The sequence below is a fragment of the Patagioenas fasciata genome, chromosome 1, assembly GCF_037038585.1.
Source record: "Patagioenas fasciata isolate bPatFas1 chromosome 1, bPatFas1.hap1, whole genome shotgun sequence".
Lineage (NCBI taxonomy): Eukaryota > Metazoa > Chordata > Aves > Columbiformes > Columbidae > Patagioenas > Patagioenas fasciata.
In genome coordinates this window covers 77,617,237-77,688,474 of record NC_092520.1, presented here as the reverse complement: position 1 = coordinate 77,688,474, position 71,238 = coordinate 77,617,237, and the positions used below count along the sequence as shown (strand labels likewise).

The window sequence follows — 71,238 nt, the reverse complement described above, 5'->3', positions numbered from 1 at the left end:
GACATTTACAGCCTTTGCTTCAGCTCGGAAAAAGGATTTGTGTGTCTAAAAGCTCCTCTGTTTTTCCTAGCTGTATCATTTGTCTAACACCAGCTGTCACCTTTCCCTGAGAGTCCTGCCTCAAAGTCAACAGTGACTTATCAAAATAATAGGAGCTATTCTCTTCCATTCTCTGTGCAGCTCTGTATGTCCCTACTTGCCCACTTACTGCTATTCCTTGTTGTTGGAAGGCAGATTCTGGCAGCAACGAGCCTTTGTTTTTTTTTTTCTGGCAAGCGACCTCAGACTGCAATAGGGTAGGAAAGACAAACAGCCAAGAAATGAGAGCTGGTAAAACTGTGGTTAAAGGAGAAGGTTAACTTCTGATGGCTTTTTTTTTATTTAACAACAGAGTTTGACCGAGGAAAGGTTTGTAAAAGCCCTGAATGAGGGGAAAGCTGCCCCCTCCCTGGTCAGCTGGCACTTGTACCTGTTTAATAATACAGGTTCTCCAGGACAGCTGCATGCTCACTTTCCATCACTCACAGCCTCCTTGTCTTCATTATTATCCTTTGAAATCCTCATGTCTTACCTTTGTTCCTATGCCTTTCAGGCACCCAGGACACCTCAGGATGAAGGAGGCCCCTGGGTGCTGCAGTGGAGTCCCAGGGTGTCCACCAGGGCAAGGCCTCCCTCCTGCCTGACTCTCAGCACATGGTCCTCCAGTTTGGCTACCATTAATCTTGTGGAGCACAAGTCTGATGAGGAGCAGCTGAGGGAATTGGAGCTGTTTAGCCTGGAGAAAAGGAGACTGAGAGGAGACCTGATCATTGTAGCATGGAGGGTGCTGGTCTCTTCTCCCAAGTAGCAAGTGACAGGATGAGAGAAAATGGCCTCAAGTTGTGCCAGGGGAGGTTTAGATTGGCTATTAGGAAAAAATTCTTTCCAGAAAGGGTTGTTGGGCATTGGAACAGGCTGCCCAGGGAAGTGGTGGAGTCACCATCCCTGAAAGGGTTTAAAAGACATGGAGATGAGATTCTTAGGGACATGGTCTAGTGCCAGTGTTAAGTTATGGTTGGACTCAATGTTCTTGAGGGTCTTTTCCAATCAAAATGATTCTATGATTCTATAATTATGGAGGGAGCTCAGGAAACTCTTCATGTCATGGCTCTGGGTACCTCATGGTGAGCGGGTTGGTGACTGAGCCAGGCCCAGGCTGTGCTTATTAAGTGCTGGGTTCAAGTTCAGGATGTTGTCTCTCATTTGTGGGGAAGAAAGCTGGGCCCAGAGGCCTCTCTGGTCCCTGCCAAACCATGGGGCAGCACGGGAGGATCAGGTGCTGCTTCCCCATCCTGGGACTGCTAAGGGGCACCATATCTGGGCAGGCACCATCTGGCCAGTGCTCCCCTTGGTCTTGGGATGGTTCCTGAGCCCCAGAAGGGAAGAGGGTCTCCACGAGCTTTGTGGTCCGCTTGTGAAGAAAGGCAGCCATATTGAGACCCCACCAGTGGGGGAAGGCTCTATGGGGAATGATGTTGTGGCTCTGGATGAAGTAAAACTCTTGAGGCCAGTCAGCACCCCCTAACAGAGCCCCAGGAGAGCCAGGGGCACAGCCTGGCCCCTGAGGAGTACTCAGGGGCTGAGACAAACTGGGTACTCCTCCAAGAGAGGGGTTTAGCTCCTCAGGCACCTACACTGGAGATAGGAGAGGAAGCAAACTCCCCCAGATTACACCAGGAGGTTCCCGCTGTAGATATAAATGTGCGTTTACTTTAGCACAGCTTGTTTGCTCTCCACCTTTACTCCTCCAGGAGGAGGAGGAGGTGCAGCGGTGGAGGGAAGGGTCAGGCAGTGTGGCTGGTACAGCTTTCCCCCACACTGCTCCCATACCAACAGGGTTTGGGGGCTATTCAGAACCCCTGCAAAGCTTCCCTGCCTGCCTGCCCTTCATGAAGGGTCCTATGCTGTCTACAGGAACATCAAATGGTATCAGACCCTCCCTTAGCTACACCCCACATGCCAATTGTCCCTGTGTCCCTGTGGTCCACCCCATCTATTCCCCTTCCCTGGGAAGCTTCCTAAATATTTACCCCCAGTGATCAATCATATGACTGAACTGTGGCAATGTGATACGGCTTTAGCTGTGCTAATCATCTTAGCTTGGGCCCCTGGACCCTGTCATCTTATTTTAGGAAAAATCTTTACACAGTGCCTGGAGAGGTCTGTTCGGTCCAGAGGATTTAAATCCAAAGTGAAAAATAGCAATGCAGATATTTGGTTTTTTATTTTGTAGCCAGAATTCGGTTTACCATTACAGTTTTCAATTTCTCCTTCCTCTAGGAGGATTTGAGCTTTGAATATCACACAAAGGTTTCAATTGTATGTTAAAATATATGGCTCCTTGACTGTTAACAGAAAAATATCTCAAACAGTAAATGTCGAGTTCTTTGACTGAAGCACAAAAGAGATGCTCAGTCATCTGAATAGACTTAGACACTACATCACTTCCCTCCTTTCTCCTCCCAACTTTAAATGGTGTCCTTTCAAGCAAAATGGGCTCCAGGGAAAATAATCGTGTTTGGTGCAGGGGACTGGAAACACGTACTTTTAGACTCATGGTGTTCTGTGAGAGAGATGCTAGAGAGGAAATTGGCCTAAACATACTCTTTGAGAGTTTTTTTTCTCCACAGAGAGACATCTCTACTCTGAAACACCAGCAAAAGTCAGAGATGAATGAGCAGTCAAGAGCAGCCAAGACCCCAGCTCATAAGCTGGTCAGCCAGTGCTGTGGGTGAGACAAAAGACGCTGGTAGCTAAGTTTCTTTCCAAAGCTCCAGGAGCATAGTGCAAGCTCCACAGACATTATAAGAAAATATAAACTATGTTGCGTCTGGAGGAGTTTTTTTTTATTATAAACATGACTACTGACAACTCTCTCTTCACTGCATAATCTCTGAAGGGAACAGATCGGCTTTGTGAGGGAGAGACAGTTGAAGGCAAATTAGCTATACTAGGGTAAAAGAATAACTGGAAATTTGTAAGAGGAGGGTCTGGCAGAAACTGAGCACCACCCAAAGCCTAAGAACTACTACCAATGGCAACTTCTGTCATCAGCCCTCCAGGTGAACATCCATCCAGTGTGCTGCCAAGCCAGGAAACTTCTCCAGACCTGCCTGAGGGCTTTCACAGCCCAGCCCAGCTGCTGCAGCAGCCTCTGCTCCCAAGCTTCTGAAACACCATCCAAATGCAATAGGGTAGATCTTCAGCTCCCTGTTTGCCACATCTCCAGTCCTTCCCTCTCACTGTGAAGGGTGTCCTTGAGTGACTTAACCATCCTGCTTTCTCAGCAGGTGAAAAGATCCTCCTTTTTAGCATCCCAGGGAAGACATGGCAACTGCCCAGGTGTAGTAGAAGACTTTGAACATCCTCAAGGTTTTGAACTTGTATTGTCCTCTTGACACCCATGACTTGAATATGGTCTGGAACTGATTAACGCGTCTACTTTGATCTCTGGAAGGGAATGTTCTTCTTGCAGTTAAATATTTACTCATCATTGCACGTGGACCAGGCATTACAGAGGCTGGGGCTGCATTTGCATTTTCTCCCCATGAACTGAAAAAGAAAAGAGCATTTTCCAGTATTTCAGTGCTGCCAGTTCCATCCTTCATGGAAGTTCAGTCACGCCCAGTTCAACCTAGCTACCCTGTTAGCTTCAGCAACATTCCTAAATCCTGTGTCCAGAAGATTTGCAGCTCATGCCATGGGGAGCCCACATTGCACACCCAACAAATACCTCAGTTCCAAAGTACATCCTCAGAGAACAGCACAAATCATGTTTTTGAAAATCACATGTCTCTAGCACTTACAAATGCGTTTGCACGACATTGCTTTGACAGAGGTAGAGCTTCCCTCCCTCCCTAGGCTTCCATCAGCAGAAGGACTTTTATGGTAAAAGTAATTTCTGTCTTAGGCAACACCACAGCTAAATGGTTGCAATGGGAAAATCTGAAGCATTGGTACAGGCTTTTAGAAAGACTGGGACACCCCTGTCTTCCCTCCAGCTCCTACCTGCTGTAAATGCCAATATGTGTGTGCCTTTGACATTCCAATATAGCCAACAGGCACCTTTCACTCCCCTCTGCTGCTGCCCAGCATCAGATCCTGGAGTCGGGGATTTACACTGCATTCAGAGGAAGAAGAAGAAACTGGGCTCCTGTGGCTGCTGTGGGGCACTGTCTCCTTCCCTGTGAGCAGAGAAAAAGCTGAAGAGCTCATGAAGGAAGTAATTTAGCTTACGAAGCACCCCTGCCATGGATGAGGACTGTCCTCCTGGCTATTCTGTCCTGACTGTGGCAGGACAGGGAGCCTCTTGGCCCCTGGGTCACCAGCAGCTGCTGGGTCTGTGGCAGGGAGAGAAGAGAGGCTGGGAGGTGTTTTGGCTCTGCTCAGGGCAGAGCAAACACAGCAGCATTTTTCTGGGAATAGGTGCAGTTCCTGGCTGCGGCAGTGACGTCCCTGCCGTTCCTCCTGGCAGCATGTGTCTCCTGTTTCCTCTGGCTCAGGCAGGGGCTCTTCTTTTTCACCCCCACCCCCCCACTTCCGTGGTACCCGCCTGTTCACTTGCAACCAAAAAATAATAACCGCTGTACTCAGTTAATCCATAGGAAAATCCCACATCGGCACAGAAAAGGTGGGGACAGGCACTCACGCATTTTCCCCCAAGGGCCTTGGGCAATGGAAATTTTCTCAAGCTCCATTCATTAATGAAATAGATGAGCGGTTATGTAAGGTCATGTGAGGAAAGTGGTTGGGCCTTGGTCAATGAAAGAGTTAGTCACACATCAACGAGCTTGATGAGCCTGGGAGGAAATGTGGAGCCACCCTTTGCCTGTTCAAGGACTCAAAAGGGAGAATTTTAGCCATAAATCCTCATTACTCTCTGAGCTCGGGCACCACCTTTGCAGACTAGGCACTGCAGAAGGCATGTGGTGGTGCTAAGCAAATGCAGGGGATTAAGATCTGTTGAGATCGCCCCCACCTCCCCCTTCCCAGACCACTCAACCCTTCTGAACAACTTAAGCAACAACCTAATGATTTTGGGGTGCAATTGTGCTGGTTTGCATCCTCCCAGCCAGTCTGGTCTGGAAGCACTTGGAGTAAGTATAAGAACATAGTACCCTTCACCAGTCACAGGGCAGATAAAGCCTGTGTTAGGTCTCTCAGGAACCACTAGGACATTACTAGCACTAGTTGGGAGAGGATTTTCAAGAATCTCTTATGAAACTTTCTCATTCCCAAAGGTTGTTCCTAGTTTGGAACTGTTGTCTCTCCAATTTTGAATCAAAGATGACATCCATCGTACAGAATTTCCCTTGGACAGACCGCAGGAAGCAAAGATAGGGCACTGACTGGGTTCCACACTTCAGTATCCAGTTCGATATGGTCTGGAATAACATTCTCCCATTTCTCACTGTCTCTTGTCCTCTCTTCTGGGAGCTCAGCTAGGAGTCCTCCATTCCCTCAAGTCTGGGTAACTTTGGCCCTTGGCTCTTCTTATTTTCTGCTTTGAGGCTTGCAGATCTGACTTTTAGACAATAACATCTTCCAGAAGACAATCAAACCAGCCTTGTTTCCTCTCATTCACTTTAATCCCTGTATGTCAAATAACCAGTTTGAATCTGCTTGTGTACTTTCACCTTGCAGCCAGTCTCTTGGAGGTCATTTCTGAACTATTGGACTAGCAGGGCAGCAAGACTTGGCTGGCAGCCTCCACAGGACGTGGAGCAGCCATCACCTGGCACAAGCTGTCAGCAGGACTCGAGCCCAGACAGCAGAGGAGGCCTGGAAAGGGAACTTGTGTGGGGCAGGTAGGGAGATTGTGGCTGTCAGGGTGTATCCGAAGCATTGTTTGATGCCTGAAGACTGGGAATAAGTGGGAGTTGTGTAACCCAAAGTCCCTTCCATGTTCACTGGTCTTCCCCAGAATTGTGAAACCCTGGAAACCTGCTATGAGGTGCTCACCCTTACAGCCCTGCTCAAGGCATCCTAACCCACCCAGAAGGGGCTGCATTGCAGGGTGCAGGTTCAGCTCCCAGTAAGAGCCCAGCTGTCTCCCTGAGCAGATGGTTTCCATGAGGAGCCACATTCCTTACCGTGAGGAGCTGAAAGGAATGGGTACAGGATATGCCTTAAAATAGACAGAGATATAGGAACAGAGTTCAGGTCCCAGGCAGTGTGGACTTGTTGGCATCTCATGCGTTTGTTCACAAAAGCAAGTGCAGCTGAAGCCAAAACCGCCTCGGCCTTGGTTGCAAGTGTCACTGGTAGCCCTAGGGTCATCTTCACTCATGTAAATGATTCTGGTTCAGATTTTTTTTTTTTCCAGCTAAATTCTTCTCTGTTTTATTGTTTTCTGCTTCTCCAAAAGCCAAGCTGAGTGGGGAAATAGATTCCCCCTCTCCCAAAGGCTCAAAGAATTGAGGAAAAATACGTACCTTGAATCGAGAGAAAAAAGTTAAAAACACTTTTCAAAGAATTTATATTTTGCTAGGAAAAACAAAAAGCTCTTTTTGAAATATTTTATTGCAGCAACCTTAAAATGTTTTCTTCTGGTTTTTAACAACCAAGTGTTGCAAATCTGTGGTGATTTTTTTTTTCTTTCTTTAAAAGTGCCTAAATGTTATGACACCTGGAAAAGGGATCCCCTCAGCAATGTTTCAAGCCAAGTTCTTTGAAAGCAGCTCTTCCACAGAAATGGCTTAGTTGTGAGAAACCAGCATTAAAATTTGAGAAAAGTTTGGTGAAAGGTTTCCAGCAAATTCTCCTGAAACCTGCATCTTTGAGCTGTAAAGCTACTCCTGGCAGTTGGCAAACCGAGTAGTGACGGGTTGCAAGACAGAACTTGATGGCAGCTGGAGAACTCGATGAGGTGAATGTCTCTTGGCTTCCTTTCTTACTCTGGCTACATAGTTTGGCTTCGCTCTTTGAAATAGTTGTCATACACACACACCCCGCCCCTCCATCCCCATAAAAATAACACACCACAGCATCGGTTGTGTCTGTAAAATACTCAGAGCAATACAGAGTTCAAAGTGCTGTTGGGACAGTGCACTGCAGGCAGGAAAAAGCCAAGCACTGGCAGGTCAGCGGACAACATTGGTGAGCTGAAGAAGGAGAAATCAGTTTTTCCTTGCTGCCCACCCTTAGCTCTCCAGTCAGCACAGCCTGACTGCCTTGCAGCATCTGCTGGAATATGTGCCACCAGGTGACCACGTGAGTTAATTATTAAACAAAATGGAGTCATTATTCCCTGTGCTACCACTGTTCCTCACATAAATCTGCTGCTTGGTAGAAATAAGATCCTGTGCAATGAGAACAAAGAAACCTTTCTGGGATGAGCAGACTTTCCTGTGCTGGAGAGCTGCTCCCACTCCACCTCTCTGGAGCTAGAAGAGTGATGCACTTGGTCTTCATAAAGGTGGGGTTTGGGAAAGACAGATGAAAGTGACTACAGAGACTCATGGCACTGATTTCCATGAATAATCTCCCCAGCTGTTAGCCTGGGTACAGAGCTATTTCCTTATCAGAGAATACATTTCTACTAGCAACATTTCAGAGTCTGGAAGGAAATATTTTAAAGTTACCTTTGGCATTTCAAGGCTAGCACAATATCCACCGAGCTTCCTTGGACCTCTAGATAAAATATTAACTCCTGAATGAGATGCCGAGGCCCCAGCAGGCTGTCAAGCAGCAGTGCAAATGAGGAGACACTCTGGGACAGAGATGGTGAAGTAGCATCCAGTACATTCAAATCCATGTGTGACTAGTTTCACCTGACAGACACACAGGAGAACACAAAGGCTTACAGGTGAGCTCCAAAGATGCTAGCCACCCACAAAGAGGTATTATTCACTGGAAGAGCCGGTTACCTTAGCTCAGGGAGGGGATAGGACAGAGCCAGTCTGGTTTCTCTGCTCTGAAGCCTCTCTGAAACTCCTTCTTTCACACAGAGGGGGAAGGTTCTCTCTTCTGTGGCTGCTAAGCATGGCAGGGGTGGGAGGTCCAGAAAGTGCACGTTCTGGGGCAGGAAGGGTGTATGGACTGAAATCCCTCTGCAGAGCTCTGGCATGCCCCTAGGTTGCAGGACGGCCCTGGCTCAGGCGTAGGCAGCTGAGATGGTGGTAGTGGGGTGGGTCAGGTCAAGGGACTCAGGCATTGCTTAGATGTTCAGTTCACATCCACAATGTGGTGTTCAAGTGCTTAAACTACTGTGCAGAGATAGACACTTGAGCCTCTGCCTTTCACCATCCAGCAGAGCAGCCCCATGGAGCCAGGGCACCGCAGCGTGGCTGGGAGGAAACAGATGGGCAACATTGTCTGTTTCCCCAGGGATTTACTTCCTGAGGATCTGTGCTGCAGGTGTTTTGGCAGACAGCCCCTGTATATGATTATGCTCTCCCTATCTTTGTTGGCCAGTGACAAGCTGAGTTGGTCCTTTGCTGCTCTTCTTGAAGGGGGCAGACTCTTGTGGAAGGAATCCTCCCCCTCTGCCACATGCTGTAATAGCAGGGAAAAAGTTAACACAGAGGTCCTGTGGCCTGGGCAAAGCCAAAAAGCAAGGTGACTGGCAAGGCTGGCCATGGGAGCTGGGGCTTCTGGCTCCTGGCAGCCAGCTGCTGGCCTATATTGCTTCCGCAATTGTTTGAAGGGACAACACCAAGCACCCGCTTGCTCCTGCTGGGCTCATTCAGGTGTGGTTGTGGTGGCACTTGCTTTACTTCAAGAGCTTACCTTGGCCCTTTCCCTGTCGCTTCACTGGCACCCTGTGAAAGGACTGCAGTGACCCTGGTTGTCCCGTGGATGCAGCAGGACTGTCAGGAGTAAACTGAGGAGTCAAGAAATGTGCGTGCTCCAGGGCTGACTACAGGCTGGCTAGCTGTGCTTGCGGGCTCGCTAATGCCTAGTTGTGGCTGAACATGAGGCATGTGGTGAGGTCCTGTCCCACTCCTTGCACGTATTACATGCAGAGGGGTATTGCCCCACTCCTTGCACACCTCTGCAGTGCTGTGCTGTGACCACCTTCCTTGCCTGGAACTCGTAGAATAACAGAATATTTTGGGCTGGAAGGGACCTTCAAAGCTCATCCAGTCCAAGCCCCTCGCCATGAGCAGAGGCATCTGCAACTAGATCAGGTTGCTCAGGGCCCCGTCCAGCCTGGTCTTGAATGTCTCCAGGGATGGGGCACCTACCACCTCTCTGGGCTACCTGTGCCAGTGTTTTACCACCCTCACTGTAAAAAATTTTTTCCTCGTGTCTAGCCAGTCTTCAGCTGGTTGCCAGCCTGCACTGTAGCCTCTTGGCTGTGATGCTGAGCATCCTCCCCTGTCCTAGGGTGCTGGGTATCACTGCATGCCCAGTGCAGCCCCTTTGATGAGGCACCTGCTTCACTGACTGCTTCAATGCCACCAGAGCCACCCAGCCACACACTGCCTCTGCTTCAGGAACACAGGTGCTGCATGAGAGGTCTGTAGTAACTTGCAGAGGATATTCAGCAGGCTGCTAAAGTTAAAGAAAACTGGTGAGAAAAGGGGTTGACACCTGGGACTCCAGGGCTGTGTTGTCTGTTTTATCACTGACTGTCCTTCACTCTGCTCCCCCATCCCCTTCTCTAGACAGCGTCGCAGGGAGATGGTACAAAGGGGATGCTGTCTGCAAAGACTAGGAAAGCCTGGAGGTGAATAAAAGGCACGTCTCAAAAGCTGACCTGCTTCAGGAGCACCGCACTGTTTCATTCCTCACTGAAGCAAGCAAGGGCATATCTCCATGCGGTGGAGGGGACAAAGCCCATCTCCCTGACTGTCTTCTGAGCTGACTGGATGTGAAATAGCTCCAGTTCAGAGGAAATACAGGTGCTCAAGGCCTGTGGCTGAGTTATTGTACCCTGCCTCTTGGTGTCTGCAGTCTGCATGCTTTCCACTTCCATATGTATACTGCTGGCATAAGCCATAAGGCAGCCTTCCTCTCTTTTTCCTCTGTTTTTCCTCTCTTTTACCTTTCTTTTTCCTCTCCTTTTCCTGTCTGTCTTTCCCTGAGCAACCCAGAGGCTGTTTGTGATCTGGCTCTGGACAGCAGCTAACTGCAAAATGTGTTAAATGGATGTTGATTCTCTATTTCCAAAATTGGCTGATGCAGAAAGCTTGGAGTACACATGGAAAAGTCCCCTCTAGTGCCTTCCCCATCAGGGTTTCTTGAAAGTTTGGCTGACAGAGGATACAGAGGCAGGCTGGTTGCTCTCAGGTCGTTCTGGACTGGTTCACAGTGACCTCCTGAGCTGTGCCTCTCCCCTCTCCTTCTGCCTCCCTGCTTGTCAGAGTGTCAGTCTAACATTTGCAGAGGAAGAGACACCACTCTATAACTGGACAACCAGTCTCGCCTGCTGAGCACCAGAACCTTGCAATTCAGTGCTGTGTGGACTCTCAGCATCTCCTCTGCTTCCTGGGCAATAGACATGCAGGCAGTTTCCCAGGACAGCTCTATATAAAATATACAGCATCCCAGCAGGACCAGGCTGTCTCAAGGATATGTCATATCACTTAGGCTCAGCTTAGCCATAAATCGCTGTTTACGGATGGATTTTATTTACTTAGAAATGTGAGTGAGTCTGGTTCATAGATAGACAAAAGTTCCAAATAAAATGCACAAACATCATGCAGAATTTCGGTTACTTTCAGCAAAAATAAGTCTCTGGGTGCCTCAGCATCTTGGCTAACTTGTTAGGCTGACTGGTCTGTGCCCTTAAACCAGGACTAAAATGCTGAGAGAGGTCCTAGAGCTTCATCTTTTCTTCCTTGGGTGTTAAAGGTGCTTAAGGAGACACTAGGGCAGATGCTCTGGGTAGCTGGCATCTTCTTTCACCTGAAGGGGAATGGACAAACCTTCTTCACTTGCCTCTTGCAAACCTCAGCTTCTTTAGCTGTTGTGATGGGAAAACACAGGGAATTAAGTGATATTTTTTTTCTCCCCTCCTTTCCAAAGAGACTTTATTTATTGTTTCTACTTTACACCTGGACTGGATGTTATTCCTGAATTCAGATGTTGAAGTGTTTTCCTGTCCCTGCAGCCTCCTTGTAACCGTACAAGCTACAGATCAGGAGATATGTATCACAGCAGGGGATCTGGCACAGTGTGCCTCTTTCTTCCTCTGCTTGGAAAGAGCAGAGACAAATATTAGTTTGAGATGAAAGTGAATGTCTTCACTTTGTTAGAAACAGGGCACTGATAATGACTCTGCCTCACATGCCTGGCTAGCCTTGTGCCATGCCCTGGGAGGCTGCCAAACTTGAGTTCAGCTGATCCCTCACTATCTGCGAGGGAACGCAGAGCCAATGCCCACTCAACGGGACTTTGTCCTCCTGATGGCAGGCAGCTTATGAAACGTCAGCCTTTGCGTGTGCTGGCATGGCAGGAAGGCTCTGTCCCTCACAATAGCGGCGTTCTCTGTGGGCTCAGCTGAGAAAGGCTAGCACAAAGTTAAACTTGAGCACAGGCAGGCTCAGAGCACTTTTCAGCAAGGTCTCATCAGTTATTGGCAGTACCTGAGGTGATGTGTGTGAGCTGGATGTGCTTTCCACAGCATCAGTATATGAACCATGGCATGTGCAAGCACATATATATGTCCATACTTGCATGTGTTTTCTGTGCATGTTGACTAAAAGCTACAGACTTTAAGAGCTGTTAATAATCATCCACCACATTTCGTATATTCTGTGTATGGGGGACAGGGCAGTGTGGGAGGCCCAGTCCTCCTTGTGGAGGACCACACTATCCAGACATGGTGCTTTGGGCTGTTGCTATTACAGTGACAGTGATCTGTGTGTTGCTGCTACAGACCCTGTTTGCATGGAGCACATATTTGCCAATGAAATTAAGCCTTCCCTGTCCAGAGATGCTTTCAACTGGTGAGAAAATCCTGTTCTAGGTTCTATAGTCCTTTCAAAGGGCAGGTTTAACTGATAAGTTGATGCCTTTGTGTTTGGATCTGCTGCTGGCAGGATCTGGTCCATCTTCTGAGCACATGTTGGCCCTATAGCTGTTTATCAGTAAAGGTTAATGAGGAGGTGGGGCTCTAAAGAGTGTGGCCTCGTTCTTGCCAAGGCCTGAACTGGGGCACCTACCTCTGAGCCTGTTTTGTGCTATCTGCTCACAGAGGGAGCTCTGCCTGTGCCCTGACTGAGGGAGCAGGAGAGGGAACTTGAGACAGCTCTCTCTGGCTAGTAGGAAGGTAATTCACTGGTGTGGCTGTGGTTTCCAAAGTAATCTGCCCTTCTATTGGAAATCAAACCAGCTGACACAGGCAAGGGGAAATGTTTGTTCAGTTTGAGATCAGAGGCCCTTGTTTTGAAAGCTCAGTTTTATCCTCAGTCCTAACTTCTCTCCATACAGCATTAATCACTGGTCTGGGAACAGGGGATTTGAATTGTCTCCAGAGCTATATAAGCAGATTTTGGTGGCTCCCACTAGTGCTCTGTAAATAAGACCCAGCAGACAACTGTGTAAGTAAACAGCTTCTTTGCAAGCACCAGTGCCCTTCTCTGCAGGGTACTTAGTCTGGCAGAGGGTGCAATGGAAGGGCTCTGCAAGATTTTGCAGGGACAGCCTAAGCACCACACACAACAGGCAGGGACAATCTGCAAATACCAAATGACAGTTTTACCAGCCGCTTCTCTGCAGCTTGGCAAGAACAAGATTTGTGTCAGGGAGCCAGGAAACCAGCTGTGTTGCAGAAACAGCTGTGCCGTGACATCAGCTTTGTCCCTTGGTGTGTATGTGTTTCAACATAGGCTTTAATTACACAAGCGTGAACTTACCTTTCCTACAGGGCTGGGTTTGTTACAAAGCAGTTTGTGTCTGCTGGAGGAAAGGCATGGGTTTAGGACAAATGAGTGAGGGACAAATTATCTTTTAATACTTCATGATAGACTTCTAGAGCAGGGCATTCTAGTGCAACTGAGAGTAGTATATGTCCTGAGACCTTGCCAATATTTTTTTGAGTATTCCCCTGAGAAGATGACATTTTTGGGATCATTTGCATAGAACATTTCAGAAATTCTTTGTGTGAACGTGTGGTTAAAAATTTAGAGAAAAGGAGTGCATTTGCCTTTTAAAGTGTTCATTTATATTAAAAGGCTATTTTTCTCTTAAATAATACCTGTTGTGCTTTTTTTTTTTCCAACTGGACAATGTTGCCTAGCCCTCGGGTGACTGATACTATCAGTCAAGGCTCAAATTATTGAACCACCAAGGATATAAATAAATGCCGATAAATGGTTTAGCTCAATGGCCTTTGCCCTTCCTGGGAATGGAGCTCATCTTCCATCAATATGATTAGCAGAGGAGATTGTGTATTGATTAATTGTCCAGATTCATTTCTCAATAGGTGGCAGCAGCCTGCGATGCATGACCTTTTCCACTGAAGCCAAAGAAGCACATTTTGCTCCTTAGTGATCAGGTGCCCAAATCCCTCAAGCTCTCCAGGGAGGGCCCATGCTGAGCTGTCTCAGTGAGGGTAAATGACCTCCCAAATCCCTCCAGGATGCCTCTGGGGCAGAGCTGAAGCTGCCTGGCAGGTGGGGGGAAAATCCTCTGCTACTCCTTTGTCTCTCAGGCAAAGCATCCTGAATGCACAGACCTTTGCAAAAAATGAAGCACAAAATACAGCCCAGAGTGTAGGTGTGCACCAGGGCGCACACACAGCTCACGCGTTGGCCAGTGCATTGCTGGACCAGCTGCTTAATCACCCCATCTGGGCATTGTCTGTATAATCAGTGTTTTCCTGCCGGGGCTGGAGCGCAGTCAACCGGGCGTTGCTGCTTTCCCGGGGAGGAACTCAAAGTCCCACGGGCAAGGGAGTGCTGGTGCAGCTGGATGAGGCCCCAGAGTTTTCAGCACAGTGTGTCCCCAAGGTCTCCAGAGCTGGCACTTTGTGCTGCCTATTGTGTGTGCGGCAGCGGGGGCTTCAATGCAAGTGTTAACCTGTTCTTGAGCTCTGCAACAGCACCCGGGCATTTCTGCCGCTCTTGGATGGATATTGCTTTTTCCCAGCAGGGCCTGGCCCTGGGACAAGTGAGATAAAGAGGTGGCATTCACGAGCACTATTCTTGTCACTGCCACACGGTATGACCTTGACCAAGGCCAACAGGAGGTGAGGGGAGACCGTCCCGTGACGCCGATGCCATCCTTTGCTGTGCCGTGGCAGTTTGCTTCTCAACCCAGTAAGTGGGAGCAATCGTGTCTCTCGTCCAGGACAACACGACCCTATCTGAGATAGAAACACATGTGATCTACCTGAGTAATGCTACCCAGCAGTGTTATGCAGAACAGTGTGGTACTCAAGCAAAGGAGACAGGAGAGCTGTGGCAAGGACTGTGGTTCAGGCATTAGTAAAGAGGACTGAGTGGTATGACACTTGGACTGAGGTGCTGAAGATGTGTCCGTCATTTCTGCCTTCACCTGAGTCAATTGTCTAGGACCAAGGAGTCTAGACAACATGGTCAGGTGAAGAAATCTTCAACAAAGGCACATCGCCTGAGTTTCCCACCCCCTGGCAGCTCTCACCCAGTGCTGAGCGGCAGGCAGCAGAGGTGCTTGTAGCTGCCTTCTGTCAATAACAAGTGGGTTACTTAAACTCTGTCACCATGATGTACAATACAAGTAGTAGTAGCTGCTTACCTGCTGGGCAAATGAGATTGTCAACTCAAACTTGTAATGGGAATTGCTGTCTTAAGGTAAAGGCCGCTGTATGTTGTGGCCTTGTGCTGCTGCAGCCCGCAAGTCAGCAAGTCACTTCAGGGCTGGGAGCTGGATAAGACTAAATTAGGATTACAGCTTCTGTGCTGATGAAATCTCACAGCCCCTTTTCAGGAGTTCAGATTTTCAGTATAGAGAGGAATACACTGAGGTCATTCCTACCATACCTTCTGAGCAAATATCAGAGCAGAAGTTTATCAGGCACGTTAGCATGTTCTTCCCTGCTACTGCATTATTTGAAGTTCAAGAAAAAGCTTGTGGACTGGGAATGGTGAGGAAAAGCAACAAGGAGAAAGGAAAAACTAAACCCAGCAGAGAACGAAAAGAGGAGACAAGGATGGCTCGAGGTCAGGGACCAGGGAAGCATGAGTCCAGGAACCTGCAGAGGAGGAGGGTCTGCAGGAGGAGCTGCAAAGGGCAAGGGGAAGGGACAAAACGAAGCTGGAGCACCAGGAAAGATAGGTCTGTGTGAGTGGGGATGCTTTAATCATCACCCTGTTACAAAAGGGGATCTACAGTTGAAAAGAAGCCTGACAGAAAGAGAGAATAATTCAGTGATTTCCTTCACGTTGAGACAAATGAGGGAGCCAGATTCCCATTGAAATGAAGGAGGGATGACTGCAGACACTGCTGAAGGCACTTTACATACCTGAACAAAACATGTCCTAAGAGAAAAGGCAAATCCATTGCCCAGACATTACAGACACCTTGGGAACTGCTGCCAGCAATGTGCTGTCTCTTCAAAGACATTCACAGAAACAGGGCTCTCCTTGGCAGGTTGAGTGTGCATGTGGAGGGGGGCAGCCTGCTGGGAGTGAGGCAGCTGAGGCAAGTTTTAAACTAAGACACAGGGAGGAAGACTTGGGATTTTGTGTGGGCTTGTGTGATTTCCATGCTGACTTTTGATGTATAGTTGAAGGAAGAACATAGATATTAAGATACAGTGATGACTAGAGCAACATATGAGAGCAGGAGTGTAACCCTAATTTGAGCAGAAAACTAACACTCCATCCAAGATTATATAACCAGTATATGTGGGACACTGGAAGAAACAATGGAAGTGCCTGAATGCTGAGACAAGGAACTCATACATACATTAGGGTATAAAACCATGTATACCATGGCTTTTGGAGGCAGGACTGACAGCTGTCAAAGCTGGACCACTGAGACTGGAAGATGTGCACTGCTCAGAAGAGCAAAGAAAAGTGGGGTGTGTGGTAGTATTGCCTGTGAATTATATTGTTGAGTGTGAAGAAACAAGCAGCAGCAGTCTGTTTGGGTTCAAATCACCTTGAAGAAAGACAGCTGTAGTTCTGCTGCAGTTGTCCAAGGTGGCATCAGGATATTGACAAAGGTCTCTAATGTTTTTAGGAAGATATGCAATAGCAGAGTTTGTCATTACTACGGGTTTTAACTTCTTAAGTGGAGAAAAATTGAAACTAGCATAGGCTGGGCCCAAGTATTCCTGGATGCACTGTCTGACGTATTTCTTCACTAAAGAGGCAGAAAACTAATCAGAGCTGCTGTTGTGTTTGACCTGGTCTTGGTAACCAGTGAGACATCACAGAACAATGTTGCAGAAGATAACTTTCAACCTTGGCTGGGCAAAGACTGATTCTGTTTAAATTAAATGGAAGAGTAAATATCCTGGGGCCCCAGCTAAGATTTTTCAACCTCAAAGCAGAAGTGATCAGAGAAGCTATGGGACTGAAATGATGAAGCAGTTTGAGTTAAAAGTCTCCAGTACTTGCATGTGGAAGGCATTCAGACTCAGCATGGCAAAAGCTAGCTTGCTTTTCTGAACAAGAGAGTGAAGGCAAAGCATATACAAACCTTGTCTCTCCCTCTGGTGAAAAAATTTCCTCGGTGAAAGACGGGAGTGGTCAGCAAAGAAATCTGCGTTGCAGAGGTCACAAAGTTTAGGGAAAAAGACACGTCAGTTGGCAGAAATCAAAGTGAGATAGGCCTGGCAGAGTTGCTGAAAGAATTTATTTGTAAAGGTGAAAAGAACAAGGCAAGAGATCAGACTCCTGCACAATGCAGCTAAGATCAAGGTATGCCTCAGAAACCAGAAGCTGTGCCTCGTTTTGCTGGAAAGACACTGTAGAACAAGAGAATTACAAGTCAGTGGCTAGAAGTGTCTGGAAATAGAAACAATCCCATCAGAGGTCAAGGCAAAACTTGCAAGGTTTGTTCAGATCAGAAGCTTCCTGGAGACACATCAAGTAGTCAATTCAATAGCATTGATGTTCAATCAATCTGTTCGACTGAAGGTTGAATGGGGACCACACAGTTGCATAGTATCAACAATTTCACCTAAATTAAATTAAGGAACAAAAAAGAGATGTGGTTACTTATAGACCCAAAGGCTTCGAACAACTTTTCTTTTTATCCTAGAACAAAGTAGGAATAATTAAAGATATTGACATGTGCAGACAAAGGGACAAAATTCAACATGGGTGTATGAAAGGTGGTATATATATATTTTTTTTTATGCTTTGGGGGAGAATAGATAATTTTTTACATGTTGGTTATGTGGTATTCAAAATGTATCTTGGTTTCACAGAAGGTGCTTGGGAAGTTGTGAAAGCGGAGGAGTACAGGGATTCACACTTGAACTGAAAAGTGAGTGGCAAATTGCTTAATGAAGAGACCCTGAAACACAGAGTAATAGGCAACTGCTAATGAAATACCTTAGGGACTGGTTTTGGCACCAGTTAATTTCATATTTTCACTGTTGACCTTGGAGGAAAAATGTTTGCTGAAGAGACAAAACATGAAGGCATTGCCAGTATTAAGGAGGAGAAAAGTACCATCTAGAAGAGCTGGAAAAGGAGAGAAAATTGTAACAAGTGCAAAGAATGACACTGGAGTGATCTGGGGAAAGAGACAGAGATGATGGTAGGAGTCTTTGGTTTTTTTTTAGCCTAGCAGAAGGAATGTTAAGAGGGCATATGATTGCTGCCTATTAATACAACAGATGGGAAAATCCCAGTGAAAGAGAACTGCTATTTCAGCTAAAAGATTGAAGAGTACTGGCATGAGTACATGTGTGCATCACCTACTTAAAATAGAAACTAGATACTAAGAGGTCATTTTAACCACAATAACACAGATCAGGGGTGTCAAACTCATTTTCACCGGAGGCCACATCAGCCTCGCAGTTGCCTTCAGAGGGACTAATGTAATTTTACTAATGTAATCTAACTACTCCTACATTTATACGGTCCCTGACATAGAGGTTTACTTCTAGCCACATGTGAACTGTTTTCAGATATGTGCCATAAAAATAGCTCTGGAGACAAACTCTATCTCTCTTTTGACCAATCTCAAATAAGTATAAGCCTTTCCCCCTGCTCTGTTGTGAGAAACATTAGCCAAGCCATGCTGTAGGTAACTTGTAATTCCTGCTACAGGAGGTCAGTCACCCCAGATGTCATAGATTCAAGGGCACGTGTTTTTGCCCAGCTTCGCTTGAGCTATGAAGCACAGTCCCTGGTCTCATTGCTCCTGGGAAGTGGATGCATGGGTGGCTGCTATTAGCATAAAGAAGAAACTTCTTTGCTGACCACCCCAAAAATGCATGTATTTGGCACAACCTTTACCATTGTGCACACTCTGATACAAGGGGGCCAAGATACCACAGCTCCTTGTGGGGCTCTGAACAGTAGCCCATGAGGTAAGGGAAATAAAGACATATGGGTTAAGCAAGATGTTTTGCATCACAAAGCATCTTTTATCTTCCCTTTTGTTTTTTCTCCTGATGTTACCCTACATATATGTGGGGTCATCTGGTCCATCCTAATCCAAAAAAACAGTGATCCAGGACCCAAAGCCCAGAGAGTCTGAGCTGTGCTTCTGGGCTGCCGGTAGAGGCCTCAGGACAGAGGCAGGTCTGTCCTCATATGTATGCACCAGTGCCTTCTTGGCTTCATGCGAGTCATGTGCCTGGCATCAGGCACAGCCCAAGGGGGCAAAATTAGCTCCCAAGGAAGTGTAAGGAGAGAGGAGGAGAATATTAGTCATGAGCCCCTTGTTTTGACTGATGTGGTCAGCTCCACCTGTTTAACTTCCATTCAGAAATCTTCATCTTTTCTTCAAGGAAGGCTACTCCTTGCGGTTGTGCTACCCTGTACAAATGTGACCTGCAGACACAACTTCCAAAGATAGATTTGGGATCGCCTGACAGCAGGCATCTCCCAGTGGTGTGACCTGTGTGCAGACATGGTGGCCAGCAAGTGATGTTCCTGCTGAGGTCTTTTCATGCATCAAAACTAGCGGAGGCTGTGGCACCCTATATTGGCTCATCCGTATACTGCTGTTCGCTGCTTTTAGAGGTTAAAAAATTATTTCCCCATTTTCTAAAGGGAGACTCTGAAACATCAACTTTGATTCTAAAGTACTATGCTGCTTTTCTCAGATTGTCTTGGGGGACAATGAAACTTAGGATTTCTTGCAAAGCACTAGAAGTCATCTATCTGTCTGTCATTATCTCCATGTACTGTTCTGCTTGTTCATGAAAGATCCTTATTTTGCAAGTGGGTCTCTATGTATATGTCTCTGAATGTGTCTTTGTATGGTAGGACCTGTGTGCATCAGGACAGGGGTTCTGTTTTATGTCTCTGCATATCTCTGCACAGGTTCATCCCTCTATACCAGGAATGTGAGAAGAGTAGTGAAGGCAAAATCCTTTGGCTAGTAAGTTAAAAAGCACTAGAAATGTGGCTGGAATAATCCAGCCAGACTGACAGATCAGACCAGAGTGCAGAGTGCGCAGACTGGGAATAACGAGATCACATCAAACGGGCTTGCAGGTGTACTCTCATGTCTTCAGATATTGTCCCCCTGCATGCGCTCTCCATGTACAACACACAGATGATGCCAGGAGGGGAGACCTTCCCTGCCAGTCAGAGGATGGCTGAACATGGGAAATATGTCTTCCAAACAAGTCCCTTCTGCCACCTGCCACAAAGTCCTGTAGACTCTTTCCCTCTGGCAGATGATGGGCACAGTCACTTGCCAGAGATCACCATCTGACAGGCTGCCTCTTCCTGGGCAAGTATGCACCACAGGCTGGGATTACACCAGCAGCAGTAACTTGGCCCTTCTGAGACACTGGCAAAAGCTTCTGAAGTCTTTTCTTCCATGCGGGGGGACAAAGAAGTCACCCTGATCAATGCCAGCTGAGACTCACCAACACCACCTCCCTTTCCCCTGCATTCATCCACCAGGAGAGGCAAGAGCAGAGTGCCCAAGTGAACAAGTTTAGGAGGCATGGAGGGTAACCAAAGAGATGAACCAGAATGTGATACGAGCACTGTGCAGACTCCTGGTCCTCTGTGGACCTGCTGAGTCAGGGTTCATGATCTACTTGGAGTCACGCTTAGTACCAGTGGGCTCCTGGGAGCACACAGCTCCATCAAGCAACAAGGAGGTGAGCCTCTGCCTGTGGCCACCACAGAGGGCACTTGTGCAAGAGAGAAGCATGTCCCAAGGGGCAGGGTGGTGGTGGTCCTGATGGGAGCCAGCTAAGGCACGCCACTCATAGCCAATATAGTCTTAAAACACGCACTGTTGCAGCGTGCCTATGAACAACTCGAGGGAGGTAAAGGAAAGAAGAGAGCTCTTTGTCAGCGCTTCAGGAACAAAGGCCAGTTTGTGAGACGGAGAGTAATACTGACCCAACCAGCATCAGCTGCCGTTGTTTCTTCCGTCACACTGACAATGCACAGTTGCAGGGTTTCTTTCCCTTTGAGGAGAATGGGATTTAGTGATACCATAAGTTAGTCAAACAGCAGCCAAGATATCAATTCACATCCTGTTCAATGGATGCAGCATTCACTTTGTGTTGTTTTTCTCCCACTTCCTCTATTTTGCACAGAGACTCATTTCCTCTCTCTTTCTCTGTAGCATGAGCATCACAAACACACACACACTTTCACTCGTCTCGCTTCCATTTACCTCCTCTTTTGGAGGAAGCAGCTGTGTGTTTATATTGCTGGGGAGATCAAATGTTTTTGCCAACATTGCCCTCAGAGAAGCAAACAATGTTAACCACTGAAATTAGCAACTGTGTGCACTGACGGCATCATGTCCACCCAAATGAGTGGGGCAGTGCGTTGTACTCCTTCAGGCTGACTTTGCTGGGGGCTTGGGTAGTCACTGGACCAGTGTCTTTCAGTGAGTTTCCTCTGGAGCTGGGAGAAAGGCCACAGCCAGTCCCTGCTGTGGGCTGGTCTCTGGGCAGGAAACACCGCTGAGGAAACAAGACTGTGACGTTGGATGCTGGACGTACGGACATTGAATGAGTCTCGAGTGGCGTAGCTTGACTGCTGGCTGATGACCTTGTGTTGTCGTTAGATAACCCCTGGAACTAGAGCCAGCCAGGAGTTCTGGGTGCAGCAATTGGCCCGGGAGAGATGTCCCTACCCTTGCCACCGATCTGCCCTCAGCAAAAGGGTGCTGAGCTACAGCTTCCCTCTTATCTTGAGCTGTGATCCAGGTGCAAAGACCACTCTCTAAAGTTTCCTTCCCCATCACAGCTGTGCTGACCATCTACATGATCAGGAGGAGGGCATGTGGTCTGCCTAGATTGGGTCTCTGTCTGCAAGCCACTTGCTCAACTGCTCCCCATTGCTACATATTCCTGTAAAATCAGAACAGTTCTGGCTGACTATCTGAAGTGCTAAAGACTGACCGCAGATAGAGAGACCAGCTGGTATGTGTTCAGGTTGAGCTGGGAAACCTCTTAAGGACCTCCCTGGTGCATCTTATTCATGTACTCAAGGGTAACCCAGCATCCTGATCTAAGCCAGGAAAAAATCTTTATCATGGTCAGATAGGAAAGAACTGCAGGGATACGATCTACTCCCCTGGGATTTCACCTGGGAGATCCAAGTCCTGCTATTGCAAGGAGCTGGGAACTGGCAGTCCTGTGGCTTCCAGGCTTTTGTATTGAAGGATTTCCATCGGTTATACGTTCTGAAATAAACAGAAAGGCACTTCTTCATTGATCACAGGCAAGTCCCTGTCCTGCAAGTAAATACCAGAATCATTGAGTAACCTCTGAGGATCTCACAGAGTCACATATATCAGAGCAGAAGGATGGGGCATTTAAAACTCCACTGGAACTCTGGGACTGTGTAAAGCAGCAGAGCAAGGTCAGAGATTGTTTCACTCTGTGCCTGTACAAGGAGTGAGGAAATAAAAAGGCCTTGAGAAATATCCCTAGTTCTTACACTGGCTGGCCCTGATGTGTTTGATAGGTTTGGTAGTTTTAGGGGAGGAGAAAGGAAAAGAGGAGCGTAGCCAGCTCCCTCAGAGGAGACCAGCCCGTGGCTGGAACCAAAACCAAGAATGACTGCTGGAGAGCCAGAACTAACCCTGGCTATGCCAAGCAACACAGTGCATCCCCTCCTAAAGCATGGCTACAGCTGGGAAAATAGGGTCCTGAAACTGTTTACAGAGCTGGGAATTCACAGCACCATAAGAAAGGGAGTTAGGACCTGCAGAGTAAGGTGTGTGGGTCAAGGATGACTGCACACAGACCTGAGGGCCCTAGGCAAGCCATACAAGCCACAAAAATATGAATATGGCTGGGTGTAGCTGATATCTGATGCTGAGACTGGCTGCACTTCAGTGGGTCTGTGGTAGAGCAGCCTGCACAGAAGAGATTCAGACTGGTGGCTGTTGATGCCAATCATTGCCAACATGATGGAAGAATGGGCAAAATGGAAAATAATACTGCTTATTTTGAAAAAGACCCAGAAAAGGGCCTAAACTGGCTCAGAAACTTCATATGGAGTTTATATCCTGCATACGCTGCTACCACTGTTTCACAAACACTTCTATTGCAAAGCTCTGTGGAGCAACTAGTAATGTGAGACTATAGTATTGCATGTGTAAATATAGACACAGGTGACAGATATATGTATGGCTGTGTATGCATGTGTATGTTTGTATATGTATGGATATACACACACTCACAGGCAATGTACATGTAGTACACTTATATATGTTATATATATTGCGTATGTTACAACAGAGCACTTAATGAAGAGCGGGTTTCTGCCTGCTGACATCACCTTCAACAGAAACCTGAAGAGAAAGACCCTGCTGGCCAAGACACATGGACTTTGAAGCAGCACAAAGAGACAAGGAAGATGAAGAAACAAACAGCCCCCAGGATCTGAGATTAGAGAGCAGGAAAGGGCTACAGCAGAATGAGATCCCTGAGCCCTGCAGGTGCTATGAAATACCCAGCCGAGGAAAACTTCTGCTCCTGGTGGAACTTGCTGATGTCCTGGAGGAACATTGCAAGTGTGGACAACGGCAGCGGGTGCTGCAGCAGCTCTCAGGCATTGGTCTCCAGGAGGGTTGTTCTGGCTGTTTATAGTGATGCCCTACACTAAAGAATTCTACTGTTCTTCTCCCACATTGATCTGAAAGGAAGATGTTGGACTGGGCATGGTACCTGCCAGACATAGCCCTGACTGTCCAGGCAGGCGGCAGTGCAAGTTGTGCTGCACAGAAAAAGGCAGATCTGCAGATTTCTTGCAGAATGCCTGAGTCCCCCAGAAATCCCAGGACTACAAGATAGCCCCACAGAGCTCAGCACCACGGGGATGGTAGCCCACTGTCCTCCTCTGCCCAGCCCGTGCAGCCTTCTTCCCCCTCCTGAGGGCAGAGCAGCCTGGGTAGGTTGAAGCCAGCGCCTCCTGGCCAAAATTAGCATGCTTCTTGTTGCCTAAGCTGTGAGGAACCACTCCAGGGAGTCCTGAAAAAGCCTCAAGCTGTCATACCCATGGGTGGAGGGCAGAGCAGCACTTTGCTTGCGTTAACAGTACCATCACGTGTTACCCAAGGCAAGGGTGTGCTTTTGTCGCTGTTATCACCAGGGTGTGATCACGTACTGGAAAGATTTATTATCCCAGAGAACAGAATCTAAAGGGAAGCTATTGGATTGCATCCCTGGCTCCCCTGGCTTCAGTGCACATAACTGAGCTTCCCAAATATTGTTTTAACAGAGAGTTGGACACAGGGCAGAACAAGGAGGGTGTCTCTCTTGCATGGCGTGGTGACACCAAGCCCAGTTTCATGTAGTTGAGTGTAAAGGAAGAACAGCACCAAAAGCATCCTTGAGATTCAGCCAAAATCCGCTCGGGAGGGAGCTTCGGGTGCCACGTCTGCTGGGAGGTCAGGCTGGAGAGTGCAAGGTCAGATTCCTGTCAGAGGTGGCTCCGTTGGCTGCAAGGCAATCCCTACACTAAATCTGAAACGGTGGGGGGCACCTGGTGCTCCTCCACCTTGTCCGGCACCACCAAGGCTGCGGACACAGTGTCCAGAAACTGTAGAGCTGGGAGTACCCTCAAGTACAGAGATGCCTTTCCTCAATGGGGAGAGTGGATGGGGACATCCTCCTGCCACTGAGGGTTGGGGGACCTGGAGCAAGGCACAGCCTCTCCCCACTGCCACAGCAGTGCCTGATGGCCGCCCTGCTCTGGCTGTGCCCTCTTGCCCCAACTCTGAGCCTGTGTGCTGGATTCACTGGCCCTGCAATTTAAAATTGGCTTGACCGGCAGGGAACCATCAAGGAGTGGGTTCAGTCTTAAGGAGTAGAGGGAGTGAGTCTGGATTGTTTGTGGAAGAGGACATCAGACTGGACCAGGGAGGTGGAGGAAGGATCCAGTCTGAGGTTCCTCATCTTCATGCAACTCAGGGTGGGTCAGAGCAATAAATATGCAGCGCAGAAAAGAGGTTAAGTGAAGAAAGGTGGAAAATCAAGGCCAGCCAGGGAACATTCTGCTTAGCTGTCTAGGACAGACATTTATGGTTTTTTCTTGTGCAGTTCAGCCATCTTATCCACTGTGAAAAATCATTGGCCGTGAAGATATCTGATAAGAACTTAGCTGGCATCAGTTGGGAGAACAAAATGTCAAGAATGCATTGGGCTGCACCCCTACTTTTACCAGCAGGCAGGACACCGGGCTGGGAACAATGTGTTGCTCACCCTTATCTCTAATTGTCTTGCCTGCCTAGTTTCTTTACTGCCTCCTAATGAGTGCAAATATGATGTTTTGAGATTTGATCTTCTCCTAAGAACCCGTTCTGCTCCTACATCTCACCCCCTGCCCTGTGTTCCTCAATACATAGCCTTGGCTGGTGGCAGGAAGTTTAAGGAGCTGGAAATGATGTGAGTACAGAGGAATACCTCTAATTTGGCTAGCCCTGTACTTCTAGGCCAAGGGTGACATAGTTTTCCCCACAGAGTAGAAAAAAGTTGTCATTTATAGAAAAATCTGTCCACTTCCAAGTGCTTTACAATAAAGAAAAGCAAAATACTTCTTTCTCTCTCTCTCTCTCTCTCTTTGTGGTGTTGAGTTTTGTTTGTTTGTTTGTTTGTGTGTGTGTTTGTTTGTGGTGTTTTTTTTTGTTTGGTTTGGGTTTTTTTGTTTGTTGTTGTTGTTGTTGTTGTTTTGTGAGAAAGAGGATGCTCTACAGCCTCAGCCTATGCCACAACTGTCCAGGGTACACTGGAGGTGTCCCACCAGCTGTCAGGAGGAGGCAGCAGGAAGAACAGCTTAAAGAGGAACCAGAGGGCTGAGGTGGGACACACTGTGCGCTTATTTACATGGCTGCTGAGGGGCTCAAGAGCTTTTCTTCTTTTGCCCATGTCACATCCCCTTCCACCAAATGTACCCCTCTGACCATGTGACTCCCACCTCACCTCTGAGGGACTGAGTGTTGTGTCCCCACCATACTTGATGAGTACAGCAACTCATCCTACGGACATCTGAGGAGCTGTTTGTCTAACAGTAACACAACACATGGCCTCTGGGGACATTTTTGTCCCTCAGCAACATGGGACAAGCTTAGTTAGGGTTGGATCCCAGATCACAGAATCACGCAGAATCACAGAATGTTAGGGATTGGAAGGGACCTCAAAAGATCATCTAGTCCAATCCCCCTGCTGGAGCAAGAACACCTAGATGAGGTTACACAGGAAGGCATCCAGGCAGGTTTTGAATGTCTCCAGAGAAGGAAGTCTCCTTCTCTCCACAACCTCCCCGAGCAGCCTGTTCCAGTGTTCTGTCACCCTCACTGTGAAGAAGGTTCTCAAATTTAAATGGGACCTCCTGTGTTCCAGTTTATACCCAGCCTGAAATTCAGAGAGGGACTGGCATCGCTTTGCCTGCTTGAGGCTTGGTAGGAGTGAAGCTGTGAAAGGCTTTTCTGTACTCCTTTCTTTAGTATGCCTCTATCAGGCTGCCTTTCTCAAACCTGCGTTGAGAGCCTTTCCTTCCCCCATCCCTTGTGAGCCATCATATGGCCCCACAAGACATATCCTAAGCTGCCTAAGCTGCTCCCCTGGGCTGCTGGCAGATCAGTTAAATCCTGTGAAACCTTGGGCAAAATACCTCTTCCCACTGAGCAGAGGGTGCAAACCCCATCCCTGGGGGCTGCTGCACCCTCCCCAAACTGCTGCTGAAGGTTTCCAGAGTCAGCTCTCTGCTCTCCTTTAGGGCACGGACGGGATGCTGAGCTGCTGGGTGGGGAGATGAGGTTCCAATGATCCCCCGCAAGCAATTGAACTGCTGAATTCTCCCTAGATATCAGGATGAGCCTGTTCAAGCCTGAAAGGTGGTCAGGCAAAAGACTATTTACGTAGCTGTATTTATACAGCTGCAGCGGTAAGATATCTGTTGTCATGTATTTAAACAACTAGATCTTGCTTGAACTTTCAGGTGTTAATATTCCACTGACACGAGTGAAGACAGGGCAATCCTCAAGTATAATATGAACAGAGAAGTCCTCTTATAGCATAGTTGTTACATACCACGTGTGTGTGTTTTGGGGAGGTGGGTTCATATGTGTTGGCTGAGGATCCAGCAACCAGGTACATGCAGCAGTGTGGGTAGAGAGCTTCACATGAGGAGCTAACTCAAGAATGAGGCACAGAGAGAAGGCAGAGATGCTTAGCACTTCTTCCAAATTTGGTAGCAGATTGGGGATTTCACAGAAGCTCATTGATAAAATGAAACCAGCTACATCACGAGGGCATGAAAAGGGACTCTGCTGACACCCGTGCAAGTTCCTTGGTGCCAGTAATGACACATGGGGGTTTAAAGATGCTGATGAATTCAGACAGCAGATTACAAAAATATGCTGAAATCCAGAACGAAAAAGAGGAAGGCTCAGACAAACTGTAGTTGTCTGGCTTCTTCCAGGGGAAGTAGTATGGATCCTGCCTTGACTGCTCTGTCTGTGACTAAAATAGATCTTACCCAGCAGATCCTGAGGGTGCTCATCTCAGTATTAAGTTTTCTTTCCTATCATACCTTCAAATTTCCGGGTGATCACAGTTTCCACTAGCTTGCGCTGGATGCCAGGAGTGCAGCTGAGTCGTTCCTGACCTCTGGTCTACAATAATGAGAAGACACTGCTCGAAGCCTGTGAGTGGTATCAGCTGCTTTGGGAGCAATTAATCCAAGGTGGTAATTTTTCACTGAGAAGGAGAATGAAGGTCACTCAAATACATTCTTCTCTCCAAGGAAAAACTCTCTTCATTTCTATTTTAATCTCTCTGGGGATTAATTGCTTCCTAAAAAAACTGGGAAAGCAGACAAGTAAGAGCATGTGGGTGAGCACGTGTGATAAAGAGGAGGCTGGGGTCAACCACCTTTCAGACTGGCAGTCGCGCTGATTTGCTTTTGGCGAATATTTTTTAACATTAAAAAAAAAAATGAAAAAAAAGTTCCTGGATGATTAGCTCTAGTTACAAGTGAAAACAACAGGGGAAAACAGCCTAACCAGGGAAAAAAAAGATCTAACTGCCTACTAAGCCTCTTCCCCCTCTCATCTGCCCATGGGGCCAGCTTAGGGCATTCAGGGCACTCTTCCCAGCCATTTCAAGTTGTAGCTCGACGATGTTGTGAACCTGACTGTAGGGCTCCTGACACCAGATAAAACACGCCCTAGCCGTGCCATACACAGGGCAGATGAGTATAAACTTGTTGGTTCAAAATCTTTTGTGAATTTTTGTGACAGTAATTCTTGTACAGCCAGGCTTCATGCCTGTGCTGTTCTATTGTTTTCCTGGATCAGGTGCTGTCTGTCCTCCTGCACATGGGACGAAGCTATCATAAGCTCCATACAGTGCTCTGGTTATTTCGACAGAAACGCAGCCCTGCTACCCAGTCCCAACCAAATCAGATTTATAGGGATGGATAATGCAGGTGGACATTGATTTGACATAAACAACCAGATCCTTACCACCTAATATATATTACCAAATATGACCATGGAAGGCATTGTCTGAATGAAGGGTTTCAGGGGGTTATTTGAAAGCTATGTTCACTGAATGATATCACAACTTAGGTGGGTCACTTCGTCTGAGCAAGGGTCCACAACCATAAGCGCCTTTGGCCAGTGCTGCTGCTGAGGAGAAGTTGTGTGGAGCTGCATCCTCCGTAACAGCACTTCTTTCAACTTCTTGGCCATGCCCGCATCAGGCCCCGTTCTGTTTAGTTGTGAAACCGGAGAGCAGTGTATCCTGTGTTCAGCAGGTATGAAGACCAAGGTAAATAACCCTCAATAGAAACCACACTTGTTAGGGAGAGAATGCATATTAGATTTCGCAATTCACCTTGGGGCTCATTCACCGAGGGCTGCTCTGAGCCCATTAGCGTAGATGTCTATTTTTAATCCTGATTCCGGTCAGCTGTGGGTCCCAGTCAATGCATGTGACACTCTGTCAGGAATCCTTTTTCTTTTTTTTCCTTTAACATTTAAAAAGTTACTGTGAATTTTTTCTGCTGGCTGTTCAACATCCTCACTGAAGCAATACGGGGAGGAGCTGAGCAGCTCTCCATGTGGAGAGGTTTCCCATTCCTCATGGATGACAGTTTTCAAACCAACCCTCACTTTCTGGCTTGTTTCTGCTCATCGGGGATCCAGTTTGGCAAGCGCACTGGGCATGGACGTGCTGGCTGGGAAAACCTCTGGGGAGAGACAACAACATTCCCAGGCCTGGGGACTGGAGTCCCAAGCTCCTTAGGAACCACGGCTTTTTTTTTTTCCAGCTGTGGCAGTAAAATCTTGTAGCATTTCACTGGAAGGTTTTTGCTATCTCCCTCCTGATCACATCTCCCCTCTGGGCTATTTGAGTTGGCCGTTTTCCTGACAGCAGCACAAGCCTCCTGGAGGCAGCGGGAATTTTTTGTGTATGGTGCAGGAAATTTGGGGCCTTTTAAAGTGAAAGGAAGCCTAGAAAGGCAAGATCCCATTGCTGCTGTTACCAGAGCTGGGCACACTGGCCGTATTGACTTTCCTGCCTTCTGAAGAGTCAGAGGGCTCAAAGGTTCATGCAAATGAAGATGTTGCTATGTTTGGGAAATCAGATGAAAGAAGCAGGGAGACAGATGATCTCATGGGAGGAAAGACAAGTATGAGGAGAGGGATTTGTCTCCCTCCCTATGGGAAATAAAACTTTCCATAGATACTGACCCTCCACCATACTCTTCAACGGCAAAACCCAAGAGTCCAGATGCTCTTAGGGTGGCACGTAGAGTAAGAGGGAAAGAAAAGGAAGGTGGCTCTGGAGGCTTGGGGAGGCTTGAGGAGGGGAGGGGAGGGGAGGGGAGGGGAGGGGAGGGGAGGGGAGAGGGAGAGGGAGGGGAGGGGAGGGGAGGGGAGGGGGAGAGGGAGAAGGGGAGGAGAAGGAGGAGAGGGGGAGGAGGAGGGGGAGAGGGAGAGGGAGAAGCAGCAACATCTGAAGCAAATGCAGGTAGGATCTGGGCAAGACTGCATCAGGGAGCTATGGTAGCGCACAGAAGGGGCCCCAAGCATCAGTACTGTTTTGGAGCTGATGGAGCATGCAGCTGTGAGCAGGAGCTAGGGGAGGTCCCTGGGAGGTATGTTCAAAGCCAGGCTCCTGGGGACCCTATCCAAGAGGCTTTACTGATTATGTTTGTTTATACACTTCCACCTAATTGGGGTTAATCTGCTTCATGTTTTGGCTAATCTGCTGGTCAGAGGTCTAGTAGGTTGGAGGGGGCTGTTTTGCCCTCCTCCTGCTTTCAGGCCATGGAGTCAGGAGAGAGAGACAGCCGTGGAGGAGCTCAGAGCTGCCTGCTGTCAGGTCTGGCAGAGAAGTGCTTTATCCCTTGAGGAACAGGGCTGGGAAGCAGGTCCTCAAGAGGGACTAGTGCCTTTCTTCTTGCTAATTAATGGGTCTCATGGAAACAAAGGATTAGTGGGGAAGAAAACCACCTTGGTGAGAGCTTAGCACTAGGTGAGGTAACTGCTCTGTAGGGGTCTGCTGAGGCTTCTAAATCCTGCTGGGCACCATCCCTGGCTGGCCTCATGCCCTGCTCTCACCCTTCTGTCTCAGGGCCCCACTTCAAGCAAAGGAGATGCATAGGTCATACACACATCTGTGCTGTCCCTCTGTCCTCTGTGAACTTTTTCTTCTGGGAGTCCTTCTGCACCCATCTGCTCAGTGGCTGTTGCTATTTCAGGTCCCTTTGCTGGCGGAGAGAGGGTGAGTCAGGGGCATTCAATGCAAACTGTTCCTTGTTGCTTTAGATTAAATCAGGGGCTGTTGCCACCAGAAGCACATCCCACCTCTGAGAGTGGAAAAAGGGTCAGGAGGATGAGTTCAGCCATGTGTCAAGAGCCCATTGCGCTAAGGGGAAGCTGCTGTAAATGCTGCCCCTCCTGCCAAACCTGCACATAAAATGCTTTTCATGGGGGCTGTGTCGTAGCCATGGGGTGTGTCAGTGGTGGCTGTTCTACCACTTTGGACCTCCTGAGCTCTAGGCTTGGCAAGCAGATATTTGCTCTAGTGCGTTTCTGCTGGCAACATTGAGGATGGGTCTGACATCTTCAGCATGTTACATGAAGCAATTTCCAAACTGGTCCATAAAAAAAGCCTTTCATTCCTCTAGAAAACCTCTACAATGCTCATCTCCCACAAGTCTCTCTAAGGAGACAGCACATAGAGGGTCTCAGAAAGCTGTTAAGTCCAGGGTGGGAAACAAAAGGGAGCCCAGAGCCTTATTCAGAGCCAATAAGTTGCACAAAAAGGGGCAGCTCAAAACCTGGGCTGCCTTCATATGTTCACCCCAACAAGGCAACAAAACCACAGCCAAAATAACTCTGTCAGTGTGATGCTGCGCAGCTGACTGGCGACAGACACTCAAGGTCTGCTGGTGTTTAATCACGGCAGACGTGACCTTCCTGTTATTCAAAACCACCCCAGCCACTCCAGCTGTCCCACAGCCCACGACTCAGCTCTGCCTCCCCTCCTTGCCAGGGGCTGCCAAGGGACCCGGAGGGATGCTTCATGGGTTTGCCAACCTGCTCATGCACCAGGGAGGTCACACATAAGGTCTTGCAAAAACGGCTGCCCTCAAAGCCAAACTCATCCAGGCTGGGAAAGGAACCTCTTATAGAATCATAGAATCACAGAATAGTTTGGGTTAAAAGGGACCTTCAAAGCTCTTCTAGTCCAACTCCCCTGCCATGAGCAGGGACATCTGCAACTAGATCAGGTTGCTCAGAGCTCTGCCCAGCCTGGCCTTCAATGTTACCAGGGGTGGGTTACTCTTCCCAAAGCCAAGGTCAGGGGAGTGAAGCAGCTCCATCTTCTCCCCTCTACTGTTCGCACAAGATGCCTGCTGCTCATGCTTGGCCTGGCTGCCAAGCCCCTGGGGGCAGTGATTAACCTTCCACACCTGACACAAGTGCAGCAAATTCAGGTGGTTACCAGTTGGGTTTTTTCACCTCCCATCTGCTGGCAAAGGTGGAGTGTGCTGCTGCCACAGATGCGACTGGCCACCTGCCTCTGCCTGCTGTGGCTAAGCTGGCTTCCCAAAGAAAACAGCAGGGCTGCAAGGCTTGAGCTGGGTCTTTGGAGGTGGTGCCCCAGCCTTCAAGTGTGACCGTCACGCAGCAGCTTTGTCAGAGCACACGGGAGGGTGGTGACTGCCTGCCACTGTCACCCCTGAAGACATCCGGAGGTGGGTGCTGAGCCCTTCCATCATGGGCTGCTGAATCAAAGCCCCATCTCACCACCTATCCACCTCTGTGTGGGGTGACAGAACTAGTGGAAATATACTCCAGCTGGGAGACCATGCTGTGCTCTGGCAGGGGCCAGATGACTTTGTGTCCTCCCAAGTCCAGCAGCAGTGGAGGTGGAAAGCAGCTTGGTTCAGCCATGACCATGAGCCAAGTGGTGGGCATAGGCACAATGCAGCTACAGCACCATGCTGCCATCTCTGCAAGCCTGAAGGGCCAAAGGGTCCTGGACACCTCTGCTGACTCGCTGCACTTGCTCGCTGCATCTGAATTGCAAGCACAATATCTAGGTGCTCTCCAAGCTGTGGTCAGTCCCTAGTGGTGCAGCCTGGGCTTGTCACCTTCATAACCATACGTCTAGCTGATCTGTACCTGCCACTCTGGGTGGCACTGGGCTCTAGTCAGACCTGTCACATCCACAGTAGCTTCAACGTCAGGAATCAAAGGCCACCACAACGGGAAGTCTGAGCCTCTGTTCCTCTGCAGCCAGGCTGAAGGGAACCAGCATGGACTCAGCATGTGAGCAAAGTTAGCACACTCTTCTTCAGGAGAACCACCATTTAGGCATCAGATGGCCAAAAGCCCAAAGATCCACCATCCATGACAAGAAATCACCGTCATGCCCTTCATTCATTCTTTGTTTAAAGTGATGCTGGTCAGAAAGTCTTTCTAAAGGCTTGAAGAACCTTGCACTGGGAGTTTGAACATCCTGGTGGCGTGAAACCCTTGGAGCAGACTGACAGGTGAGTGCAAGTGTTGTAGCCTCAATGCTGCTCTGTTCAGCACAGAGCCATGCCATACCTCTGCCCGTGGCTTGCCAGCAGCTACACAGTCCCGTGCAAAGTGATGCTGGCTCTATAGACACGAGAAGAACAGAGCAAATACTGTTACTATGGCTGTGTCAGCACTGGGAAAACTGCTGAAATTAACTTGCATTTAGATGGTTGTTCCACTTCTGCACCGTGACAGGAAGGAAGAGGGAAGGAAGTTTTGCCTGGCCTTGTTCACACAGTTTCATGACCTCCCAGGACCTGCTCTCTGAAGTGGTATGAAGAATGTGTACAGGTCACTTATTACAAAAATCTGCACCTTTTTTAGTCCAAATCTTCTACTCCACCTTTGGCACCATTTAATAACTTCAGTCTTTAATTACTGGGTACTGCTTAGTTTGTAAATATTAACCAACATCTAGAGCCAATATAAAACATCTCATGTTGCCTTCACCACCACCCTGGCCCTGGCTATCTGCTCCCTTCCCCAAGCATCAGTCACAGCTCCCTCAGTCCCTTATCTGGATAAGGATGTTAAAGCAGCCATAGCATGGTGAAGCTTTCCTTTAACATAGGCCAATACTTGCTCCAAGCTTGGCTTCAGAACAGGTTTCTTTCAGGAGATGGCAACCAGATTGGCAAGTGACAGCATGAGATGCAAGAGATTGTTCCTGGTCTGGCGTGCCTAGGTGAGGACATCCTGAGACACTCCAGGGTAGCAAGGATAGCCAAGAAGCATTCCTGCAGGACATAGCTTGGAAGTGGCTGCAGAGAAGCCTCAGCTACACTACAGCACAAGGACAACCCAGCAAGGAACCATATAGGCTTGCTGGGTGCAGGTTCAGCCCTGGTATAGATGCTCAGAGCTGTGGGACCCCTCATCCTTCCTGCAGATATTCAGATCTCAGCTCAGCAAGGCCATCAGCAACCTGGCCATGCTTTGAAAATGGCTGTGCCTTGAGCAGGCAGTTGGACCTTCAAGGGTCCTTCTACATCTTTTCTTCTAGTGAGCATCCCACTGCTAAGACTGCTTAAAGCTGAAATGCCAGGGGGAAGAACAGCTTTTTTTTTTTTTTTTCCCCATGCATCAGACAAAGCAAGGGTGATTTTGTAACTTCATGGCACTAGTCAGAAAGTTCAAGTGTCACATCAAAGGCAGAACAAGTTTCATTTCTGCATCACTGTTCCATCGTCATCAGATCCCATAAAATTCAACCCACCTTCTTCCTTCCTCCCTTAATGCAACTCCTTTTCTCCCCTTTCCAGGCAGGATCACCTCAAGTCCAGTTGGAACAATTCAACTGTTAGCATGGGCAGACTCCAAGAATTGGAAGACTTTATTATTTTTAATGATCTCCAACTGGGGGTTCCACATTAAAGTGTCCAAGACAAGTTAAAACAGCTGCCACTCTCAGTCTCTCATTTTCTCCCCTCCCTAGTGCTTTCTTTGCTCTTTGAGTTTATATTGTTCAGTACACGAGAGAAGTGACTTGGCTTTAAAATAAAAAGTAACAAGGAAGAAGGGATGACAACATGGAGTTCTAACTGTAGATCCTTTCAGTGCTGTAGTTTAGAGTGAAACTTTGTAGAGGCAGACACATCTAAGAGTGATACAGACCACCAGTTCAGGAACAGGACCAAGGGCCTGAAGCATCTCCAGATGGCGTTAGCACAACAGCACTAGGAGCATGACGTTAGGACTTCATGGTAACTGTTCACATGCAGAATTCCAGCTCTCCCACCAAGTTCTCAGAAGCAAACCATACAAGCATAAACAGTAAATGAAAACATACAGTGAATGGCTAGATATTCAGCCCACAGAAACAACTTGGAGCCCTGACAACAGCAATGCCCTTCTCAAAAGCAGAAGATGTATAAGGATCCTGTATGCATGATCAGCCTCTGCCCTCACTCCACAGCAGGCACAAGTCAGTATCAGGATGGGGCAAATACCACAGTGGAACAAGTATGTGCATGCACAGGGGACACCAGGAAACACTATCCTTTGCTTGGCAAAGATCACAGGAAAAATCAGTATCAGAACTTTGAGAACAAGGATGCTTAGATCCAAGTGGCATTCAGTGGAAGCCTGATCTCCTTTAGAACCCCACAAGCAAGTCACAGCCTCTTAAGGCAGGCCAGAGTAGACATCCAGCCACCAGCCCTTCTCTCCACTCAATGCTACATTTGGAGGAAGTAGCCAAGATGCATAGTTAGAGATCGGCAAGTTCTGAGCTTTAGGCTTTGAAATGCAAGTGCTTGCAAGCAGTTTGTCATATTAGGCACTGAGCTACAGAGCGGGATGCATTAGGGCTTTTAAGAACTGCATATGCTGTTGTCTCTGGGTCAAGCACAAGGTCTCTTTCCCTGCTACAAAAATGGGAAGTCAGGGGCTAACCCATGCTGTCACCACCACACCCTAAACAGACAGGTGAAGCTGCTCTGAACCAGTTTTTACCTTGAGAAAAACATCCACCTAAGACCATATGGGGGCATCCTCTTATAATCCATCTTTATTTGTAAAAATCCACATATAAAATCTTTAGTTTCCTTTTACAAAAACAAAAAGGCACATAAAACTACTCAAACTCTCATCCCCATGGACTGATGGCTGGACACTCCCTCCCCAACCTCCCCCTTGCTTTCTCCTCCAGTCCATGTTTCTTCATGTTTCCTTCAGTTTCAGCTCACTCTTGCCCAGGCACAGTTTTGCGCTTGCAAAGATGAAGTACGCACACAGGGGAGATGGTGGAGAGGTGGCATGGGCTGTGCGTGGAATGTTTTACAGGTGCTTTTTAGTAGTAGGTCTCTTTTTCCACCCAACCTAAAGGAAAAGGAAGGAAAAAGCAGTGTTAGCATTAAGGCAGACCAAGTATGAGGTTCATGAGAGCTCCTTTTAGGCTCTGAAAACTTGCACTGTAGCACCTGAGCTAGTAAGTGACCCATCACAATGGAAAAGTCTTGCCAAACTGTTGATGTGCTGCAGCTTTCAGGCCCTGTTCCAGCTTTCTAGAACCACCCAAGCATTAATCAGTCTTTGCCATCTACTTCAGTGCATTGGTACTTCCATATACTATGGGAGAACACAGGGAGAGGGACAGAACAAGTCCTTAATTTGAACTAACTGCACTAATGATATTGAGGAAGGGAAAATACAGCAAAATACACCCCTGCATAGTGCTTAGCACTGGAGGCCCTAAAGCATTATCAGAGCTTCTACAAAGCTCAGCAGCTTGAGGAGGTGAGGAAGGAAACACACAAATTAGCAGCATATTCTTACCACCAGGGTTGCGTCTGATAATGAGCTTTCTGATTTCATCATACAGGAATATGAGGAGGGAGTATGGGAAAGCGCAGAACCACCAGGTTGGCCTGTTTGGGAGAGGAGACAGTGAGAACACAGGCAGCAGAGATGCTCTTTGCATAGCAGAGCTCTGACTAGATAGCACAGAAGAGCACAGGAAGGCTGGCACGTCCCAGCTTGCCAATGTGCCAGCTCCCACAAGGCTGTGGTTCAGCCGAGAATCCTCCAAGCCAAGAATTACCACCAAGTTTTCTGCTGCAATGGGCTAATCCAACTTTTGGATATTAATTCCAGCACAAGGTCTGTCATAGCACCTTTGCTCATCTCTGTACCAGCACCTCCCCACCTATCAATCTAGCGATATTTCCTCTAAGCACACATGACCTTTGTGCCAATAGCCTTGCTCACTTGAACTGCAGCAATTTCCCATATGATTTACACGTGCTAATATCTAGCTGCTGCAGGCATTAGGCAGATGCCAGCTTTCTTGTTAGGAAATGCTCATACTCCAGCAGCAAACTCCAGACAACATTTCTGAATGGAATACAAGATATATCAGGATATTTTTTTTTCCTCCATGAAAATTTCATGGCACTTGTGCCAGAAGACTGAAGTTTGAGACTAAATCCTGCCATGAAGTGTTGGAATGCTATTGGGCAATGCTTAAGATGTTGGCATCCTCCCAACCATTAGGAAAATTACTATGCACCAACTTGTCATCTGCGCCCATGTAGGAGCTTTCAAAAGACTCTATCACTTGTGCTATTTCTTTGCAAGTCAGAAAAATGCACAAGATGTCATCACCAGTTCTCTAGTAAAGAAGAGTCACTTGGCCCGTGTTTCAGAACAATTCAACTGGCTTTCTTTGGAGGTGCAGTACCCTACCCATAAAAATACCCCATGCATGTAAACACAAGAGCAGCTGCACCACAACACATGAGCACAACTAAAGGTGTGTTGCAAATTATTACTGGGGCACTGAACTGCAGTCTCCCTGTAACCATGCTCACAATGAAGTAAAGTAAAGCAAACCCCTGGTGTGCTGCGCTACAGCAAAGGATCACTTGCCCCCACAAGCCTGAGCTCTTCTGGGTTAAAACTAGGTTTCATGCTCCACAAGCTCACTACTGTATCTATGTCCTCACTTGAGCACTATTGTTCTATGGTAGAGCCTGCTGCACCAAAAACATGATATAACTTACTTGAGAGGGTACATCCTTAGAGCAACATCCATCCCAGGGCAGTAGGAGAGGAAGGCAGCCAAAGCAGTCTCCTCAAAGAGACCAAATATTAAGATCTTGTTCCTAGTAGAAACAGGAAAGCAATCAGGGACAAAGTGCTTTCACAGATGACAACCTGAAAAAACACTTAGTTCCCAAATGGTAGTGGATGGTAAAAGACATTCCAATCTAGCCCAGCAGTCCATCAGGTGGGGACTCTCCGGCCATCCAACCTGATGGCACAATTGTCAAAAGGGTCTTTTATGTCTCTAGACAGAGATATTCCAGTTCACAACTAAGCCAATGAGCAATTGCTTCAGAAGGAGACTGGGGTTCATGCCACCCAATCTCTTAAGATATCAGCTGCTCTGCTGCTGCAGAAGGCAGTGTGCTGGAATATGTCACTGTCCTCTGAGGTGGGCTAGCTCCCACAAACAATGCCAGCAGAAGTCAGTATTTCACTTTGTCTTGGCCTGACAACTGTAACAGGTACTACAAGAGCACCAGTCCTTTTTTATCCATTACCAAGGCATCAGACTGTTCATGACTTATGCCAAGAGGCCCAGACACTGCTGGGATGAAGAACTAGAACGCAGTGTGCTGGAGAATACAGAGTCCAATTCTAAATCCTCCATGGACACCCCAACTTACTTCATCCCTTGCTGGAAGACAGAGTTTCTTCTGGTCTTACAAATGATCAAGTCTGCCCACTGCACCACCACAATGCTGACAAAGAAGGCTGTATGGCAAGTGAACTCCACTATTTTCCTCTGTTCATAGGTCTAAGAAGTAAAGAAAGCAGAAAGCATTTGTTGAGACATGCTTGCCTTTGGTCTCTGGTGGTCACACCAAGTTCAACAGACATTAGTGTTCTGGCTGGCAGCCTGTAAGCTGTGCCTCAAAACTCACCCATTGCTGTCCATAGCTGTCTTCCACATCATTAACCCATCGGTCATCCCACTGAACTCTGATCCCCAGCAAGCCAGAAGGCCAGAACCCATTCTCTGCCATGATTACAAAATAGGTGAAGAAACCTCCAAGGGCCTGGATCATACCTGAACAGGTAAAAAGGATAAAACTGATGAAGCCACTGTGCAGTGCAATTGTAACAGAAAGAAGTTTCCAGGAGACCCCAACCACCTAAAAAATTACTCCTTGTGGGGCTTTGTCTCCCATGCAGCAGCTACAGAAATAGTTCATACTAACATCACACTCAGCTGCAACCCTTTTGCTGAGCAGCTTCTGCTCCCAACTTTGTACAGAGTTACTTCTGTTCTGCCCTGTGCTGTGATGGCATGGTACTCAAGGACACAAGATAAACCTCCCTTTGTATTCTCATTAAGCCTTGCTCACCCCCAATCCTTGCAAAATGCAGTCAAGAAGGTTCCCAAAGCCTGCTGCAATGAAGCATGAGCTCCCATCCTGTGAACTGCACACATCTCTGTAGCTGCCTTTAATCAAGGCTCCTAATACTGTGCGTTTAGGGATACGCTGGAGAGAATCCTCTACTTCTAATTAAACTAACAATGGGATCTATGTTCTTGCTGAACAAGTTCGAACCAGAGGAGTGCTGGTTGCCAGCCAGTTCCTTTACAGTGCTACGCAATTAAACAAAATTACTGTGAAAGCGATTCAATGCATCAAGCAGCACAAGCCACCGCTATGTGCCATGGGGGCTGAATAATGGTAAGTTCTTCACAGCCCAAGGTTCTGGTTTACACATCTCAAACCTCAACCCTACCAAAATAAGCAGAACAGTTACTGACTCAGGATGGTATATAACCCCCACTACCACCAGTTGAAATCAGTGTCAGCAAAGACAGACCAGCTTACCAATCTGCCCATAGGCCATGCTGATCAGCCGCTCATTCACCAGCTTGTCTGTCTTGGGATTTCTGGGCTGCCTCTTCATGATGTCACTCTCTGCTTGCTCATATGCCAGGGAGATAGCAGGGACCTTTTGAGGTGGTAGGACTGCTGTTAGAATTATTTCAGCTTTCCACTGTATATAGCCTTCCCTGCCCCATGTTTGCAACCTGAGAAACAGCACTGCCCAAAACCCCTAGCTGCAGTATTTGGGAAGGACTTGCACCCTCCACAGCCCCAGTTTGTCCCTATATGGAACAGAAGGACCCTCAGACTTGGAGAGCCATGAGACAAGGAAGTCTAGATTAAGGGAGTATCAAATGGTCACTTATTTTAAATGAGAACACTAGAGGAAACAGTATTTAAGCATTTTCCTTCCACCTGTCCTTTCTTTGGGGTACCTAAGAACACAAAGATTTCCTCTGGAGAAAAAAAAAAAAAAAAAAAAAAGGCATTCACCATGTCAGTGCCCAAGTCAATGCAGAGGATGGTGACTGTTCCCAGTGGAAGGGGTATGTTCGCAATGATGAAGATCAGGAACGGTGTGATTTCAGGAATGTTACTGGTCAAGGTGTAAGCAATAGACTTCTTCAGGTTATCAAAGATCAGACGCCCTGGGGCAAGGGAGAGAGAACAACCACCCTCTGTTATCTGCAGAAGGCAGCCAAGTAGCTCACAGGCAGCTTCGGTGGTAACACCAAAAGGCAAAACACTAGTGCAGCAAATCAAAGAGTTCTCTTGTAAGTAAGGGTGAGACTGCATGCTCCATCCACAGCATCACCTATACAGAGTAATATTTTTGGTCACAGCAATCAGGGTTCTCTGCATACTGCAGTAGGATACTAAGCCCTGGTTTGTGAAGATTATCAAGAGTCCCTAGAGGTACCCTCATTTCTGCTCCTGTTTGAGAGCTATTGCTCCATCAGGGAGGAAAATGTGTTGGACTCAGCTGGCAAAGATGACTGTAGGGTCAGTGTTAGGCAAATAGAAAAAGTAGCTTTTGTTACTTTGCTGCTTCCTACTGTTACCCATCATGGAAAGCCAAAATATTTTGAAGGGAGGAAGAAAGTGCTGCCCTCCTTGAAAACACTTGTCATGGAGACAAACTTGAATAAAGAGAAGCCCTCTAGATATCTCTATTTCAGATGGAATCTGTAAATAACATCGCTGAAGCATGCCATTTCACCACCACTGCGCACAACTTATAAACTCACCTTCTTCAACCCCAGTGACAATGGAGGCAAAGTTATCATCCAGCAGAATCATGTCAGCTGCCTGCTTGGACACATCTGAGCCAGCAATACCCATAGCAACACCAATGTCAGCCTTCTTCAGGGCTGGGGAATCATTCACACCGTCACCTGTGACTGCTACAATGGCACCCTAGTCACAAAGAGAAGGATAGAGAGATTGAAATCACCCCCCTCATCCCTTTCACTGTTCTGATCAAGCTTATCAGAGAACCATGCTGCTCTCTCAAAAGGAGATGTTGGACAATATATAAACAAATTGAATCCTCCTCTCTCAAGTACATCTAGAGCATTTAGGAATTAAGTGTGTTAACAACCATCCTGGGATCAGAAGAAAGCCTCAGTACAAACTGAATGTTTTCCTGCAAGACCCTTATATTTACGTAGTGTAGAGCAGCCTGACATCAGTAGCTGTGGGCTGCTGACAGACTGAGCCCTTCACCTCAGGGCACTGAGAAAACTAAGCCCTGCTGCTTCAGAAAACAGCACTGGTTGGTAGTTCATATGTTTGGGGATTTCTCTGATACAAAATCCTTGGACTCTCTTTACCTGTCGCTGACAGCCCTCCACAATTATAAGCTTCTGCTGAGGAGATGTCCTGGCAAAGACAATTTCTGTATGATGAGTCAGGATGTCATCCAGCTGCTCACTAGTCATGTCCTTCAAATCTGTGCCATGAACAACACAAGCTTTGGCATCCCTGCAATCAAGAGACAATGTAATGTTTTACTTCACAAGTTAAACTAAGTTTCTCATTAGCTCTATTTGCCTCATAAAGCTATGGTTCTTCAATAGTCTAGGAAAATACCAACTCCTGCTGTGACTAAATACTAATGTAGGCAGCCTCTGCACAGAAGTTTGATGCTCCAAGTTTAAAGGTAGATGGGGAACACAAAGAAAAAGACAAGAATACAGCACCAAGCAACAGACAAAAAGCCCTATGCACAGACTAATTCTTTCTACAGCTTTCTAAAAATGCATCAAGGCAAAGACTTAGTTGTTTCCACAGCTCTTAGCTTCTGCAAGACAAGAACTTCTGGCTGAGGTGGTTAGCTTCCAACATCAGAAGAGATGCTGTGGTCTTCTGCAAGCAACCCTTTTTGCAACAGAGTGATGATCTACACACAGCTCTTCACAGACAGAGCTCACGCTATGCCACTTCAAATTATTTCACCCTTCAGCAACAAAAGTATGCAATGTTATATTTAGATTGGTTTGGTACCCTGCCTACTACAGCAAAATACCACCTCTCTAACTCAGCATACCATCCCTTATAGATCTAGGAGACTATCCACACAGCTCATGACATCACCAACTTTAGACAGGGAAATTCCTTCCCCACCCTTGCAGCCAGCTACTGACCTGCTCAGTCACAACAGCCCAGCAATCCTGAGCCTGCATCGCTAGGTTGTGAAGTTACCCTCAAAAAGAAGGGGGGTGGGAAAACAAAAGGCAAATAATTCAGTCACAGTACTTGCCTTCCCCAAGCAATTAATCCCACAGAGTGTCTGTATTCACAATTGATGAGCTACATGGCTAGCCTCCAGCCCAAACACAGGGTCAGGCTAAGCAATGCAGACAGCCTCGCCATTCTACAAACAGCCTGCTTATGCCAAAGCACATTTTCTGAGGATGCCTCAGTTCTGCACTAGGCTATGAATGCAAATATTAACCCCTAAGAGGAAGGAATTACATTTTCACATTTACTCTGCTTGCAGCTACTGACTAGCATCAATTGCCCTACCCAGCCCAAGTCCTGCTCCCTTTGCCCACCTGCAACCAGGTCCAGAAGAGAGTTTAAGAGGGGCAGAACTGGGCTTTGAGTAATCATGTTTATAGGGTGGCATTTCAGCTCCTCTCTAAACAGTATAAAACAGTTACACAGTGTTTACTTTTGGTAGCCCATTCAGCCTGAATTGTGACTAACAAAGTAGACATTTTCTTTTTATCAGAGTTTTCCCATGAACCTGTAAGTTACGCTACTAATTAAGCTTGGCTAAGTATATGTTTGGGGGCAAAAGTAGATCTAGCCTTTATTTCAAGATCTGGAAACACAGGAGTACATGGTTTCAAGCTCTGCAACAACATTGCTCATACAGTCTCCAAACAGCCACCTCCCTCTCCTCCATGCCTCTTCAGATACCTTTTCTTGCTCCCTGTGTTGCCCAGAACATGGTGCTTGTGCAGTGACATGAGCCAGGAGAGGGCAATGCTCAGCTCAGGGGAAAAAAGTTGCCCCCTAAAGACTCTGCCCAGCCAGCTGTTTCTTTCTCCCCAACTTAGGGACAAACCATCAGGACAGGCAGCTACAGGGCAGAAAAAGGATGGAAGAAACTGCCTGAGTTTTCTCTGCAGGGCTTACTCCTAACTGCTTCCCATGCATAAGAGACATGCACATTCAAGACAGCCTTGTGCATTCCTCACATAACTCATGATATGCATCAAAGAGCCACAAGATGCTGAGCTAAGCAAATGCAAGCTTTTCACATCCAGGGAGAGATGCTGAGATATTATCCAAGGCAAGGAGAGAAGTAAACGCTTAATTCTTTAAACAGTTCCAGCCTTCCCCACCAGTCAGTACCTAGGGTTGACCTGGCTGACAGGAATGTTGAGTCGAGCAGCAATATCTTCTACGGTTTCATTGCCCTCAGAGATTATGCCGACACCCTTGGCAATGGCTTTGGCTGTGATCGGATGGTCTCCAGTAACCATGATAACCTGAAATGCAAACCAACCACTGTGAAAGCCTTGCTGGTACTGCAGAGCAACACTGCCCAAGAGGCAGGGTCCCTTGAGACTGAAGAGTCTCTTGTTCTAACAGCAAGCCCTGGCACAGCACAAGCCTGAGATACAGGCAGGAACTTGTTAGCAGTATGCACGAGACTGAGGTGGATGGAAGACTAAGAAAATTGTTAATCCCAAATCAACAGATCCAGTTCCATTTTCAGCCTGTGATTCACTCTCTCATCTCAGTCAATGCTATGGGACATGCCAAACACATGCGAGCCAAATCTGGAACACCATGCCATCAGCACCTGCCAGGGCCCTAACAGTTTGGAGTCTAAACCATTTTTCAGTCCGTTAACATACAATCATTTGTATTTAACTCAGAAATGAAGTCTGAATGAGTACTAGTTACATCCTGATCAGTACTTGACTCACATTACAGCAAACACACAGAGTACGGCAAGCCCTTTATATCCACAGGTATACAGCAAGGTGATTTTCAAGCCAGGAATAAACTACCTTGATCCCAGCGCTTCTGCATTTGCCAACAGCATCTGGCACAGCAGCACGAGGAGGGTCAATCATAGACATCAGTCCCACAAAGCAGAGTTTGTCTACAGGAAAGTTCACTTCGTCTGTATCAAACTGGAAGCCTTCAGGGAACTGATCATCAGGCAGAGCCAAGTGACAGAATCCTGTAACACATCAAACCCATCTTTACTCTGTTCCTACATATCAGGAACAGCTTGCTTCTGCAAACAGCTATGCAAGAATAACAGGGCAGCATCAGAAGTTTAGCCAGGGCTATTGAGGCAGGAGTCACACTCATATTTGGATAACTAACAGCTGTTGCTAAGTGCCCAGACACAGCTTGGTTCACGTGCAGTGGAGCAAATCTAACACCACATGGACCCACAGAGACTGAGGTTCCAAACGCTTTGCTTTATTCTGATCTAGATGACCCAGCTACTGGGCAAGACAAGGCTAAAGGCAGGACTGTTCCTGTATGAATTGCTGAAGTGACCTTGACTCAACACTATGGTTACACTGGAGGAACACTTAATCTGTGGGGACTCTGCACAGGAGCACAAGGGACAAATCTTTTCCAGTTTAAGGCTGCTTTTCCTTACCTAACACTCTCTCCCCAAGGCCTCCCAACTCAAGGTAGGCATTTTGAAAAGCATCTTTCATTTCCTCATCCAGCGGTTGCTCTTTGCCATGGATAAGAATGGTGCTGCAGCGATCCAAGATCCTCTCTGGAGCTCCCTTCATCACCAGCAAGTAACGGGATTCTGATGGATTTGCATTTTTGTGGATAGACAGCTAGGGTGGAAGAAATGAAACCATTTTATAGATGTGTACTGTGAAGGTCACAAGTAATCACATCACTCAGTGTTTTGTGACACTACAGTAGCTCAGGACTGCTTGTGATATTTTGCTCTATTTTTCATTTACCTATCTATACTTTAAGTAGTTCACAAACTAAGGAGTTACTATGTATTCTTTAACATAAACATAACCACAAGCATTGCAATGGCCTTTTTTATATCAAAGTTCCACCTGCTAAAGTCATTTGCCAGCTGTGCATTCCTCTTCCGAGATTTGAGTTCTTCAATTCTCCATGCACTTTTCATGCACAGGCAGGAAGCACATCTCGTCTCTTCTCAGCAGCTGATACCTTAGTGCCAAGGCAGCTCCAGAAGCTCTTACAGCGTAACTAAATATGGTCCATTAACTTAAATTTATAGTCTTGAGCATTCTACAAGCAAGTAGCACTAGGTCAGATTTTGCTGCCAAAACAAGTTCTGAGGCGCACTGTGTGGAAATTTACATAATTAGTTCACACAGTGTCTCTCCCTCGGGAGGACACATGCGTACCTACCTGGTACTTGTTGGTAGAGTTAAATGGTATTTCCACCACTTTGGGATACCTTTCTCTCATCTCCTTGACAGAACCACAGCACAATTCAATGCATTTCAGAAGTGCAGACTCAGAGGCATCTCCTGCTACTGCTCTCTGTGGAAAGAGACAACGATCAAAGCATATATCCCAGTGGACTCACCACAGAAGTTCAGATATGTGAACAACAAAAAAAAAAGATGTATTCATTTCAGCCTAGTCACAGCTTCTACATAACATGAGAGCAAAGAATAAATAATTCTATTATCTAGTCCTGACAAATATTGCATTTCAGAATGCCACAGCCTCCCAGCCTGAGAGAGTAGCAGTCTTCTGTTGTGAAAAATCAAGAAGACCTTTTAAAAGGCAGAGAAAGCCAGATAACCAGGTACAGGCAGAGAAAGGGAGGCTGGAGGGCCACGTTTGATAAGAACTGCCCTAAACTGCTTGCCATGAAGAACAGCAAGTAAGAGATTGAGAACAATGACATGCATACATAAGCACACACATGTGGTCTCCCTCCCACAGTTTAAGATCAGCTTGTCAAGCCTGTGGCAGAGAAGATTTAATCTGTCCATGCCTCCTCCACTGTAAGGTTAGCACTGGTAGAGATTGTAGACAGGTCTTCTGAGCCCTGGAGATCTGTGCATGTACAATGTCCTGCTTGAGTTTCCTTTGCTGCAATTTAAACCAAATATTTCTTGTCCTTCTAGTCTCTGTTGGATTTCTTTTTCATTTTTATACTGCTCTTTGGTATCTAAAGACTCTTCAAAACTCCCTCTTTCCAAGTCTTCCTTAGATGGGAAGAATTCCAGTTCTTTATCTTACATCTAAAAAACATGGCCTGAAGTTATAGTCAGAGGAATGCTAGGGAAAAATAGTTTGTTCATCATTTCTATTACCACAGGATCAGAACACCCTTGGGAAGTAGTTTACTAAGCAACATGACTAATATTTGACAGATTATAAGCACTGTACAGTTAATGGCCGCCCTGGCTGGGTCACAGTTCAGAAGCAGGAATCTGAATTGATGTTATCCTGGCATCTGTACTAGCACTGAACCAGCGAAAGCTTAAAAAGCCAAGACTGGCCAGTGAGAACAGATTGGACAAAGACAGTCTCCCACAACTGCTACTCCCCCAGCTCTGCTGTCTACTTCTCCCAGCCCCAGAACCAGGTGTTTGTAGCTTTTAAGTGTACAAATGCCAAAGATAGTGATTCTTGGAATAGCAAGACATTGGTAAATGCATAGGAAAGCTTTCTGGTCTTTCCTAGCCCTGTCTGAAGTATGTGACCTCTCAGACTGTAGATGCTAGTGGATGGCAGGGAACCTGCTGTGGGAAATGTGTCTTCCCAGTCCCATAGCACATGTCTTGTAAGAGTACCAGACTGCAGAAAAGATTGAGAGTGGCAGATAAGTCTACTTCACTGCTCCTGTAACCCACAGGACACTATTTCACTACCATTACAGGAGGGTGGTGGTGAGGAACAGGGCATGTTTCTTTTAGGAACTCACCTTAAGAATTGGTACATTTTCCTGGTTGGCCTGAAACACAGCACGGTTGCAGAGACCTGCAACCCTGGACAAAGCAGTCCAAGTAGCTGAGGTCTTGTCAAAGGAAGCACCTGAAAGTACAGGACAAATGTCAAAAAGCCCCCCCCAAAAATAATCTCATAAGCCCCAAATCCCACAGGCTGAAAAGCAAGAAGCCTTCAGCTCAGAAACAGGAAGCACTCAGAGCCTGTTAACACACTATGTCTCTTTCAATCCTCCTCCCTTCCCAGGTACCTGACAAGCCCTTGATTATTTTAAGACCAGAGGGTGAAATAGCAACAGTGCAAGAGAACACCTCAGCTTTCAAGATTCCAGTAGTGGCTGCATCCAGCAGCAACAGAGGCCACACTGAGAAAGCCAAGGAATTCTGGACAGACAGCATTCTTTCAGAAATGCTTGAGTAAGGGATGCTGGGTTCCACCTCCAGGTGGTCTCACTTTATCCATCACCCAGGAATTGGACAAAATAGCTCCCAAAGGAACAATGCTTAAAAAAAAATACTGCTTCTACCACAATGGCTTTTAAGCTGCCTTTAAGGTAGATGAATTGAACAGTTAACTGATAAACTTTCCATGAAGTGAAATCTAGGTTTATTTCTACTCCAGCCAAGCTAACTGTTGTCAGGTCAAAACCAAATGCTTTCAAATACAAACTTATTTATAGCTTGCTACTTTGCACTACTGTTAAAGAGAAAGAACAGCAAAGCAGTTTTAAGTGATTCAGACAAGCATAGTGTTTTGGAGCATTTGGTGGCAGGGTACAGCAGCACCACTGCAAGAAGTTTACACTAATAATGTGCTGCAAGCACACTTCACAAGGTAGATGACAGCTAGTAAACTCCTGAATTTGGTTGTACTAAACAGTTCTGGAGAGATAGGGACCTCTCTCAATTGCAAAACACACAGATTTCAGACTCTTATCAACATCTAGAAGAAACTTCCTGCTGAAGTCTTACAGTCACTTCATTCATCACTACCACTCTGCAAACACAACCAGGATGTTCTGGGAAAACCCCTGTTGTTCAAGGGCAGCCATCTAGTTCAACTTGGGAAATTCACATCTATGTACAGTCTCAGTTTATTACCAAGGTCAACAACTCTTGTGTCCATACTTTCGGCCAACTTATAATGCGGTAATTTCATGAGATTAGTTTTGCCAAAATTAACCAGGTACTCTGAAGTACATAACAGCAAATATTTCTACATACAGGACAAGCACAATGGGCTCAACATTCAAGAGGCTCAAATTCCTACGGAGTAATTTCGAGCAAAAGCAGCCTATACAGAGCTTAAGGATTAAACAGAGCTGTGGTACAGTGCTAAGCTTTCTATGATCACCACCTCAAGTCTTTCAATGGTCACTGTAGATCATATGTTAGAAGTCCCTACACTGTGAACCTCATTTGGACTGGAGAGCTAGAAACATGAGTTCTTAGAAGCACAGGTGTACAGGAAGCCCCAGAAAAAGCCATTTTTTAATGAGATGCCTCAAGCACAAAGAGATAGTCTTACCACTCTGATTCTCTGTAGTATCAGCCTCATGAATCTGATTGTCAAACCACATGTGTGCAACCGTCATGCGATTCTGTGTCAGAGTGCCTGTTTTGTCAGAACAAATAGTAGATGTGGAACCCAGGGTTTCCACAGCTTCCAGGTTCTTCACCAGGCAGTTCTTACGAGCCATACGCTTGGCTGTTAGTGTCAGACATACCTGGAGACAAGGAAGATGACAGGTTAGATGAGCTTGTACACTAATACACTGCTACCCAACTTACTGTGTACATGGAATGACAACCAGCTTACATGCCATGCAGGAATTCCCTAACTTCATGTTCACCCTACCACTGCAAAATAAACAGCAGCATTTAGGACCAGCTGCTAGGTTTAAATAACATTTTCATCATCACAAAACCTCCAGAAAAGCACTAGCAAGCAGTATCCTGCTTCTCAGTGCATTAGAAAGGAAATAATATGCCCCAGACTAACACTTTAGTTAAAGGTGCAGTTCCCTAATCATAGGAACTCTCAAAATAGACAGAGGCAGGGCACATATGAGAAGGCTCAAAATAGTTCTGGTGATAGGGCTGCAACATACTGGTGTAGGAAGCAAGTAGCTCTAGCTACCCTTTCTTGTCAGAGGCTCTTATCTGGTTCTAGCTCCCAACTATTCATTCCCTGAGGTTCAGTTGCTTCCTAAAGCTGCATGGACACCTCCAGCCCTGTCCACCACCACCCTTTACAGAGCTGAGCACACTAGATGCTCCCACGATCTCTTCAGGCAATCAAATTTACAAGAATCTCTGCCAGGTCCCAGATCAAAAGCTGGGACTACAGTGAAGCTTGTTGGATGTTCTGCCAGCCCTTCAGGCCTGGAAGAGCTGGTGTGGCATGTGGGTGTAGAAACCCCGAACAGTTGTAAGAGGAAGGCCCCTTCTTGCCACAGGAAAGGCAAGATAAGTCCAGAATTCCTAGTCTTGCTCACTTCATTTCTACGATGCCAAGCCTCTGCGCAGGTCTAGCTTAGGGACCCATCTTCATCAGAAAACCAGCTGCAGAACTTGACACTGATATGGGAAACTAGTCTGATTACACTGATTACATCTAGCTCTACATTCTCACCACAGAGTATCTTCCCATTACTTTAATGTTTACCTCTGTGAACGTACATTGAGCATGAAGCACTCCACTTCCTTAAGAACCATATATTTAACTCAAGCTTTTTTCCCAGCTTCACTCACCGTGACCGTTGCAAGCAGCCCCTCAGGGACATTAGCAACAATGATCCCAATAAGGAATATTACAGCCTCCAGCCACGTGTACTCAAGGATGAGTGAAAGTATGAAGAAGGTGACACCCAGGAAGACAGCCACACCAGTGATGAGGTGAATAAAGTGCTCAATCTCCATGGCAATTGGAGTTTTCCCCCCTTCCAGTCCAGAAGCCAGACTGGCAATACGGCCCATCACAGTGCGATCCCCAGTGCTAATGACAATGCCACGGGCAGTGCCTAGGAGAGAGACAGGTTTTAGAAAACAAAAACTCCTCCTAGAACACACTGAGTTTTTTCAGCCTGTCCTAGAGTTTGGCAAGCTTTGCCCAAGATAATGCAGGTAGGCATTCTAATGGCTAACATCTCCCACTGCAGCTTTTTTTTTTTACTCTCTAGCAGCGTGCAAAATAAATTGAGATATATGCTGCACAGGACTCCCGTGTGACCAGCCAAGCTGTATGGCCTCTTCTTTTACCTCATGGAATCAAGTGTCAATTACATAGGGAATTAGAGGAAGCCATCTTCAAGAAGCAGTGTCCTCTTCACTCCTTTAAGGGAGGCCCATTTTCTCTCCCCAATGTTCTCAAGAAAAATCAAGAATTTCCCTCAGTACTGCAGGGTTGGCTTTTTTGGTTGGTTGGTTTTTTTGGTAGAGGGGAGGCGAGGGGCAGTTTGCTACTCAGAATCTGTCAGCAGAGAACACAACAGGAGTCAGGCAGGATCCTCTACCATCACCGAATATGCTCTGGGCTTCAGCACAAAGAGTACCTACCACCATGCTCTGAGCTGCAACAGGAAGTTCACCAGAGATGTTTGAAATTCCTGCTTTCTGCAGCAGCTGTATTATTTCTTATAGCTCTGCCTAAGTATCTTAGTTCACATTATGCTACCTGCATTTTAACACTGCTGTAATAAGGCAGTCATGCTTGAAGACACACTACACAACAGCTCCTCTAGGAGGAGCAAGAAAAAAAATTTAAAAAAATTCAACCAGTGCTGCCTATTGTACAATACTGCAGCTGGAACAGGTAAGGGCTTTGCTGGGAACTTCTAGCCTGCTCTTGCACAATAGGAGTAGGCTACCAACCAATACACTAAACTCACAGTGTTTGCATTGTTTACCTCTGCAGTTCAATCCTGAGCATTGCTAATGCTTTAAGGAAGTAGGAGAGTCACATACCTTCCACACAGTTGGTGGAAAAGAAGGCAATGTTCCTAGTCTCCAGAGGGTTCTCGTGGGAGAAGTCTGGAGACCTGGTCTGAGGCTCTGATTCACCAGTAAGTGAGGAGTTATCCACCTACATGGAAGACAGTATTTTGTCATACACAAGCAACTAGATGCCTTCAGAATGGAAAGCAGAAAAAGCACCAGGCACTGCCCCCCACCCTTCTCTTCCACTCCATCACCCATTCACACCATAGAAGACATTCTTTGAAATCCGAATAATTCATCATCCTACATAATGAAGTTTTCAGACAGCCTGTCACTGCTGTACCTTGCAACCATGTGCAGATATGATCCGAAGGTCAGCTGGAATTCTGTCTCCTCCTTTCACTTCCACTAGATCTCCAACTACAACACCTTCAGCATTTATGCTGATCTTCTCACCATTTCTGACTACAAGAGCTTGCTGAAAAACAGTAAAGAAACAATCTGTATCAAAAGCAACTCTTGAGAAGGGGTTTAAGACACCCAAGTGTCTTCAAATAGTTGTGATATGGTTCTACAAGATTTCTACTTGTACCAAGATGTTTATCTCCAATACATATATTTTTTAAGAAAAATAGCTATTTTTGTTTTCTTTGTATTGCAGTTCTTTGTTACCAAGGTGATAGTAAGATGGTTAGGTATGGTACAAACCCTGTCTGTGTAGGAATCTGAGTTTCAGTGCTTATCACACCAGTTACTGAACTCCCTAGACTATCAAGAAAGCGTCCTATGAATGTTAACAAGCTGGTGGAACTCACAGGCTGCCAGGAACTGCCCTGGACTATTAGCACAGCTACTTGGAACATAAAGAGGAAGGAGTCTCATAGACCCCTCAACATTAAGAGCCAGTAACCCACACTAACAGCTTGGCACAAGAGACATCTTGTCTGCCGAAGGCCAATATATACCACTCACAGACAGGCCTTTTGCAATTGAAGCCGGTGTTTAAAACAGTTAATAACCCTGAGCATGCTACAGTTTGGCAGATCAAGGAAATGAGGCATTCCATACCTGAGGCACCATGTTCTTGAAGGACTCCATGATCTTGGAACTTTTTGCTTCTTGGTAATAAGAGAAACAGCCAGTAATGATAACCACAGCTGCCAACACAACACCCAGGTACAGCTACAAGGAGCAGAGAAAGTGAGTCAGAGGACGATTTGCCTGAAAGGTTTCCAGTTTGTCCAGATAAACTGCTTAGTATTTAAGTGCCCATTACAAAGCATGGAGGTACTTGCAGCCTCTGTATATTTTGTACACAAAGGTCATCCACAAGCTAGCATTGTTAACACAACATGAAGGAAGTCAGCTGTTCATTTCATTGTGTGGAAACACTCCAAGAAGTGTTACATTCACCCACCAAATTTCCCGTGCTTATGAGAAAAGCTTCTGGACTGAATGCTTAGAGGAAGTTAATATACTTTGAGTCAAACAGGCTGCTCACTCAGCCTGCCTTTGAGGTAAAGCAGACATTTTTACTTACATTATCGTTGTTGGGCTCCTCCTCCATCACACTTTGTATCCCATAAGCCAGAAAACATAGAATAGCACCAATCCACAACAGAAGCGAGAATCCTCCAAAGAGCTGCCGACAGAATTTGACCCATTCAGGAGTTGTGGGTGGGGGCGTGAGAGAATTTGGGCCATCACGAGCCAGAATCTCAGCTGCACGTGCAGTAGTCAAACCCTAGAAGAGAGGTTCTTGTTACAGGCATTGTTGCAAGCCCAACTGTAGAAGGTGGTTCTGAATTTGTTCATGTTCTACTCAAAAAGGCAGAGTCCTGTCATAGGAATAAGGAGATGGCAACACGTAACTGAGATCTCCACAGCTGCTAGGACTCTGCAACAAAAGTGCAAGATACAAAAGCTGAAGGCCAAAAGAGGAACTGCAGGATGCTGGATGCTACTTGAGGAGCCTGCAGGTCATTGGGCTACAAACACTCAAGAAGGGCATGGCAAGAAGGCTACAACAGCAGACTTTGAGCTCTGAGGAACAGCCCAGTACAATCCATCCTTTCAAGTTATGGAACAAGTGAAAGTTGAGGCCATAAAGATGATGACACTTTGGACTGGCCTTCCAGGAAGTTCAGCTTTCAGAAGCCAAGGTCTTTGACAGAAATATGCAAATCTTTGTGCTGTTATAGAGTACGAGCAGACTTGCAATCATGCAAAAAAATGCATTAAGCAAAGCAAACAAGAGCAAAGGTACAAAACCACTGCAGTGCTTCTGCACTGAACTTTGAGGTTACCTGGGACATTTGCACACCTCTTACTATAAAAGGGTAGAATTTTAACTGCTGCTAGCTATCATTAAGTCTCTGGGCATGTGTTAGTTCTGCAATACTACAAACTCCTTGGGAAAAAAAAAATCCGAGAATCAACTTGACCTTGGAACAATTCAGAGGCAGATAACAATGACTTTGTTAGAAACAAAGTCACCGAAGTATTGCAGTGAGGCTGTACTGTGGGAGGATAAAGAGAAGTATTTATGAGCTCAACAATTCTCCCAAAGCCGGGGAAACTTGACTGAAGGAGGAGAGATTAAACAAAAAAGGAAAAAAAAATCCTGACCACCCAGATCTCCCTTTGTGAAGTGGTCTGAGCCGAGACTATTTCTTTTCAGATCACGGCAAGGAGCAAGGGAAAACAAGTTTACCTACCCGACTCAAGTCTGTTCCATATTTACGATGAAGTTCATCAAGGCTCAGCTTGTGGTCATCCTGAAAGACAATAAATGGTTGATGGTGGGGGAAAGAGATCACAGTCCCTCCAGGCTGACCAGCAACAACTCAGCAATTCCATCCCCCCACCCCAGGTTTCCTATCTGTAATAGTTCAGCAAAGAGAATCTCAATCTCATTCTTCAACTCAAAGCAGTCTCATCTTTAGCATTTTTGTGACTACTTGGTTATGACATGACAGCTTTTTAAACTCTGAGTGTATCTCAGTGCAGTCTCTATGCTCCCAACAGATCTTGTGAAGCTTCAGTGGGGTTTTTCTGGTGTTGTGTAGTGGATTTGTTTGTTGTTTTTTTTTTTTTTGTGGGGAGGTATGGTGAGGAATGAGGAGAAAGGAAATTAGTTGGGAAGGAAGGCAAGAATGTACAGAAGATTAACCCTGTAATTTCACTAATTTTTAAGTAATGCTGCCAGCTTAAGCAGTGTTTCTTCTCCCAAACAGGGGAGGGAACAGATGCTTTGAGTGAGCATTGCTACTGAATACAAAATATCTTCCTGGACCAAGCTTTAATATCCCTTTCCCCCTAAGAGAGGGGGTCAAAAGCATGAGAGCCCACCCTCAAATTTACAGCACAGAAAGAAAACCTGTATCAGCATCAAGGAGAGCACATCCAAGCTGGATTATGTGCATACACAGACATATAGCATCATCCAGCATTCACAGAAAGGAACGGGAGACACTCCCCACAGCCTCAAGCATGATAAGGAATAATACTACTGAAGTCAGTCTGAGCAGAGAGAGGCCAGCAGTAAATGGAGCTGTACAGACTCAACTCCTCAGCTGGAATGCAAACAGCAGTCTCACTCACATGACAGTACAATAAAGCCTGCAACACTGCTATCCAGACAGTGCTTGCCTGGGTGAGGAAATGCAGCTACACTGTGCTATGGGTAACACAGGCAAGCAGAGACTTGGGTTCTGTTTCAAGTGCCTTTTGAAAAGTGATGTTTTCAGGGCTGCTGTGTGATCATCTTGATGCTGAAACACTTCCAGCATGTCTGGCTTAGAGACAGAGGGGACCAAAAGGGAGATCAGTGCCTTCAGTCCCACCATGCTGTCAGCACACCAGCTCTTTTCCATGAAGCACAAGGCTTTGTGGCAGTGAATATTCTTAAAGCTGCTCTTTCCATGCCCTATGTTCTCACCATTGAGACTTCCTTTTTAAGTTCATCCATGTCCCTCTCCTTCTTCTTCTTCCCCTTTTTCTTGTTGGTGCCATGCTCTGATGTAGCAGTAGGCTCATATTTGTCTCTTCCAGCCTGCAAGAGAAGACACAGTACCATAACACACACCTTACAGTCAACTCCTACAGCAGTAGACATGAACTACACACATGAAACTGCCAGACAGACAAAATTATTACGGTTTATTAAAGTTATACCACTTCAATAAATTAAAAAATGAGCTAGCAAGAAGACAAGTCTGTTCAACAGCATCCCTGATACAAAGACTACAGTCAGACATTGTGCAAGTCTAGCTACATGCTACTCAGCGAGTCTTGATGTATGAAACCCAGCTCGAGTTAAAAAGTGATGAAGAGCAGAAGAAACCAATTCCTGAGTGCATACGTATGTTCCCTTCAAGGCATTAACTACTCCTCCTCCCCCCTTTTAGTCTCTCACATCCTCTGGCAAGGAGCAGTCCATCAACTGAAGATAAATAAGAGGTGGTATCTCTAACTGTTCGAATCTAGGGGATAAGCTCCAACACTTTCATTTTCCATTTGGCACTCTAGCTGGCTGGTTACGCAACAGAAATCCGCTTTCAATTTATGACAGTCTGACCAGCAAGAATGGTATACAAAGCAGTAATACACTTCTGCAGATTTGATCTGTGCCCAGTCCTTTCTACACTTCACAGAGCAGATGATTTGCTTAAAGCCTCTTTATTCAGATAGATTTTCATTCACTTTCATTATGGTTAATGCTACATAAAATCACACAGAGACTTCGATCTTGTCATGATGGGGTAAAACAAGCATGTAAAGACAAAGAAACAATGATGTAGCACATGTAAACATCACTTGAAAGTCAAACGAACAAAGTACAGAAAAGTTACAGGCAGAAATAATCCCAAACTGCAAGATGTTTGGACACCCTGTAGGGTACCAAAATCAGGCAACAGTACAGCCTCACAGTACAGTTCCTCCATTAAGTACTCGATACACTTCCAGACTCTCACAAGCCTCCAATAGCAGCTTTTCTCTCCCTTCTCTTCTGTGTGAAACCTATTACAGCTCTGCCAAGTTTTATGCAATGACATTTTCACCCAATAAGATCCCTGAGAAGTATTTTGAGATGAAACATCAGTTAATGACACTGGAGTCAAACTGTTAACAAAATTAAGAAAAGGTTTCAAAGGCATCCCCTTGCTTGATCTTTGCATAGACATCTCAAATGACAAGCTGAGAACACTCTGGATACAGAAACTACTATTAGGAACCAAGAATCACCCTGTTGAGTAGCAAGCACAGGAAATTTTTATGATTACCTCAAGTAGAAACCAAAACCAAAAGTGAAACTACATTAAAAAGAAAAAAAAGGGGCGGGGGAAAATTAGAAAAGAACCCATCGGTCACATCTAGACAAGGATTTTTATTGTTCTGAGAAAGCTCTATGCACACCACTCTGCAGCCATAGTCATACATTTCACATACACAGAAGCCCTCTTGCCCCATTCAGTAAAGGCAGGCTTTGCATCCCCCAAATCCTTGCATGAAGCTACAGAGTTGTGCAGTGGAAATGGCTTTTTATAAGTGGAGCAAAGCCAAGCTGTTTGAGGTCTTTGCCTCCTCTCATCCAGGAAAAGGGCACACAACTACAGACTGTCAGCATTCCTGACATTCTCTTCCCTGCACCTGAACTCCCATTTCACTTCTTAAAAAAGTAAAAGTTGCAGAACTTAAACCAGCATAGCCCTTGCATTCCAGCCTCACAAGAATTTGCCACAGGGCAATTCACAAGAAGTCAGCATGAAGGGTCTTCTCCTTCAGTCTCTGAACACAACAACTTTGATTTCTGCTAGAACTCTAGCAGACAAGTCCAAACACAGTCCTGCACAAAACACACACTTCTTGATTACTGGTTAAGATGAGAAATGTTTTCTAATGAAGGTGAAGGAGCTGGTACCTTGACTAGCATTCTATCACCTTTGCCCCTTCTGCCTAGAAAAGCCTACCAAGCTCTTGCAGGTGATCAAAAAAACCTCTCGGTTCTTTCAAACTTCCACAAGAAGTGCAATTACTTAGCTTATCAGAGGCAGTGGTGAATGTAAAAGTGCTTAGCTCTTTCAGCTGCAGAGATGACCTACAAGTGGGCAAACATGAAAAGGCTCACTGCCCTTGTTCAAGTATGATCTACTTAAAAAAATAAAAACAAAACAAAACCACAACTAAACAAAAAACCCAGCCATTGGTTGCAGTCATTACAAAAAGCAGCTAGAATTACTTCTTTAAGCAGCTAAGTATTTGGGTCTTAACTGGACCCATCTTACCAAGGAGTTCAGAGTTTCCCAGTTAAAAAAACAGAACAAAACAAAACACACCACAACACAATATCTTCCCTTCTGTTGCTTTAGTACCACATCCTACCCATACAGAAAGGGTAAGTCGGTAGCAACAGTTTCAGCTCTTGCTATAGTATCAGTTCATACAGAATCTGAACTTTCCACTCCATCATTCAAATTTGAACTTGACACACAGATCTAAGTCCTGCCCTGGTTCTCTGTCTTCAGGGCCATTGCCTCTCTTCTGTTCAACAAAGGGTTGTGTTGGCTGGGCTGCAAGGGGACTAGGGGTTCATCCTACCCCTCAGTGCTGTAGGATTTCCCTGCTCTTCCCTCCTTTTCCTGCCATACAACAAGAAGGCAGCCCATGGTATTCCAGATCCACATCTTAATGAAAATTAATCACATGGCCTGAACACAAAGGAAGGTCTGTCTCATCAGAAATGTCACCCCTGTTCCTTGACTTAGCCTAGGAACTCTGACTCATCAAAACTGCAACAGAAAAAACAACACAGCTTTTTTTTCCATGCAACATTTTTTTTCCATTGGCTTAAGTAAAACATTTGTATACACCAGTGTAAGAAGGTTTATACAGCCCCCAGAAAATCCTATTGTCTTTCACATACAGCTTATGTTTTTCCGCTCTGGACTAATTGAGCCATTCATAGCTGATTTTCTCAACACAAGCCATGATTGACCAGGAAACGGGAGGGGTGCAAATCAGCAGACAAGTTCAGAAGTACCTTATTCTAACATCACCTAATCCAAGAAGAAATGTCAAATAAGAGCCAAAATAAATTACACAGTCCCTGGAGGCCTGGTCTGTTCTAGTACTTATGTCATTATAATCAACTACGCAGAGAAAACAGAAAAGTTACTGTCCTGCTGCCTCATGAGACAGTCTTCAGTAAATATATTAACCAGATGAGTCATGATATGGACTGTGCCTATTGGCTGGAAACACCGCTCCATGACCCTACGCAATCTCAGCAAGAGAGGCAAATGCGTTCTCTGGATCCTTCTTACTCCCTCCCAAGAGCTGTGTTCAATCTCCTGTCTTTAATGAAAAGTCTAATTAACTGCATCAATTGAACAGACTTGCAGCATTTAGGACCGTACAAAGCAGTTTTCACTCAACAGCTTGTAATTGCTTATTGTGAGAAGACTACTGCTTCCCAAATTATGGAAGGACAAGCTGCGCTCCTCCCATAACAGGGGACCTAGACCTTGGAAGGGTTTTCATCCTGAGGGTAAAAACAGGGCCACCCACACACCGTAAGTCTTCTCTGGATAATAGGACAAACACCTCTACTTCTCTAGGAGCTGCTTGAAGAAAGCTGGCTTTCCAAATGCCACCACTGCACAGCTGAGCAGCTTCCTGTTTTTTCCAGTGCTGTGACAACTATGGAGTGTCATCTCCCACACTTCTTTGCCCGGAAATTAGTGCACCATCAATCAAGTGCACCTGTACCATCAATTTAGAATTCTCTAGCAGTTGTCCAGCACATGAAGAAGAGTGGACTAGACACAGTTCTTCCCTAGAGAAGCTGGTGATGTCAGCTACCCCTTGAAAAGGCCTGGGTAAAGCATGACCTGATGCAGTTTTCAGCAGGTCAGGATCCTACTGGGTTGTGGGATTGCAATCCACAGTCACAGACCACTTGCTAGAGACCCTTCAACCTGTTACACCACTTTTGCAAAAGAGTGCCTTGACTATGCCTAGTGCTTTCAACAAAAGTAGTATCCCCTAGCCATAATAAGTAGGAATGAAAAAGGAGAGAGAGTAATATATTAATATTTCTTAATTGTCCCAGGTAATATTTCTTAATTGTCCCAGATAAGGATTGTTTTGATATGCATAATTTCCCCTCAGTTGTTCCATTACACAATAAGCCTTCCTAGTTTCTGATAGGAGAAAACCCCTCAGCTGAGGTTCAGGCATTAGCACTGACCTCCAGAAACAACACAGAGTACCCACTAACAACTGTGTGCTACGTCTGTGCAGCCAGGCAGATGGAACAAAACATACTGCTGTCTGCAGACAGCTTCCAGGCAGCTCTGAACAAAAATGAAATCCTGTCTGCTTTCTTCCACTATGCACACCCCCTCGGATAATTTGCTTTTCGGGCCGAATGACATACCCAGGCAGCTCACAGCCCTCCCCTTGTCCTGTTACCATTTAAAGTAAAACAGACATGCCGCTTGGCTTCTCCTCACAGCCACAGGGACAAGGAATTTGTTCTCTCACTCATACACTCTTACTTTCTCTTCCACTCCACACTCCCATGGGGAAAGATGTTTCCTTTTTGGGCACCTTAACACAGGTCAGGCACATACTGTTCAGTGTTGCAAGCAACAACACACTGCCTTTTTCACAGTCCCCCAATTCTCAGGGAGTACCCAATTACTGGCGTGCCTTTTCACCACTAAATGAACAAATCTTGTAACTTGCTACCAGAAAGCCTAAGGCAGCCACACACTGTTGAATTATCCCTCACGTGGGCACTTCAGTTTCCGGCCAATTGCTTTATTACCTATGCAACCTGTGAAATCTGAAGTAGCAGCAAGACAGCTAATAGCTTTCTGTATAAGAAAGCATTTGCAACTCCCATTAGTCCAGCCCAGGCAGCCTAAGCCCCCCAAAGTCTTCTGCACTGCAGTCATACATGCGCAACTTTAAGGCTTCTTTAAAGATTTAACTCATCCAGAAGACTGAAACAAGATCGAGTCTCCCCTGGATGTTTTACCTCCTAGATGACTTCTTATTGTGCATGCTGCCTGTTGCCCACCAGACTGGAAAACATCACACTGGGCTGCCAAGCATCCAAAGGACTTCACTGAGGAAAAAACCCACAAAAAAAAAAATAAAAAAAAATCCAAAAACGTACTCTTCAACCCCCTTTTCCAAGTAACTGTCCCTTGAGCCATGTTCTTGCAGGTGTCCTATTATTTATGCAGTTATGTCAACATTGCTGCCATTGTACCACACTGATCAGGACAATGCAAAGTCAAGTCCATGTTTGAACAGCGCTTGGGAAGCACAGAACACTTAGAGGCTGGGACAACAGCCCTGCACAGGCATCCTCTTCTTGAGGAGAAATTTGGGAATTTTCCAGGAATGAGTCTAAAGCAAAAGTAAATAAAAGCCTACACACCTCCAACTATGCAAGATACACAGGGAAGTATTTGAAGGGGAAGAAAACAAACATTCAAACAATGAAACTCAGAAACTGGCCTTTACTTTTTCAACACAAAATAAAATCAGAGCAACCCAAGAGGTGTTTCTGCTCCACAGACGGGCGCGTGATCACAAAATCCAACTTCAAAGAGCCTTCACTCCCGTTTTCAAGAGCCTTCACGCACTTTTCTTTAGTTAAAAATATATCACCTGAATTAAGGACTTCTCCTCCTTGTGGGCTATAAGGTATAAACAACACTGGTAACAGGGCTGAAACCGCTGCACAGCCTTCTGTAAGCCTTTTATCACCGCAATTAACAGGATACAAAAGATGAACTCGGGGCGACCATCTCCCTTCTGCCACCGCCATCACGCCCTCGCTGCTACCAACGGGCAAATTAACCCTAATAAGCCCTAATAATACTAAGAACCCTCCTTCCCCCCTCGGCCCCTCGTGTCTCAAGAAGTCTAAAGTACTCTCGCGAGTGAGACAGGGGAGCAGCCACGCTCCGCAGCTCAGCTCCAAAAGGGCATCAGATAACACCAGCCCCCGGGGCCGCGGGCCCCACACGCCGCGGGGCCTGGAGGCCCCTTTTCGGGAGGACTAAAAGGCAAAAGGAAGGCGGCAGGGTCCAACACCTCCGCCCGGGGCTCGTCGGCACAGGGCCCCCTCCGCGGCCATGTCTGCAGCGGGAGAAGCCGCCACCTCTCTCCGGCGTGTCTGCCGCTACCCGCCCTCCCGACAGCCCGTTACTTCCTCTGCTGCCGGCGGCCGCCAGCGCACGTTGCTCGGGGGCAGGCGGCACCGGCGCCGCCCTCCAACGGCCGTTACCGCCCGCCCGGGCCCTGCCGCCCTCTCACACGACGTGGCCGCCCCAGCCCGACACAGACAAAGCAGAACCCCGCCCGCCCCAGCCCGGAGGGGAAGGAGGACCGGCCACGATCGGGCTCCTTGAAATTTCCCACTCCCGGCCATGCGCTCTGCCCCGCCCCGGCCCGGCCCAGCCCGCCCGGGTCCCGCCGCTCACCCCCTTGCCCATGGTGGCGGGCGGCTGCGTGCGGGTCAAGCGGCTGAGAGCGAGGAGCGAGGCTCAGCGGCGCCACGTGTCCCGGCCGACGGCAGGTGCGGAACAATAGCAGCGCCCCAGCCGCCGCTCGCCTTCCTCCTCCTTCCTCCGCGGCTCCTCTCCTTCGCCTCGCCCCCCTCTGCCCCGGCTCGGGTCGCTCCTCTCTCTCGCCGCAGCCGCCCGCAGCTCCGCGAGCCGCCGGCTTCCCGCCGCATAAAGAACCCTCGCCACACCGCCCCGCCCCTCCGAGGCGGTGGGCAGGGCACGGGGCCGGAGCGGGGTGGGAGGAGGCTGGGGGGCGGGAGCGGTACTCAACGGGACCGGCTCGCCGCACCGCCCCTCCGAGGCGGCGGGCAGGCGTGTAGGGAACGGGGCCGAAGCCGGAGCGGGTGGGAGGAGGCTGGGGGGTGGGAGCGGTACTCAACGGGACCGGCCCGGCCGCGGGTGCACCTTGGGGTTCACCTCGGCTGCCCCAGCCGCGCCTCACCGTGGTGGGGGGAGGCGGGTCGGGGTGCGGGGGCTCCTTCCGCGACGGGGAAGGCTCCGCCCGCCCGCCCTGAGGCGAGGCCGCCGGAGGGCGCCACGCGGGGCTGCGGCGCCAGCGCCATGCCGGGACGGGCCGCGCCGGGCACCGCGCACCCCCCGCGGTGCCCCTCTGAGAGTTTGATGCTTCTATCAGTCGTGACCGACGGTCACGGCGGGAGCTTGGCCGGCCGTCACGGCCGCCTGAAGTTTCCGGGTTGGCCCGTGGGTTTCCCGCCGGTCTTGCCGGCACTGCCGGCCTCACGGAGTGGGACAAGACCTCCGGGGGGTCCCTTCCACCCAGACCTGAGCCCGTGCCGCTGAGTGGGGGGCTGCATCGGTGAGCTGTGAGGGGCAGACGGGGGTGGCGTGGTGCCCATGATGCTACAGACTTTCCGTGTCTAACGCTCACTGTGTACCCTGGGAGATAGATGTGGATGTACTTGCCAGAAACTGCCTGGAAGCATGGCAATCCCAGCACTTGGTGGTCAAGGACACGATGAAGACATGGGCAACGTTTCCGTGCCCTCTACTGCTCAGGGAGTCTGGTTGGGGGGACCATTGTCTTTCCCTTACACATCAAAGTCTGGAAAGTCAAACGCAGAAGTCGTGACTCTGTGTTTGATCACTTTGCTTTTCATTTCTGTCTAGATGCTCTGGCAAAGAAAATCAACTCCTGCTCTTTTACCACTTGACAGCTTAGAAGAACCTCCTGGAACCTGTACGAGCTTGGAAATAAGAAAGTGTTTCTGTAACCTCTTCCCCACCACATGTTTCTCTTGCTGAGGGCCCTAAAAATCAGCAGTGAGGATGCTAGGAACCTTCTTGCTCCATAAGAGCAAGAACCCCCCGGTAAGCAGGGGTTGAAACTCCCCTCAGCTGGAGAAGAGAACTGAATTCAGTCCTTAAACACCCTGCACAAGAGCTTGCTCATCAAACTGTCACAGACCTGTGTAAGGGGAAGGGATACCACAACCACCATCACAGTTTTTTAAAAGGGGGTGGAGACACCACACCATTGGTGGACCATGGCCCTGTCACTGTGCCCTAGACCTGCTTTTAGACCTTTGGATGTATCTGGCTCCTGTGGACATTCAGGATGTTTCATCTTTGGGATTCCAGCTGGACTTAAAAATGGCTTGAAGTGTTACTGGGTCTGAATGTAGTGAACTTTAAAGTAAAAGCCATCAGATGCAATTTTAGATGGCAGGTCAGCATTTCAGAGACACTTTTTAAGTCTTCTGTATAAGCTCCATTTTATGCCTTTGATGGTCTTTATTTGATCTGGCACTGTATTGACAGACTTGGAGGCTGAAGCTTTCAGTTTACCTGGAAAATACACGGCACCTGGGCAGCTGTCTCCCTTCCAAGCTGTACTGTCTTGACCCTGAGGCAGCGCTCTCATTTAGCTCTCATTACTCATCTTTGAGGTTTTCTTTTAAGACTTCCCATGAAAGGCCTGGCTCTTGCCAGTAGGCAGGGAGAAGGGGTTAGGCATTAGGAACTGGGTAGAAATTTCAGAGCCTGAAGTCATCTATTCATTTCATGTTGACTCCTTAACAGCATTTCACTCCTTAAGAGCAATCCACAGCACCAAACCTAGGTTTGTTCCAAGTGTCAGTGAAGCACTTCAATAGGACACAGCAATCTTCAAGACAACTTCTGAGCCATATTTCCCCTTGAAGTGCCACCTATCAGTGTAGATGATTTGGCACACTGTCAATGTGATCCATCTTTTGCCTTGGGACAGTGGACACCTTGCCATTTCTTCATGACATGAAACTGTAGCGTGCAGCTGTGGTGCTTTAAACTCAGACCTAGTGTCTCTTTCAGAAGAAAAATGTGTCTCAGTTCTGTTACTGGCAGTGATTTAAAATAGAGAGAAAATCCATATGGGTCAAAGGAAATTTTATTATGTCAAAACAGGCAGGGAGGGTTGAGTACTTGTGTTCTCCCATAATAGGTATCAGAGAGATTAGCTTAAGAAAAATCAGGAGAGCTCTGTTTTCAGTATCTACAAGCAATTACAAACCCTTTTTGATACCTTGGCAGGACAACTGAGAGACACAGAGATAACATACAGGGAACTTCATGCCTGCCAGTGGGTCAGATCCAAATCAGGTTTTAATACCTGAAAATTCCTGTTCTTTGGCTTGCATGTCCCCATTCCGGGAGTAATTGTGAATTTTGCAGATTTGCAGCAATGCATCATTTTCCCTTCGGACTCCTCACTGTTTTTGTGAGGTTGCGGGCTGCTGAACAGTAGTTGAATTCCAGGGGTAGGTAACATTATATTGTGGGACGTTATGTGATGTCCACAGCCAGCTGCTGTGGACATCACGCAGCCCTTCTGCAGTGTTTTTTACTTCGAGAAGCTGAGATTGTTTAACAGCAGGGAGTATATTTATGGCAATTTTAGGGATGGGAGTATGGAGTCACAGCAAGAGGGAAGGCAGGCATGCAGAAAAGCTTTAGCAGGTTCTAGTTAAGAGTCCAAGGGTCTGAAAGCCCTTTGCTCTTGCTGCTAGATATGACAGCTTCTGTTAGGGCATGTTCCTGTTTCCAGTAGCAGACTGTGTGTAGCGTGACACAGAGAAGCAAATCTTCATCCCTTTGCAACTGCCACAGCCTAGGGCAGCATTTGCTGGGAAAACTAGGATCCCAGCAGTCGATACTCCCCGGAGTAGGAACGAATGTCTTCTCCCACCCATTTTTCCTTTCCATGACATGTCCTGAGTTCACCAGTGTTTTGCATGTGTTGCAACAAGAGCCATGCTCTGGCCTTCACCTTGAAAACCACAGCTGCTTTTTCAGTGGCAATTAATATGTATATATTGGGGCAGTTTGCCTGTGGACAGTACAGTGCCCTTCACAGCAGGGGCTCCCATTTATTCAGAAAAAAAAAAAAAAAAAAGAATGGAGCTGGGTCCAAATAAGCTATTTTCTCCCATGCACTTGTTTGTACCTTATCTCAAGAGTCTCCAGAGGCTGGGGTTACCTCTGGCAGAATAAAGCAGGTAACAAAAGCAGCAGCAGTGCAGGTAAAGCGAGATATGCTCCGCCATGAGGTCTCTATCATTGTGGTTCAGAAAAGCAGCCAAAAGGGATTCATGCTTTTTGAGGCGTAATTCCCCTAAAAAAGGATACAGAGAAGACAAGATCATTGTATGTAACTGTATTTCTATTGTCCTTCCAGCTGTAATTACACATCTCACACCCCCTCCTGGCTTGTCCCCTGCCTTTAATGATATGACTTTAAGAGATAAGGCTGTGACTCTATTAAATGATGAGGGGTGGGGGGGGAACAATATCTAACTATGGGGTGAGCAAAGATCAAGATCCACTACACCCAGTCAGGCTTGGCTAAGCTGCTTCCTGCACTTTTTTCCTCCCCCTAGCTAAGGGATACAAACGTTTTGCATTTTTGACAGTATTTTGCATTTTTCTGAAGCTTTAAAGTCAGTCATTCAAATACGGTTGCAAAAATATAACAGACATCTCGAAGGCCCTGTGAAAATTAGGGCTCCAGCCTTTACCACCACACATAAATGGAATTACCTTCCTCCAGAGCAATGGCGTTGCAGGCTGCAGAGGCGAAGGGCAGAAATACACAGCATTCCTGTCATTTCGAGTGCCTCAGTGCTATGCCTGTACAAAATTCCTGGGCGCTTGGCACTTCCGTAGGTGGGAACTTTGGCTCCTCAGCCTTTCTCAATAGTAAGCTCAAAGTGCCCCAAGAACTTAAAAACTGTGGATTTTTTGTGTTTTACCAGAGAGGAGGTGGAGGCTTACTAGAGTCATACAGTGAATCAGATCAATGTGTGGGATTCAGGAGAGCGTGGTTCCTGTCTGACTGCTAGGAGATGAGTTTTTACAACTGGTTCAAAAATCTTCAAAGACTACTTAGAGGGGGGATGCTGTGAGACCACAAAAAACAAAGCCATTGCCAATGCATTAAAATACACCATTCAAGGATTTGCATTTCTTCAGGAAAAATGTTAAACTCTAGCTCTGGACAAAGCTGTAACATGCATTTGAGTGACACTTCTTTTCTAAATGCCATAATCATAATCTATAGTTCCATTTTTAGTTACCGAAGCTGTTTTTAATTTGCCCCTCTTTGCCAGTGAGTTATCTGGGAGATAAAGCAGCTTTGAAATCCCTAGACTCCCTGGAACCACAGTGTGTATCTGTGTGTGCACTTTGCCATTCCTGAGCAGATAAACTGAGTGCCGTGTAACTTACGCCTTCTCTGCAAATTGTTTTAGCGCTAGTGGCTGTATGGAAATATATTTAAAAGAGCACAAGGTTGAGCCAAAAATGTCTGCATGTACTCTTTTTTTTTCCCTTGCATTTTCACCTGCCTGTATTCCATGGCAACAGGGCAATTGCATCGAAGTGTGTATACAAGCTAGTGAAAAATGAGAGATTTCTTTTTTTTAATCCATATTTCCACTGTTTTTTACCTAGCTGAGAGGGCAAATGGATGTATTAGTAGTAAGTAAAAGGGAATTGAAGATTGTTGCTCTAGGTTGGAGAAGGAGAGAGAATAACATGTTGCTATATTAAAAGCAGCTCTGTTTGACATTTTACTATGCTACAGATATGGTTTGAAACATAAAAAAGGTATTGATAACTCTCCATTAAAAATTTGTGTTAGAAAAATACATTTGCAAAGAGAAACACCCTGAAGTCAGGATGTGCCAAAGTCCAGCCTCTGCTCTCTCCACCTGCTTGCATGCACAGTGGTACAGCCTTCAGCTGCAACACACTGCTACATCCAGCATTTCAGGTGAAACTCTGCACAACAAATGAGGTTGAGCCAGCTTTAATAGACTGAGGTTCATCTTCACCTGCCATAATGCTCCATTTTCCAAGATTAATGTTCTCTGATTTGGAGAGCCCTTTTTAGCAGGACAGCTGGAGGTAATGAGAGAGAGGAGAGCAGGCTGATGGGGACCCTCAACAGCCACAGCTTCAGAGACCGAGGTCAGCATGGAACTCAGCGTCCTGCCTGTTGACTGATGGCCAAGTAAAGGTGATGACCTGTCTAGTGGTTCTCCACCATGTCGGTCATACCTTCTATCTGATCTGGCCTACAGGGTGACCGTGCCTCGCTTCCCCAAACCTTACACAGCCAATAGAGGTACTAAAGCTGGGTGTTCCTGGTAGGAAAAGAGAGGATATGGCTGAAACTTTTTGATCTGAAATAGTCCGAATGTGCTTCTGAGTTTCTAGGCAAGCTATATTAGCCATCAAGCTGACAGTGTGCTGAGGGAGGACTGAGAATATTCTTCCCAGCATGACAGGGATGGATTTTCTGGAGGTGGCTGCTTCTGTTCCCATACAAATAAAAAATGAACAATATGAGTTTGGGCACCTACAGTCTTAAATAGCCACATCTTTAATTTTCATTTAAGTCTGCATCCATCAATAAAATATTTGATATTGTTTGCTAGACAACTGAGTTCTGCACAAGATGTTCAGTCTGGCCCTGGTTCATCAAAACACTTAGTGCTTTGCTGAATCAGGGACTTGCTTCTCATTAGAGCAGGCACTTTTTATTGAAGGAAGGAGAGAGCATGGTGCAGCCTTACCTCACTGTGTGGGCGCTCTTGGCAAGTGCTGCGCACAGTAATAGGTTATGGATTAGGACCCTGCTCTCAAGGCCCAGACTCACTCTGTGTCTTCCACCAGATGCATTTTTCAGTTGATAGCTACCAAAATGGCATGGGAGTGCTTCAACTTTGGGGAAGAGCTAGTTTTTTGTTAGAAGTGGCACTGTTGGTTGGTTTGGTTTTGGTTTGGTTTTGGTTTGGTTTTGGTTTGGTTTGTTTCTCCCTGAGCCACGGAAATTCTTCTATACAGCTGCAGGTTTATAGAGAAAAGGTTGAAAGTATTAGGCTCTGAAATGGAGTCAGTCATTGTCCAGGTTGACTTCTGGGATAATCCGTCTCTCATGAAGATCTTTGCAAAAAGCTACAAAACCAGGTGTTGTGGTAAGGCAAGTGCTACAAAGCAGACATGTAATCGTCTAAAAAGCAGCACATAAGAAGGAAACCAAAATGAGAAAAGGCATATCCCCCAGGTACAATCAAAGGATGTCTCACTAAGAAAGAGGGAGATTAATCTCATGATTCAGGATTCTGGGGCTGTGCCTGGATGTCCCAAAACATCTGTCACTACTAGCAGGGCAAAAGCTTTGCCTCAACCCCATAATCTGGCACTTCACATCTCTCCTAGCAGCTGTGTGGGCCCAAGTGCTGTGGACAAACTCTGTCAAATAGGTTGGAGAACCCATCCCACTTGAAACAAAGAGGCAGAGAGCATCCTCCATCTTTTTTTGCTTGGAGCCTTTGATTTGGGGATCTGCTCTCACATCAGGTCTGCACAAACAGCAGTGCCAGGACAAGGCAGCATTACCGTGAACTGGCATTGCCACCCCTGCGCGGGAACCAGGAGCCTCCAGATTTGCTTGTAATGGAGTATAGTTCCTGTATGGTTCCCATAGCTTATAATGGCCAAGCACTTCACAGCTGGAAAAGCATTCTCCACACCTGGAAATAGTAGGGAAATGCTCTTCCCTCCCTGAGCCACAGAGGTAGGGCCTCAAGTAAGACACTCTTGGTGTCCTGCAAAAATGACAAAGAAGGAGATGTGGAACACCCCAATCTGGATTTGGGACAGCCTGAGTATGGTTCAAATCCCTGATGCTTGAAAGTACTCCTGATTTCTGCAGTTTACAGGCAGAAAAATTGCTTGTTTCCTTAGCTGGGATGCACAAGAAGTCTAGGAAAGAGCAAGATGCTAACTATACTAGGTGCAGCCAGCCAGCCTGGTGGACAGAAGGTGCAGGCTTGCAGTAGTTCTAAACTGTGTTTGCAGAGCAGTTTTGTACCCTGGGAAACATGAAGCACACATGCATGATTGGTGTTTATATATGGGGCTATTTCAGGACAATGAAACTGCTGGGAAAAAGGATGATTAAAAAAAAAGGTTTTGAAACAGACAAGATAGCTTCATAAAATCCTCCACCATCTGAGATGGAAAGCCAGCAAAAATAAGCTTCACCAACAAATACAATTCATTCCAGCTCTTGTGGTGGGGAAATAAAACAAGAGAACTGCCAAAACAGTGGGTTGCAGTTCATGGCGTGAGTGCATCAGTATCATTATAGCCTTGAGATGAGCAGTTAGCCTTAGTTAGAAATGCGCATTCAGCAGCAAAATTGTTCTATGCAGATGGGCTATAGCCCAAGAATATATTGTATTCCCAGGATGTTTACTGCCCAGATCAACTCAAATAGGCATGAGCAAGCAAAACGCTGACCAGCTATAGATTTTTGCTTCAAGTTTATGAGTCCTCCTTATCTGCAACATGATTTTAAATCTGTAACAAGTTTCTGTTTGCAGAACATCTTTCTCTTCAAGGATTTTAAAACCTACCTGTTTGCACCGATCACTCTTCTGCTGCAAAAGAGCTGCTTATCAACATTCTGTAATATTACCCCATGGAAAAAGGAAATTAATTACAAGAAGAGAACTGATGAGAGAGAGAACTCAGATGACAGGTGTAGTTGACAAGGTTGCTGGCTTTTACATAAATGGAATTTTAAAAATGTTGTGTGTATGCGTTCAGAACCCAAACAAGAGAGCCTAAAAAGCAGCCTTGACTAGCAGTAACTGAGCTCTTGAGGTGTGTTCCTCTGCACGGTGGAGAGGTATAGCATCTCTTAAAGAGCAAATACTCAGAAATCCATTCTGTCCTTTGTCACAAGAGCTCAGCCTAATCCCTTCCCCTTCAATGGCCTTACTTGGGATTGCTGGTGTCCACAAGGTCAAGTGCTAGCCCAGAGGTTTTTCCAGCAGTTTCACACAAATGCATGCAGATATCTTTGCTTCATTTGTTAAATAAGCCAGGGGTGCCTGCTCACTGCCACAGGAAGGACAAGATGTAGTTCCCCTACAGTTTCAGAAAGAACGTGCAACAACCTGCAGTTGGATTTACAGCCCTGCTTCAAGATAGCCAAAAGGCTGCTCTGAGTTACTTGTCCAGATGTGCCTCAGAGTCATAGCTTTCGGGCTGGCCCACGCACTCGTCTGTACGAGCAAGGCACCTCAGCGGTCCCTCTGTGCTGCTGAGAGGAACAGGGTGGCAGGTCCCAATGGGGGCTGCCCATCTCCACCCCATTGTACCAGATGAACTATCACGCAGCCCTCACACTCTTGGGCAGCGCTTCTGGCTGCACTAGATAAGAGAGTTGCACATCGGCCAGAGGCTGTGATAGGCTCTGTCTGGAGGATTACACCTAGATTAAGAAAAAGTGGTCCTGGGTTTAATCACATTAGAACAAGTCTGAAGTATGAGCTGTCAGCCGACAGCAGTGCAGACCATGCATATGAGAAAACACTGTTACTGGGGAAGATCACGTGGATTTATAACACATCAGTTTCCCTGGCTGCTCAAGGCTGTCCCGGCTGTGGGAACAATGCTCTCCATTTGCCATGGGAAACAAGAGGTGTGCGTGGTATGCCCTTCTGAGAGCTCACTTGTTCACTTATAGCTGCTTTGATACATTGCATCAGCCACTTGTGGATTTACTGAGCTGGCAAACTGCATCTCCAAGTATAGTCCCACTAAAAGCCTCATCGTGCCATTATCTGCATTGTGCAGGAGGCAGACAGAAACACAGCACAGAGGGGCACCGGTAGGATTCATGTTGTTTCCACACTCACTAGAGAGCACGTCTCCAGAGACCAATTTGTTCTACCAACATCTGCCACCCAACCTAGAGTGAGGTGTGTCACTCTGGTAGTCCCCATGTTTCTCCATTAACTTGGCCCTGGTTAAGACCGAAACTTTTGAATAAGCTAAAGTTAGGGGCAGTGAATTGTACCAGAACTTGTCTTCCTTGAGCTTCTTGGAAAGTTCATAGCAGAGCTAAGATCTGCCCATATTCTGCTTGGAATCCCAGTTCCAGGGTAACCTAAAAGCCCAGCCTCTGCTTAGGTGGATACCAGCTCTTCACTGGGACACTAATGGTTGTTTTCAGTGTCTTTCTGGCACCACCTGCTTCTCGGCAAGTGCAGCTCTACTTTCACGCAACACGTAATTGTACCAGGACCGCAATGTAATTTTAGCAGTGCTTGGGATTATGGTAAGTCTGCTGATGTGCAGCTTGGGTTCTTTCCCAGAGAGCAAGGTGCCTACCTCTGTTTTGCTCCCTGTGCTCTCCTGTCACCCTCTTAGTTCTTTCCCACAAGCTACTGAAAAAGCAGCATTCCCTGGGGCCATAGTGTTAACATCTAGCACTCTAAGAGATAATTACAGCGGAGACTGTAGACCTGAGAGCAGCTTGGAGGAATGGCATATCCCAGGAGAATGTGCTTTGCTCCTGCAATGACATTGCTCTGTAGAGTACACAGGTGCCTGCCAAGTACATGCAGTACAGCAGCCCAGCTCCTTATCCCCCGGTGTGGTTTTTTAATGACTATATAGTGTTTAGATACGTTTAGACTTTGGCTTGCCAGCACATAGCTATTGTCTGCATGGGCATGTCCTCAGGGAACAATGCAGAAAGCCCATTATGGTTAGTGATATACCTGAGCTGCATAACTGAGATCCACCCTTAAGCCTCAAGATGTTCTGATCTAATCCTTAAATCCAACAGATTCCTCTGTTGCAGGTAAAGGCAAAAAACCACCAGACCAAGCATTTCCCAACTTGAATTTTCCCAGTTTTAAAGAGCCTGAGGATTTTATTTTGGTTTGAGGGCTCAGTGTCAGAGTTCAGATC

General features: G+C 46.7%; 2 protein-coding genes across 2 annotated transcripts in view; one reads left to right on the top strand and one right to left on the bottom strand.

The window, feature by feature from the left end:
• Positions 1–25,081, top strand: part of CD58 (CD58 molecule) — a 73,733-nt gene extending 48,652 nt beyond the window's left edge. Inside the window, exon 9 of the mRNA XM_071809433.1 lies at positions 22,829–25,081. Coding sequence (XP_071665534.1) covers positions 22,829–22,923 — 95 coding nt within the window. The 3' untranslated portion in view covers positions 22,924–25,081. The remainder of the gene's footprint in view (positions 1–22,828) is intronic.
• An 8,871-nt stretch (positions 25,082–33,952) lies between these two features.
• On the bottom strand, positions 33,953–61,146 carry ATP1A1 (ATPase Na+/K+ transporting subunit alpha 1). Its single transcript, XM_065829198.2, has 23 exons — positions 60,883–61,146; positions 54,318–54,431; positions 53,095–53,154; positions 51,918–52,121; positions 51,446–51,559; positions 50,721–50,855; positions 50,405–50,522; positions 49,193–49,461; positions 47,967–48,165; positions 46,417–46,526; positions 44,883–45,017; positions 44,131–44,323; positions 43,520–43,695; positions 42,855–42,991; positions 40,823–40,973; positions 40,238–40,406; positions 39,483–39,637; positions 38,991–39,114; positions 38,067–38,212; positions 37,809–37,939; positions 37,140–37,241; positions 35,914–36,005; positions 33,953–35,457 (listed from the first exon to the last, which is right to left on the bottom strand). Exons 1-23 carry the CDS (start codon positions 60,892–60,894, stop codon positions 35,429–35,431), a joined length of 3,075 nt encoding a protein of 1,024 aa, XP_065685270.1. The 5' UTR covers positions 60,895–61,146; the 3' UTR covers positions 33,953–35,428.
• Between the last annotated feature and the right edge of the window lie 10,092 nt (positions 61,147–71,238).

Excerpts from the sequence above, each read along its gene's own strand:
- ATP1A1 (XM_065829198.2), bottom strand. Across the intron at positions 43,696-44,130 it reads CCTTGGGGAGAGAGTGTTAG|GATTCTGTCACTTGGCTCTG; the intron begins GTAAGGAAAAGC and ends GATGTGTTACAG. Across the intron at positions 38,213-38,990 it reads CATGGCCTATGGGCAGATTG|GTATGATCCAGGCCCTTGGA; the intron begins GTAAGCTGGTCT and ends TTACCTGTTCAG.